This window comes from Podarcis raffonei, chromosome 4, assembly GCF_027172205.1.
Source record: "Podarcis raffonei isolate rPodRaf1 chromosome 4, rPodRaf1.pri, whole genome shotgun sequence".
NCBI classification, from domain to species: Eukaryota; Metazoa; Chordata; class Lepidosauria; order Squamata; family Lacertidae; genus Podarcis; species Podarcis raffonei.
The window spans coordinates 53,309,351-53,370,715 of NC_070605.1; the positions used below are offsets into that span (position 1 = coordinate 53,309,351).

The 61,365-nt window shown below is 40.2% G+C and overlaps 3 protein-coding genes across 5 annotated transcripts; 1 reads left to right on the top strand and 2 right to left on the bottom strand.

Moving 5' to 3' along the window:
- Positions 1-401: 401 nt before the first annotated feature.
- On the bottom strand, positions 402-7,503 carry MIS18A (MIS18 kinetochore protein A). Its single transcript, XM_053386602.1, has 5 exons — positions 7,228-7,503; positions 6,444-6,510; positions 4,380-4,502; positions 1,983-2,076; positions 402-1,341 (listed from the first exon to the last, which is right to left on the bottom strand). Exons 1-5 carry the CDS (start codon positions 7,418-7,420, stop codon positions 1,261-1,263), a joined length of 558 nt encoding a protein of 185 aa, XP_053242577.1. The 5' UTR covers positions 7,421-7,503; the 3' UTR covers positions 402-1,260.
- A 97-nt stretch (positions 7,504-7,600) lies between these two features.
- On the top strand, positions 7,601-17,067 carry MRAP (melanocortin 2 receptor accessory protein). 3 transcript variants are annotated; one of them, XR_008330208.1, is made up of 5 exons: positions 7,601-8,853; positions 9,273-9,366; positions 12,088-12,145; positions 12,706-12,840; positions 16,871-17,067. XR_008330208.1 is itself a non-coding variant. In XM_053386603.1 (4 exons), the coding sequence occupies exons 1-4, from the start codon at positions 8,748-8,750 to the stop codon at positions 12,752-12,754; spliced, it is 336 nt and encodes a 111-aa protein (XP_053242578.1). In that variant the 5' UTR covers positions 7,601-8,747; the 3' UTR covers positions 12,755-12,815. The 3 variants fall into 3 exon arrangements, 1 of the variants encoding a protein (XP_053242578.1); XR_008330209.1 differs by lacking the exon at positions 12,088-12,145; XM_053386603.1 differs by lacking the exons at positions 12,088-12,145; positions 16,871-17,067 and adding an exon at positions 9,442-9,541 and having other exon boundaries at positions 9,273-9,353; positions 12,706-12,815.
- On the bottom strand, positions 10,075-57,158 carry URB1 (URB1 ribosome biogenesis homolog). Its single transcript, XM_053386592.1, has 39 exons — positions 56,841-57,158; positions 55,334-55,473; positions 54,534-54,685; positions 52,837-52,969; positions 51,445-51,541; positions 50,724-50,809; positions 49,883-50,008; positions 49,040-49,170; positions 47,539-47,734; positions 45,541-45,678; positions 43,500-43,673; positions 42,211-42,355; positions 41,301-41,423; positions 40,873-40,985; positions 38,414-38,527; positions 35,942-36,058; positions 34,744-34,882; positions 33,464-33,637; positions 32,991-33,175; positions 32,009-32,227; positions 31,408-31,587; positions 29,767-30,622; positions 29,012-29,213; positions 27,554-27,737; positions 26,517-26,575; positions 26,061-26,254; positions 24,617-24,727; positions 23,744-23,807; positions 22,762-22,933; positions 21,855-21,957; positions 18,902-19,062; positions 18,037-18,148; positions 17,642-17,748; positions 16,663-16,806; positions 15,505-15,614; positions 14,110-14,298; positions 12,548-12,789; positions 10,833-11,423; positions 10,075-10,447 (listed from the first exon to the last, which is right to left on the bottom strand). Exons 1-39 carry the CDS (start codon positions 56,989-56,991, stop codon positions 10,230-10,232), a joined length of 6,852 nt encoding a protein of 2,283 aa, XP_053242567.1. The 5' UTR covers positions 56,992-57,158; the 3' UTR covers positions 10,075-10,229.
- Positions 57,159-61,365: the final 4,207 nt, after the last annotated feature.

Below are 61,365 nucleotides of genomic sequence, written 5' to 3' on the forward strand. Positions count from 1 at the left end.
AGCAAATTTCCATGACTTAATGATGCCAATTACCTTTAGTTTTATTCACATGCCAAGATAGAAATCCTACCAAATTAACTTGAAAAGACATGGCAATGTTTGCTTGAGCTTCCAGCTTCATTACAGCTAGAATTACTACTATATATAAGCATCTATTTTATAAAAGCCTTTTCTTGGTGAACAGTGCCTGTTTTCCATTTTTTTTAAAGAAAGAGAAAATAAGGATGAAACAGCATGATGTGCTGCAATTAGATGTGAACAGAATGTGCTGCAGCATAATGAAAACTCTGTGATGACTAATGGCACCTAGGTTATTTGGAATATGAAAGGCATTCAAGTTTGGCAAACGGCATGAAGCTTCAATTTGGAGGACGAGGTGATTAAGAACGAGCACAAAGACCTGCAATAAAACACTTTTACTGAACAGTTTTAAATTCCAGTTCAGCTGTAGAATTTTTTTAATGAAACGTTTACAGCACTATTTACACTTATTCAAGTGTCACAGTACTAGGAATCAAATCTCTCTAAATAACTTGTACATAATACTGTTATAAAACTGAAGCAGAGTTCTATCATATTTTATTATTTTATTTACAAAAAAGACAATACAGTCAAAGTACCACTTGCTCCTTTTTTACTTTTGAAATTCTCATCAGGCCACTGCTAGCATCTTCTGTGAAATTTAAACCTAATTCTTGGAAGGCTGGAGTATAAACATTAACAATTGAATCATTTAAACAAGCTAACAAGTTCCACAGATGTAGGTTCAGCCAACACGGCTCATTATATCAGTACCCACAACTAACAGAAGACTAAACAGCTGCCACTATAAATGAAAGTGTTATTCCATTGATCTATTAAGCAGCTAACACACTACTGCTGCCATTCTTCTTCAGAAAAAGCAGGTTAGCCACACTTGCTCCTAATCTGCCAAAAGCAATGTGAAAAATAATAAAAGAAATATAAATCAAAATATAAAACCAAAAAAGGTACAAGAGAATATTGATAACAATATTTGCATTTCAGTGATTTAGAAAAGATGAGAGTAAAAAAAGATTTTTTAAAAAAACCAAAAATATTCACGACCAGAATTTCCAAAGGATGTCTGGCTTTCCAGAAGTATTCTCCTTCCTCAGGTGTCTGCATTTACAAGCTCTAGGACACTGGGAAACCCTTGTTTTTAACCAGACAACTCCAGCAGTGATTCAACATACTTCAAACTCAAGTGTCAATATTATTAGTAATATCAATAATAATTATTCAGCCAATGTTGTGAAGAGATGCAAAACTTGATTCAACTACAGATAATCGCTGCTCCAATGCCTTCAAAATCGTTTCTGCCTGTTAAGTAAGGGGGGGGGGCGAGAAACATTTTAGTTTACATTAGATGTTAATTATAAGTTGTGTCCCAAATTCATGGGCCCACAAATGAATTACAAGCCAGTATACCTGACGCTCATCCTGCCTCCTCAATATGTCATGAGTAGGATCACAGAAGACAGGAATGGATGTCACCTTCCCCCATATGGTAGAGATCATAGAATCATAGAGCTGGAACGGACTGCAAGAATCATCTAGTCCAACCCTTTGCAATGCAGGAATCCTGCCCACAGCCATCCCTGGGTGGACTTGAACCACCAACCTTCTGGTTGACTGGCATGATCAGAGGATGACAGCATGCTCTGTCCGTTTGGGGTTAGGGTTACATTGCACATTGATCTCCAGCCAGAACTACATGGAGAACTCAGCAGCTGCATGCATATTTCAACACATCTGCATCCCCAGTTGCAAATTGCCATTATTTTCTCATATAGGAGTACAAAAAGAATCTCATGTCTCTTTTCTCCCCCGTTTCCCTTAACAAGATCTACTGACATGATTACTGTATTTCTTAAGAAGAGGGATTTTAAGAAGGAACCATCATCACACCATCTTTCACATCTGAAAAAAGTAAAACATAAAACATAAAATAACCATCTTACCCTTCCTAGTGACTCTTCTAAACTAGCTCGACTTTCAAGCGTTAGAGGCTCTTCATCAATTTCAGCTTTTTGTTCCGAGGACCCTAAGGTATAACTTGGACATTGTACAGTTATAAGTAACATCACAATCACCCAATAAAAGTGTGAGCATTTATTAGCTGAAGAATAATTTACCAGAGACAGCAGTCATGACTCTACATACTCAGTACAGTGGTACCTCTGGTTATGTACTTAATTCGTTCCAGAGGTCCATTCTTAACCTGAAACTGTTCTTAACCTGAAGCACCACTTTAGCTAATGGGGGCCTCCTGCTGCTGCTGCACAATTTCTGTTCTCATCCTGAAGCAAAGTTCTTAACCCGAGGTACTATTTCTGGGTTAGCGGAGTCTGTAACCTGAAGAGTATGTAACCTGAAGCGTATGTAACCCGACGTACCACTGTAATTGAAATGCACACATTATTTACAGGCTGGTTGGCCCCTTCCCACTATTTTGTTTTAAGTAATGAGAGCCTGCATTATAAGTAGAGCCTGCCAGGTTACCTGGGTGAAGGTCCACCTGAGAATGTAGGGCTATGTACGTAAGGCAGGTGATGAAATTCCAAATAGATGTATGACAAGTGATGACCTGCAGCAACATGTTCTGGTGCATCCCCAATCCCTAACAGGAATGTTCCTCTTCAGCCTCAAGGTCAAGCCAGCTCAGAACAGACGTCTTACAGAATGTATGAGGGGCAGGTTTCAGGAGGGGGATGAAGAATGAAATGACATCTTTCTCAACCCTATGCAACTCTATGGCCCTGTACAGGCCCTGAGATTGGCTTCAGAGCCTTTGCTCTCTGGTTCCTGATTACGGACCATGAGATTAGTAGGTACCTGGGACAGGGCATTTTTAGTGGTAGCCCTGTATCTTTGAACACCTCTCCTCACATGGCCCCTTCACAGGTGATTTTAAAGAGAATTTTAAGAACATTTATGTTCTCCTTGATATTTCCTTGATAATTTTATGATAGATTCATGTTTTAATCCTTACTTTACTGGTATAATTTGTAATACTGGTATTTGGTGTACAGTTAACTCACAACTTGTGTGCACATTTAACTTGCACGATTGCAGCTTTATGCGCTTGGCGGATGGCCAGCGGCAAACCCATAAATTAAACGCTGGCAAGGCAGAAAGCTTAAAAATTATTTCCAGGCTCTGGGAGGCTCTCACAAGATCTTGGATGTTCCTGTGAGATCTTGCAAGAGCCCACACAACAGCCTGCCAGAACCCAGAACCCAGTAACCTTGTGGGGGCAATGACCCATTTGGCGCGCCAGGTTCTGGAAAGGTAGGGAAGCTTGCGTGGGATATTCCAGGGTCGGTCTGACTAGGTGTCATTTTGCCTTTACATACAATCCGTGAAATGTAACCCCTACACATCTTGCAAGTCATCTATATTTATTTTATTGACTTTTCTTAGCTGTCTTAGGAAGATTTCACCCTAAAGATATTACCCTAAAGATATCAATGCATTAAATAATTAAATTAAAAAGGATAGCAATTAGAACTTTACAAGTGCAATGTCTAAAATTAAAACCAATTCAACAAAATGGTCAGTTCTTGAAAACACCAAAATAACTTAATGATGCATTGCAATACTTATTACTGTGCTCCCATGCTATGCTTGTATTAATTTGCATAATACTTGAATTTTGAGCAATGCAGATTATTTATTTACAAATTTATAATCTGCACTTTCATTAAAAAAATAGCAACGTGGAACACAACATACCAAAAATAGTAACAAAGAGATCAATAAATCCTGATGGATTTAAAAAGAAAATGCATGTTGTGAAGACAAGCCTAAATGAAAAAGTTTTCAAAATACATCTGAAGGAAGAGATGAGATCACAATCCTCTATCACAGTTAGATCACAATCCTCTATTTGTAGTTACCCAAGCACGCATTCAAGGATAATTTTTCAATGGTTGCTAAGGAAAGTATGGTAATTGGATATGTTTCAGAGAACACAATGCACACTATTATCTCTGTGTTAGAAAATGCTACTTGCAAGCAATTGTCAATGAAGTCTCATCTCTGGAAATGACGGGTATTTATTGCACAGAATGGTAAAGGATTGGGGGGGTGGTAGTGGGGAAAGAGAGGAAGAAATTGATGTTTTCCTCATTGTTACCTAGCTGAATGCAAACAAAAACGAAGGCCAGTTTTGATTCATTTTTTCCTTCCATGGAGGAACAGAAAAATATTTGCGCTACTGTTCCTCCCCTCCCCGCAAAAAACTTTACGCACATCAGAAATAACCTGGAGTATTGAGGAAGTTGTCCAGTTTTAAGAGTATTTAAATAATCAATTATCATCGGAAGAAAGGCAAACAGAACTATTGCTTTGCTTACCTTTCAAGAGCATCAACATTTAAGCAAAATAAATCTCGTTTATAATCCAGATGTCTCGGAGTGCATCTGTAAATGCTTCCAAGGGTCATGTTGCACCCAGTGCAAAACAAGGTTTCAAGCATGCTGTAAAGCAAAGCATCACTTAGAAAATATGTAACATCATTTTAACATGTTCATGTTGTAATTTGGAACACAGCAATGTACCACCTCCAGTACAAATTAAACAAATGGCATAAAACAATTAGTGGAAAGTTGTTTTTTACATATATTTTAAATAAAAAGGATTTATCCTGTCCTCCTTCTGAGGAGCTTCTAGCAGCATACCTGGCTTTCCTGCCCACTCCTAGTTATCATCACTAAACATCAGGAAGAACTTTTCCAACAGTGGAACGGTCTCCCTCAGGAGGTTGCAGACTCTCCTTCATTGGAAGTTTTAAAGCAGAAGTTGGATGGCTATCTGTCATGGATGCTTTAGTTGAGATTCCTACATTGCAGGGGGTTGGACTAGATGACCCTCAGGGTCCCTTTCCAACTCTACAATTCTATGATTCACAACACTCCTCTAGGTTGGTCTGTGTCTTAATGCCTTGCTCCAAAATCACCAACTGGTATTCACAGCCAAGTAGGGATTTTGTGGCAATGCAGTCAAGATATGAATTTATTCTGAAATAGTTATTGCAATCAGACAGAATTATTTTATATACTTTGTTGTATTAATCTGGTTTGAAAAACCTAATACCATTGCAACCTTTTTTCCGGTTCTCTCCTTTGCTCTTCAACTTAATTAGATCATAAAGCAAAGACAGCCTAGAGTGTGACTGTGAGTGGGTGACCTTCCTTTACAAGGAAGGCCAAGAGATTACCACAGGTGTCAGAAGCAGCTGTGCATGTGAAGGCCACTTCACGATAAAGAAGACACAACAACCAAGCAAGTCTGGGAAAAGGCAGTCAGGCAAAATGTAGCACTATGTGATGCTTTGTAATACAATGCCAGGCACCCTGGAGACAGCCAGCTTGGGGCCTATTTGAGAGATAACAGATAAGGCAGAAGCTGAACTGTCTTGGTTTGTACAGGGGGCCCTTGTTTATGGTCTCAAGAGGGATAAACAAGACCAGGCATCCATGTTAGACAGGACAGCCAAAGGTGTCAGAGGGATCAACCTGAAGCGGGTTGGGAACCCACTATTAGAACCTTCTTATGCTTCTTGGGTTTTACCCAGCAGAGTCCCCAGCCATGGTCTGATCACCCAGACCTTCGTGCTTTTGAGAATAGCTGATTCCACCACTATCACGTCCTTGCTGGGTACTCCAACCACTGCATTACATTTTAAGAATCAGTCCTTCCGAAGCACTGATTATGACTCAATGAAAAGGCCTGTTGACAACACATTCTTTATTTATGAATAAATGTTAAAGGCAAGTTGTGTATGTTTATCTGACTGAAAGCAATATTTAAAAAATGGTTTTCCCAGGACTTTTATTAAGGACTTGGTCAAAAAGGTGCAAATTCCCATGTACTGCATTCATGCAAGTGCACAAAAAACAAAACAAAACAACTATTCAGAGTGATGGTTAGCAGATGTAAACCAAACTCTTAAACCAGTTTTAGTCTTAGTCAATAAGCACAAACAATGTAGCTTGAATGTTCAAACAGATTCAAAACTGTGTGGAAATTACTCTTCTTGGAACACTTGTAAATATTTTAAGAAGTGACAACTCAGTAGCAAGCACTGAAGATCATTAACCTATGTATTTTTATTATGTATGCACACACTTCCCAAGGAATGTCTCCTAAAAAATCCTGAAAACACTAACATAATAAGATATACATCCCACACTTCCTCAAAGATTCAGTATGAGTAACAGGCTTAAAACAGATGGCTTAAAAAAAAAACTGCTCTAAAGTGGCTTCCTATTCCCCTTCCTAATAAAAAGGAGTCCAAACATATTGTCTATTAGTCCATATGGATACTTTTAGGGCAAACCTTTCTTTTGACTTTCTTCTTTAGCATAAAGCTTTATTGTGTGACACATCTGTTTCACTTTGGGATTTTCACCGCTTACCAGCCATATTCGCCTGCTCGGCTTGAAAGTTTTTGTTCCTTGTCCACTGAAACATTGAGCGTAACATCTGAAAATCAAAAGATGTATGATCAGTAGAAAAGTAGTCTCCCATAAGTACTCCCAGCCCAATTATGCTATTTATCGCCAACACAGAATGGGAAAACACTGAAGTGGGTTGGCAAAAACCTCTGTCCCAACTAAGGGGCACAATAATGCCCACATGCTTTGGTCAACCGGGTGGCAAGGAGTAAGTTTAATGCATATTCCAAAACACTTTGGAAATTAAAAAGTGGCATATACGTCACTAGCACTAGAACTGAGTCCCATGAATTATCTTTGGCTGCAAGTTTAAGCACATTTACCTGTGCGAAAACCCCACTGAAAATAACTGGACACACACACAAATATAGGATGGCAACGTTAGCACTGCAGAATCTTTCCCCCGTTCTCTCTTTTCAAGTGTTTTGCTGTTCCTTCTGCAACTTCACCATATTCACTTTCTTTTATTGCAATGCCTTTGCTTTAATGCCCTCTCAAGTCGCCCAGATAATTTCAAGTGATGGCGCAGCCTAAAACCGCCTCAAGAAGGGAGACTTGGGTCCTAAGACCTACGTAAAGCACACGAGAAGGGCGCGAACAAAGCCAAGAGAGGAGCCACTGAATGCTGGTTTATGCGGGGGGGGGGGGAATATTTGCACGCGCGAGGGAAAGCCGCGGTGCGGGCGGGCGCAGAGCGTTTCCCAGGTGATTAGCCGCGCGGGCGGGCGGGCGCCTCGTAGCTCACTCTTCAACAAGATGCAGTTGGTGTCCTCGTCGTTGAACTCCCAGCCGAGCGTGTCTCCTACGGGCCGCTTGCAGCCAGCGCACAGGAACACCATGGGCAGCTCCTCGGACCCCGCCTCCTCTCCGGGCCCCGGGCTGCCAGGGGACGCCTCCGTCAACGGGAGAGAGCTGTCTTCCCCCGGGTGCGCCGCCATTCTCTTTCAAAGCCGCCCGCGCCGCGCCCCCTCCCCTCCGCGCCAGCGCCGGAAATAACAGATGCAACGCGGTGCCGCTCTAGCGCGCAAACCGAGCCCTTCTCTTTTGCCTCTCCCAGGAGAAGGGGCGGAGTCGGCGGCGCTCGAGAGCGGGTGGGAGCATGCGCTGTGGCGCTGGGTGATTCAGCACCAGAGAAGGGCTTCGGTCGGGCAGGTTGCGGAGTTCACCATAGCAACGCGGGGGAAGCAGCCGCCTTGAGCGGTCTAAGGGTCTTTGCGAGGTTGCATGGTAGTGATTTCTGAGAGAAGTAGTTATGAAAGAATAAAAACTCCAAAATACAGATTCTGAAGATTATTTTTTTTTAAAAGGGGGGTTGCGTGATTCTTACAATCTTTTCGACAGACACGATTCTCAGTACCACCAACCAACCTCGAGAGATGCAGCTGCTAATGATAACAGCAAGAATATGCACACTGTGCAGGTTTTGCTCAAAAACCTGCTTGAGGTGGCAGTAGGAAGCACATCACACGTAGCAGTGGCATCATTGCGCCTGCAAAACAACTGACTCCAGTGTGGTGGAAAAGACTTCTTTGAGGAGTCTCCACGTGCCACCCATTTCCCACATCCGTGTTCGTTTCGTGGTCAGTTGTGGGAAAGGGGGGGTGCATTGGAGAGGATTGAAAGGTGTTGTTCATTTCCTGCAGTGATCACTCTGTTGAAACGGGGAGTAAGTGGGCAGTGCTGTAGGTGAAAAATGGGGTGTCAGTTGTTGCTAACGCCATTTGCTTTATTTTAGTGGGCCGGGTGTCATGTTTGTTTATCTTGGTAATGTGTTGGTTGTCCTCCCTGCATTTAGCTTTGTTTGTTTTATGACAGGGTTCTTATTTATTTGACTTTTTAATTAGTCCTTAATTTTTGTATATTGCCATTTTCCCTGCTGTGGGGTCGAAATATTAAATGAAGAACAGGTTATGAATAAAATGATGATGATGATGATAGCCTGTCACCTGCTGGCATGGTTTTCTTTACCAACTTGACTATGTGTCTTTTCTTATTACTTAGTTCTGTATTAGTGAAAACATAAAAGAGTTAATGACATCTTGTACTTCCCGCAAGGAATGTTCACATTTGTCATTCTGGCACCAGAGACCATCGCCATACACTGACCTTCATTTCTGCTGACTGGGTCTGGTATCTTGGCATTCCTCAAGGATGTCTGCTCAAATGAAAAACTGCACAACTACAGAATCTCTTTATAGGAACACTTAAGTACAACTCATCATAATTGTTGGTTGGGGTTAGAGCTGGCTAGGAGGTTGTACTGAGATGGCTAACAAGACAAATTCATCCAGTTTTACTTACGATTTTGAATATTACATGGATTATTTAGATCTACTTCCAGTTGATGCAAGAAAGCTGAAGGCAAACAGATGTAAGTATTGCACTATGTGACCAACTAAAGCAAAAACAACAAAAAAGAAAACATCCTTTGAAAAGTTTAATGTTTTTGTAAACACTTTCTGCATGTAAATTGCTTATTTAGATTGGGGTTTTTGACTACTGCATAGTAATTTGTTGACTACCAAATTCAGTACCAGTCTTGTGCAGGTTGACTACTAAGACAGTCCACTTAGTTCATTGAAACTCTTTTCCAAGTATGTATACATTAAAATTGGATGGAATGTATATTTTTGTTTTCAAATGACTTAACTGCTGGAATACATTAATATGTTTTGAACATTGTAGTAAATGACAGCTTCCCTCTTACTGTTACATTAAAACTGAGAATATAAGTCATGCACTTCAAATGCTATACTAATGAAAGCAATGTTTTGCTATTAATTTTTTTAGTATTTGGAGTTTCAGGAGGGTGTCCTCAATTAAACCACTACAGCCCCAATTCCTTGGGAAAGAAGCCTTCCTTGAGTGGACGTAATATTGCTTAGTAATCTATAATAAATCTATAATAAATGCCTTAAGGATTTATAAGGTGTTATAAATACTGTATTTCTTTCCACAGATTCAATTGTCATAGCCCTTTGGATTGGGCTTGCTTCTTTTGTGGCATTTCTTTTCCTTATTTTGTTCTATATATCTCGGACTGGTTCTACACCCGTGAAGTAAGTACAATGCTTTGTGTTCTGTAGATGAAAGGAAATGTAAGGTCCTGGTTTGGATTACTACTGTGTCACTTCATTGCTGCTTGTATTATTTCTGAATCAGGGAACTGGGGCTAACAAACCAGAATCATGATGACTTATTAGCTGACATTAAATCTTAGTTCCCCAGATCAGATGTAATACAAGCCAGAAATCACTGTCTGAATTGAGTGCATGTCTTGCCTGCTATAACCCATCTCACACTATTTCTCTGAGGGGGTCCAAATAGGAATTGCATGTTAGTGTTCCCAAAAACATCTTCCTACTGGCCCTGGTGTCTATGAAGCCCTAATTCTGCACGAGTCTTTTAAAGAAGTGAATGTAGAAAATCGATGTAGGGTGATGACTTGAATTTTTTTTCTTGTCACCTATTCAGTTTGTTTTTGAGTCAACCAACCATTCTAACTGTGAGTCAGGTGTTTTGGTTTTAGTGGGCAGGCATCTTAAAACATAATACATCAAAAGCCTTGAAAATCAGCTTTCAAAACTTCTGGAAAAAAAGCAGTAAATATTTATTCAAAATCCAGTTTAAAAGTACATCGTATCTTTCGTGATACATAATTACAAATAAGTTATGAGTTCCAAAATAGTTCTCTTTATGGCAGCCTCCCCCCCATCAAGATCTGAAAGCATGACACACACTTTACATTTAAGATTGAAAGACAGGGTGATGAATTAAGAATGGGTAAATGTCTTTGCAGAGAGAAGCTATGGCTTCTTCAGGTTCCCGTGCTTTTTGATCATCATTCTTTTGTTTACCATTTGCTGTTCCATGTATCAGTTTAACATGGGTTATAAATGTGTCTGGTTGCTTTGCTCCCAGCCAAAGATCTCCAATGTAAACAGAAGTGAGGAATATGCTTGCCCCTAGGAAATAAGAAAATAATTGTCACAATCAAGATCTTTTCTTAAAAGTTGATCTATATTCATCATTTACTCTGCTTATTTTAAATGGCAGCGTTTCCAATACATTTTTTAAAATGGAACATTTGATACTTCATTAAGCGAACATGGGTTATTGATGTTAAACAACACTTTATCCCTTAGAATATCCCTTACCATACTCAGGCTTATTTAATTTCTCAATCAATTTTAATGTCACCAGAATATCCTACTCTACATTACTAGTTAATCTCTTAGTATCTTCTGGAATTACCATATTATAGCAAAAGGCAAAATTTCAAGAAGTTTTATGGGGGGAAAGATTATATGCTTAGTTTCTCCTCAACTTCCTTGCTGAAAATAACATTACCTTTCTTCGTTCTTTCTTCCTCTGTTACTGCCGAGAGGCAGAACCTTTCCACAGTCTCATGAAAAGCATTTTTGGTCAGGTTCTGGGAATCTAGTAGGTGCAGCATGATTCCATTAAGCAAGGAGAGATCACTCAGTTCCATGGCCTTCTCTTCACAGGAATTGTAGACAGTACTGTAAAGCTTAAATATACCACTTTTGAGAGTTGAATCTTTAAGAATCTCATCTACCACAGTGCTGTTTTGCAAAGCACTCTTTTCAAACCACTTGAAAGTCAAAAGTACATTTTGCACGTTGAAGCTGCTGTCGAGAAGAGACTTCACTAGCCATCTGAATACTAAGTAAGCAATCTTACACGTAAGACCAGGATTGTCATCTCCATTGTGCTCTTTTGAATGCTTTGCTGGCATATCCAGGAATACAGGTTCCCAGTGGAAAAGCACAGATCTCAGGACAGATCTGCATTCCTCTAAATATTTCTCCCCCTGCTCAGATGCTGTTTCTGGCTCTGTTTCAATTTCATTCTTCTTCCGAACAAGTCGGGATGATGTTCGAAATGGTGCTTGTGCTTTGTTTTTGTCTTTAATGTTTTCTGTAGTAGAAGAAAACAAACAAAATACTTACAATAATTTAAAGAAAAATGAGAAAATTTGAACTTTCTGAAAAGTATTTGTTGGTCTTATTGTGAAAAATGTTTCTCAGTGGGTACTTGGATGTCTCCAAGTTGCAGCAAGCAGATGTCTTCACATTGGTACAGGAGAGGTTTCAAAAGGTGTAAACTGATTTTTTCACGACTCTGCACAACCATCATCTTGCACCTGTCTTAACCTCTCCTGCACTGCTGCGAAGACATATTCACACCTAAGGAAGAAGGGTAATAAATTAATCAATTCAGTATTTATTTAAAAGTGAGACAGAAGGACAGATAGAACCTCTTGCTGAATTATGCTTTTAAAGTTGGAAAGTAACAGGTTAAAAGTTCAACCAAATCCCAACAAAACAAATAGCTCAGTTGCAGGAAGCCCAGACCTGAACATTTATCTTGAGATTATCATCACTCCATAGATTTTGCATGAATGCTGCCAAAAATATTTTCTCTAAACAAACATTATTATAAGCCCTCTCTTTTAAATCTACATTAACAAAAACAATTTCCCACTATCTTAAAAATGAGAACTCTTTCTTTTATTTACCCATCTCAGTGGTGTTTTATGTGTGGGATCACACAAACTAAAATGGTTTCTGCTTCCACACAGGTCTCTGCTCCTTAATTATCCACCCCTACAAAGGCTCAGGAAAGGGAAAAGTGTTTGGGTAAGGCCTCGACTGTCCTAAGCAGATCCTGGCAAACTGACATGATGAAAGTCACTTATACTCAGAGCTTCATTTTATATAAAGAGCATATGGTGATGTTCTATGAAGTTTACCACTAGACAAAAAAAACCCAAGGGAGATATGAAATCCTTTTTCTTGGATCATGTCTGATGTTATTAATGAAGTACACATATATTTTAATGATTTCTACTCCCTTTTCAAACTTCCCGAGGAAGCCTGCCTCGGGCCAACAATAATATCTTTTTAGTGTGTGGTTAAGGGCTTCCTCTTCTTCCATGCATTTGATGAAATATGATGAGCTGGCTGTTGCGTTCAGTACTTTCAGAATTCAGCAGAAAATAGCTGACCTTATTTAAAACACATGATATATTTAGAACTTACTAAGCAATTCTTTTATTTGGTACTGTTGAGCAAATATCTGAAGAACATCTTGAAGTTCCACGTCTTTGCCAATTATGCTCCACTTGTGCAAGAGCAGCAGAACATCTTTGTTTGAAAGGACATGCTCATTCACAGTGAATCTTCCCATTTGTCTGAAGGCCTCAAAAACCACAACGCGGTATTCCAATACAGAACTCAACGTGCTGAAAAACCGAATCAATATGGCAGAATCCAAGTTGGTCCTATTTGGCAGGAGATGGAGAAAACAAAGGTTACAATGCTCAACCCAAATGGTAACTAAACTAAAAATTTGCTTTTGTTTGGAAACAAGTGACGGTTTATTTAATTTTTGTCTAACACAAAATAAGAGTCTGAGGGAGATAAGATTGCAGCAAAAAGACAGCAGTGAAACATGAAGGCTACTGATTTGAGTTATCGTTTGTTATCAGGTTGCATAATTTGCTCTGGCTTGCATGCAATATTAAACTGTAGTTTAAATAAACTATGGTTTAGTATACATGAGCGCTTCTTTTCTCTTCCACTGTTACTATGCCCTGCAGGGGAGGATACAAGACAGAGCCTGGCTTGTCATGATGTGCAAACCTGGGAGGAAACAAACCTCAAGGCTGGGTACACAGTTCACATCAAGCCAGACTCTGGCTTGTTTCCTCTCCCATACCGTACAGTCAAGAGTGAGGTAGGAGCAACATGCTTATGGGCATTAAACCATAGCTTATTTTAAATGATGCTTTAATGTCGCATATGAACCAAGCCATAGTAGGAATAACACTCCCAAACAACAATACATGTGCTAGTTGGGTTCAAATAGCCAATTCATTTTCATGGGTTTTGAATCTACTTCCTTCTTCCAAACATGCATACACTTTTCAGGCAGGGTTACTTAAGTGCTTGATGTACATAGTTTTTAGTGTATGTCTTTCCTGAAAATGCTGGTACACGGTAAACAAAAATAAAAAGCTAAATTTGTTTTACTGGTGAATGCAATGTAGTGAACTCAAGTAGCAAGAATTACACAGTATAAGGGTTAGGTGGAACGGAAAACGGGTCAGTGAAAAGAGAAAAAATCAGGTATAACATCTTGTTAGGGGTGAAAATGACTCTAAGGCTTAAGAACTGCCAAAATTCACTGAGAACTAAGGCTCTGAAGAATTGCAGTGGCCGAAAAATACGATATGCAATAGTTTTAAGAAGGCATAGACTACTGAATGCTAAGCAGACTTCAGCAGGGCTTCTCCATGGCCCCAGCTCACAGCCTTGATTACAATTTAGAAAGGTGAGAAAGATATTCTGTAAAATAAATAAAAGCACAATGTATTGAAGACAGGCTCCCACTGAGCAGAAATGATGAGTGGGCCACTTAGACATTAGCAAGTACCAACCAATGCATTTCAGATCTCTGAAGATACGCTAATTTTTAAAAAAATGATTGTTGCCATTTACAATGAAAAATAAAAGGTGAATTTTGAGATATTACAAAAACTCAAGGTTCAATGAAATTTAATTCCAGCTACATTATACATTAAACAGAAGGACATACATACCGAATGTGTTTAAGAAGCATTAATAAAATGTGAAGAAATTCACTGACAAGCTGGAGAGGAAGGAATCTCTGATTCTCTAGTAGCTCCGTATCAGGTGTTCCAAGTGACTTTTGTTTATCTCCTAAATTGGTTACCCAAAGAGTATGGACTAAAGAGATGACACTGCTTAGCATCTTGGATTCCAGAAACCTAGAATGAAGAAAGGAAGGAAGGGGAAAAAAAGTTAATAAAAAATGTTCCATGTTTATTTTATAGCAAACCAGATTACAATAGTGCACCAAAATAGCATTTAAAAAATAATATTTCTCAACCATTATCCACCAGTCCCATGAGCTGGGTACACAAAATGTTACCTTTAATATTGTCTTTCACCTGAGGGGAAAAAATTAAATGGAAGGGGGAAATCCAACACTGAATCCAGAGTGTACGTTCCTGTTGATGTATTTATTTGAAAGAGTCACTGTAGGATTTAAACCTTGAGTAGACTTTGAACATGCATTTAGGTAATTCACATTTCCCACATCAAACACTACAGAGTGTGTGTGTGTGTGTGTGTGCGCGCGTGTGTGTACTGAGAAATTGTGTGAAAACAGAAACTTTGTTCAACCGTTTTTCAGAGATGAATGCTGCAAGCCAAAAATGGGATCCCATTTCTTTTAATTCATACCAGTTTAATATGGGACCTAAGCTGAAGAGTGCTGAAGTTGTTAAAAGCAAACCACAGTAGCAGCAACCATGGGCAGAACAACCCAGTGTCATTTTCCCACTAACAGCATAACAATCCTCAGAACCTCTTCATTAGTCCCTGGACAATGTAAATTGAGTTTCAAGAACAGGAGATTCAGCTTTTAAATAAAACATTGCTAAAGCCAGTTTTCTGACTATTATTCAGTTACATTACATTTCAGAAACATATTTAGAGGCCAAGTTTTCTTCAACAAACAAGGACAACAGAGTATTAATAAAATGTTTTCTCCAAAGAAGCAATAGAACACTCTGTTAAATTCCAGTTAATGAACTCAAGTCTTTGCAGGCACATGGAGTACAGCATCAGACTACATGGCAACTATAGTTAATAATCCTTAACTAAGTTGATAATTATATGTACAGGCTAACACTTTAACAGAATCAAAGTTTTTGAAGTATCTCTAAGTAAAAGGATTTAAAGGGCTTAAGCTGTTTCACTGTGCAACTGTATTCACGTTTACTCAAAAGTCTGTTCACTGAAGCTGGCATCCTTGTAAATGTTCTTAGGATAGCTGCCTTAGTGGCATACCATGACCTCTACGAGCAAAAAATGCTTGTCCTAATTTCTTGCTCTCTTGCATATGCACATTTAAAAAGGTGAAAGAAAGAAATTATTTAGCAATCAATCATGAATACTCTTCTATGCACCTTTTATCTAGTACAGATATTATCCAAGTTAATAGGCTGTGATCTCTTATTAGCTGATAGGCAGCTTTGGTGATGTATGCAGCATTTTGAAGTATTTCCAGAATCTGATGCTGAAAGACAAAAAAATATTAATAATTATTTAGTTACATAAGATGTCCTTAATAACTTTCACAGCTGCAATTTTAAGCCTTTGAGAATGAAACAAGGGGAAAACAACTAGATCTAATTATCTGCAAACACAATAAAAGAGTTCTGTGGCACCTTTGAGACCAACAGTCTTTTGGAGTGAATATATCAAAGATGGCGTCACTCTGGAAATTATTTTCTCATGAGTGTGGGCAGAATCTACAGTATCCATCTGAACATTGTCTTCAATACCTCGCCTTAAAATGCATGCAAAATGGTACCATGACTCTTCCAGAATGCAGACAGACATTCTAGGGGTACTTGGTGACCTATATCTTGCTTCCATGTGTTAATATAAAGAGTACCCCAATATTTGTGGTTCTAGTGTTTTCAACAATTTTACAATACTCCCCCCCTCCCTTTTTAGCACACTCTTTGGTCTTAGGAGATAGCTTGTTATTTTCAAATTTTGTCTCAAGCTTTCTATTCATACATAATGACTAAGTTTTATAAAACCTTACTAGCAAATATTGGGGTGAGGTGGGGGAGAGAAACAGTAATGATATATAAATTAACATACAGGCAGTGACTGGTTGCTGCACAATCATGCATGCACACCAAACCCAGAAGTGACCTGAAAACATCACTAAAAGGTTGGAACAAGGGAGGAAATGCTTTATGCAGGTCGCACAGACAAGCGTGGGAGTCTGGAATGTAACCCCTGCACAAAACAAGGATTGCTTGTTTCTTCATGAATTATGAGTAATTCTGTGCACATTCACTCAGAAGTCAGTACTGTGTCCAAGTTTATTCTCAAGTAAGCAAGCATGGATCGCAGCCTTAGAATATTATTACTATAGACTATGTTGAGATCTAAAGATAGCCACAGATGTTACAGTTCTTGACACATTAAAGACTTAACTGGATGTTTTACTTTTAATATATGATTGAATGAGAGTAGTTCTTAGAGAAAAAGTCTTCAATGTTTTCTTTTTGCTTTTTGCTTTTGTATATGTTTCAGTTGTATTTTACCTGGGAGGATTCATCACACAGTGGACTATGGAAGAAAGACAGAATGACATGGAAAATTCTCTGATAATCATATAGTTCATAGCAGTGTTTGTCTTTGAGTCCTTCCCCAATAATTGCAAGAATCCATTCACGTTCCATTTTGTGCTGGAAAATAAAGAGGGAGCATAAATTACTATTGTAACTTTTCCACTCTATTTCCACTCTACAGGAATGTCTCAAACAGATCGGATAAAGATGAAGAAAGAAGGAAAAAACCACATGATGCTGCAGACAGAGACACAAAAACCTAAATTCCAGATATGCCAGTATTTTATGATGCTGCTAAATATAACACACATTTCTTACTTTAAACGGATTAAACAATTTTCATCATTTTTCTGCATTCAGAATGTGACTTCTTATACAGTCACATACTGAATGTAGGAAAAAAAGATGCTCCACTTGTCTGTCTGTATCTTATCGCAAACACACGGATAACCAGCTTCACCATTTTTTCTTGTGAATGTAACATCCCATGCCTGCCGTGGTTTGGTTTAGTTTTTATGTGTTTTGTTTGCTGTATTTTGTTATTTGGGTTATATGGATAAAATTTAATAAAAATACTTTTTTAAAAAAAGTAATGCAAATATGGAATTTGGGATGTATTTCAAAAATGTGGTGAATGGCAGAAGGAAAAAATTAAGAGGCCATGCATGAACAGAATTGCATAACAGGAAGAGGCGGCTGCCGCATGGACACCAATCTCAGTGTCTGAACAATGACTCTTTTACCATGCTCAGAGTTTAGAAATGAAGGATCCTGGGTGCTGCAACCAACTATAAAGACTATTTACATAGTGATTTGGTTGCAGCAGACAGGAAAAGAAAAGAAAGATTCTCAGAATTACTTGACAGGTACCAGATTTTTGTGTACAGAGAACAGAAAGCAAACAATTGTGCTATTCATGAATGACAGTTTACACTACACAGATTTCTATTACCTCTGAATCAAAACTGTAGAAAAGCTGAAAAAATCCAGGCACCTTCTTCAAATCCAAATACTGATGAGATAGAAGGAACTTGTTCAGCTTTGTGTACATGTGCTCCTCTGGGAAGAAAACAGAATGGTTATTGTAGCATGAAAAACGCCCTTATCATTTCCATTATTAAACTCAAGAAAATTTCTATGCTCATCTTAAAAATCTCTTATTTTCCAGCATGACAAGTCTGACAAACATTTCATGATCACAGGGATATCTAAAATGGAAGTAACAATTTTACTAAAAGCCATTGTTTTACATTCTGAAACAAAACCAACCACAATTTAACAGAAACAAAATGGTTATCTTATGAATTAAGAACGATTAGAGAGCAGGTGTAACTTATTCTAGAATACCTGGCTTTAGCATTTGGTGGGCTACTCTTGAAACATACAGTGCCAAAGGGAACGTAAATCTGAGATTCGGTTGTCTGATTCCATTCTGCACAACATCCATAAGGTAAGCCAACTGAAGCACAAGACAAAAAGAGAGAAATAATTAGGAAATTGGTTGTACGATCCTATCAGTAACTGCTCAATTGTACAGTCCTCATATGACAACACAGTATGATTTTCATCAGAAACTGCAGAAAGTATATGTTAATTTCGTTGTCCCCGAGAGGGGGCAATGACAATAAAGATATTATTATTATGATTATTATTATTATTAATCATAGTATAGAAATTATACTCAATTGAATTATAATACCTATCCTACTATAACTGAATTGAAGTGATGGAGAAATGATTACTAATACAAATGAATGAGAAATATTAAGTTCTATATTTCACTCGTGGGTTGAGTCCTATACATAATTTGGAAATCTGGGAGGTGGGCAAGGAAGTTACATAGTACCCTGAAAATCAGAAGCATATTGACATCTTTGGCAGTTAGCAATACAGTGGTACCTCAGGTTACATACGCTTCAGGTTACAGACTCAACTAACCCAGAAATAGTGCCTCAGGTTAAGAGCTTTACTTCAGGATGAGAACAGAAATTGTGCTCCGGCGGCGCAGTGACAGCAGGAGGCCCCATTAGCTAAAGTGGTGCTTCAGGTTTAGAACAGTTTCAAGTTAAGAACGGACCTCCGGAAGGAATTAAGTACTTAACCCGAGGTACCACTGTACAGTTATCCTAGGAGATGCTTTCAGAGCAAGTTTAGTCTTAGGCATGTTTTCAAACCACTGCATACTTTAGAAAAGCTAAAGTTAACTCCTTACCTGCTTCTGTTCTCTAAACCGAGCCCCTTCCAGGTGAGAGCGGAAAGAGCTCAGGACATAGTACGCTGCTGCTCGCATGTTACTGTCATAGCTGCTAAGGGCTGCTACTGCCAGACCCAAGGCATTGACGTCAACAAACTTATGATATGCTACAACACATTCTACATAGGAAAAAAGGAAGGGGAAGGAATGTTTTAAAATGTAAAAAGGCAACACTCAAAATCTTTTACAAGGTAATTTTTTAAAGGAAGACTAAATTATAGGTATGCACATTAAATCATAGCAATTTCTAGAAGAAGAGTGAATGAATGCCTGATTAGAAAATTTTCCTCTCCTATTCTTCTGCAACAAAGAATTCAAGATAGAATCTCTCTGAATTGCCTCTGCTTAAGCAAATAAAGACACAAACCCTCTTGCACCTGAGTTTCTAAGGAGCCTTCCATTCTGGCACCACCCAAACCACCTCTCTTTGTAGCCCTCCTTCCCCTACACCGAGGTGCACATACAGGGTCAATTAAAACAGATCTAATTACTCTTTACCATGCTTTTGTTTGTACCATGTGGTGTTTGATACAGCTTGGTAATAAGTATATCTATTTCTGTTTCATCAGTGCATGTATATTTGTGGAGCAGTGATTCTACTTCAAGCTAGTGACTGAGAGTTTGGAACTAGAAGGCAGAGCAATTACAGCTGAATCTTTTCCCCATGAGCCACCCCTCTTCCCTTACTAAAAGAGAGATTCTGTCAACAAGGAATCTTGTTCTGTATTTTTGGGGCTAGCCCTAAATTTATGGAGTGAAGATTAATCTGGAAATAGTATAGGTCATGGAAGGAAACATCAATGCTGGACCTGGCCTTGGCAAAATGAAACTTGACAGCAAGTTTAATTTATGTTGGACATACAGTTTTGTTTACAAAACCTTGGAAAAATCAAGGGGAAACGGCTGCTGAGATAATGATCAGTTCTAGAGGTGTCTTTTTTCCCTTTTGTATTTCATTTGGGGCTTTTACACCCAGTGAGAAGCAATTATGGAACATTTATTCACAGGAGACTGTTATAAACACATGTAGGAAGCAAAAAATATAACAAAGACCCTTTCGGCCACCTGCTGTAATGGCCCAGCATGTTTGGGGTTGTTCCATAGAGCATGTTCAGAACGAACGGCTGTCAAAAGATTCCATGGAGACAGCAGGTTCTTAAAAGATTATTTGAAGGATAAAAGGAAGGATTGTGTGATGCAGTAAGTGGGAGAAAGCCTCAGGGAACTCAGGCAGCAAGAGAGGCAAAGAGGAACCAAAGCAAGATCTGCAGCTTGGATGGTGTTAGTGAGAAAGACAAAAATGATACAGGAATCATAATGGGGAAAATATCTGGTTTTGACTGTAGTGGGGTGGACAGCCTTTAGCTGGATGCTCCCATGTCCTAAGCCGGGCATGGCCAAACATGGTCCTCCAGCTGTTTTGGGACTACAACTCCCATCATCCCTAGCTAACAGGACCAGTGGTCAGGGATGATGAGAATTGTAGTCCTCAAACAGCTGGAGGGCCAAGTTTGGCCATGCCTGTGACCTAAGCAAATGCTTTCACACATTCACAGAATGCCTTGCTGCCACTGACCAGAAAAGATTTTCTTTCTGTGGTAACGCAAAGTCTGCAAGCTAAGAGAAGCTATGGCAATGAAGGCACAAGGAAAAGGAAACAAGAGTCGGTGGACAGGTGAGGTAACTAATCATCCACAAAAACAGAGAATCAAAGCAAGCAGTGCTTTTCAAAACAATATTTTTTCTGGTGGTGGGGAGAGCTTTCCAGCCACTTGAATTCTCCCCGCTCCACCCAGATTTCACATAATCAATCCAGCAGCAACCAATATTCCTCATAGCACTGACAAATCTAATGATTCCAAACTCCTGCAAAACAACATAACAAAATACAGGACAGGAGATGCTATGGGGGAAAACACACACACACACACCCCTTCACTATTAAAAAGAAGCATTGAGTCTTTTTTTCAATTGTTGAGTGAAAAATTTTGGTTGGGAAAATGGAGACGGGTAAGTGGCAGGTACCAAGACGATGCATGCAAACCAAAAGCTGGCGGCCCTTCCAAGCCTGCTCACGATGCAGAATCACAAAACTGTGTGTGCTGCAGTGTCAGATCATGTTCTTCCTCCATCTCAAAACCCCTTCTTGTTTTCTTTAAAAAGTATAATTAAAGCCTTTGGGGTCAATTTGATATCTGATGTCTGCTCTGAATGGAAGAGTAAATAGTTTAATGAGCAATTACATTATCAACTAGCCACCTGTTTCAGAAGATGCCATGACTCCTGGGCAAACGCAAACCAGATGCCATAATGCAAATGAGCTCCGGATTTTGAAGCATTTTATAAACAGATAAGACAGACATATAAAGCGTACTATGTTAGCTCAGCAGATGTGCATAAAGAGCTTGCGTCCAATTACACAGGCCTCAGACTAAACCATGAACACAAATAAAAAGCAAAGGAAACAGCAAGAAATATTCCATATGTTGGCCAACATATTTGTTAGAACCAACCAAAATGTTGTGTGCTTTGGGTTCTGTCAAAACTTTTGATTGGGCTGGAGGTTGTATAAAGCAAGGACAGGGGGAGGAAGAAAACTAACAAAATAACCAACAAAACATGGTTCAGTGTAATAGCCTGCCTTGTCAATATAAAACCTGCCAGCTCTTTTAGTTGTGCTCTCTACCTTATTGTTTTGCTTAAGGCTGCAGAAAGATCTGGGTGACAGACTTTATATTCTCAAAAATGGAGATCAGCCACTGCCTTTTTTAAAAATCACATAAGCTTAGCTGCAACCTCAGACCTACATAGCAAATCTTTGATACAGTTTTCAAGCCGTAACTTTTGGGGGTCTGTATTTACAGTTTCACACTAAATGCTTCCCAAAATACAAGAAAACCATTTCCTATACCTGGTCGCAACAATTCACTGAAGAGATGAAGGAGAAAACAGGGGTCGTAGAGATCCTGAAGAGCCACTTCGCTTTTGCTTTTGCTTAGAAGCATCTGTTCTTCCTAAATACAGGACATAAAATAATGTGTGACTGAATTTTAATTGACATGTTCTTTAGCTGCTGTGAAAGCCTTCTCATAACAGTCATCATATAAGCACTGCAGGGCACCCTAAAGCCGGGTGATAGCTGTGTTACTGCTTTGGGTTGTTTTTTTACCTTTCCCTGACCTCAATGACTGCTGTGCAATAAGAAACTAAGAAGAGCCTGCTAGATGTGGCCAGTGGTCCACCTTGTTCTCACAGTCCAGATACCGAGGGAAGCCTGCAAGCGGGGCTTGAGCACAACAGAGCTCTCCCTTCCTGCAGTTTTCATCTACTGGTTTTCAGAAGCATGCTGTGGAGGTAAGACCATAGCCTGCTAAAGGGTTAGAAGCCACTGATCCTATGCATGTCAATGCAGAAGTAAGCCCCACTGATTTCAGTTTCAAGGTAAGTGTGTCTAGGATTTGCAGCCTGACTGCTTCTCTCTTTTGCAAGAAAAACCGTTACGTTTCCTCATAGCTGCTACAATTTTGGCCAAAAGGTTTGGTGGTTAATTCCTAGATCATAATTAGTACCCAACTCTGGAACCTCACTGAACTGAAAGGATTGCAGTTTCGCAGCTTTCAAGCAGACTATGCAGTAGTTACATTAAAAAAATGAAAACAAAAGAGGAATAAGGCCCTTTAATATAAATCAACCAGATGCTATGACTGCCACTGCAAATAGTAACAATGCCACTTTCAAGATAAATGACCTAAGACTAAAATGGTTCTACTGTAGGTATGTTTTTAAAAGGACAGAAATCTGCGGTCAGATTAAGGCACCTCTGTGGACAGGAGATGCCGATGCTGTGGGAAATGGAGAATGGTCCTCATCATCATTTCTCTGTCTAGCAGACACAGAATTTCTTCCATGCTTGGCTGCTGCCACAGGGACCTTCCCAGACTCTTGCATGTCTTATGGTGCTCCACAGCAGCTGGACCCCAAAGCAGGATTCTGGAATCATATTAAGATGCTATGTGTTTTCCAACTTTGTATATGAAGAGAAGATAGCAATTACACAAAGCAATTTGACTTGTAAATGGTCGAACAATGTTTTCCTTTTCTCTTCTCTTCTTTATTTATTACCAGAGAAACCAAAGGTAGGATGTGTTTCCTTGACAACCTTAGTTTTCCTTCCAAAGCACTTTGAAACAAAATTAAACTACGAAGCAACAGTCACTCGGCTGTGTTCCTTTTTAGCCATCTTGGCTCTTAGAGAAAGGCTGCAATACTGCCTCCTACACAATATCACAGTATCAGCAATAAACAACACAGTTGTTTTTGGTAACCGCCACAATATCGCTCAATGAAAGAAAATGATTTTTTTCTATTAAAAAAAATATTAGAACTCATTTCTAAGTGTTCCACCATCGAAGAAGGTGGGATAAACCTCAGGAGGTGGGTGGGTTCACAGAGGAAAGAATAGATACCCTTTTAAAAGAATGTGCAGTATGTTGTGAACAGAGAGGCAGACTCTTGGAATAACCCATAAATGATTCAGGGTGAGTTGAAAGAATCTGTCAATGTTCAGATTCTAAAATGGATCAGGTGAGTCAACTTTGGAATTGCAGCCTATCAGATTCCATTCCCATCCTTACCACTAGTTTTAAGGAATATCTGTTCCTCTGCACAGGTTTAAACTCCACTCAAAATGCCCTTTGTGTATGCAAATACCTGAGGCACGTAATCCACAGGAAGGCAAACCTGATACGCACTGTACACATTATCTACCCGATACACTGACCAACATGGCAGTCAACTAACCTGAAGTTTACAAGGCTTAGACCATTCTTTTCATACAATTTAAGCAGCTGCAATATCTTCTGGTCTAAAAATAAAAAAAGAAAAATTAAATAGATGATAGATAGTTAGATAGATAGATAGATAGATAGATGATAGATAGATAGATAGACAGACAGACAGACAGACAGACAGACAGACAGACAGACAGACAGAGTGCCAACCTTTGGGCACATGCAACTATTGATTTCTGCAACATTGAGTAAGAACTTTAATCTTAATCAAGATAGGTTTTTCACCTGACATCATTTTGAACACAATACTTTGCAATGAAGGCAGTGCACATGTTCTGCTGCAAGTTATCATCTAAAGGCACAGCAGATGACATATGAATGCCTGTGGATTAGTATTAAGAGCCACATACTGAAGTCTTGGTGGCATTCTGTTGTACAAAACACACAACACCCTACTCAGTTTCCCTCAGGCTACTGCTCTGTACTTCCTTTACCTAAGCCACAACCCTCAGACCAACCAGTCTCTGAACCTCCAAATACAATTCCCTTCCAGCTACCACTCCTGCTACTTCTTGATCACTATCCCTGTCTCTGAAGACACTGTTTCTTTCTCTCCTTTTATCTTTGTTTAGTCCCATTTCAAATAGTTCCCTTTGGACAATGGGAACAAAAAGAGGATAGGAAAATTACTTCACTTAAACTCCTTAGTAAGCATGCATGCACTTATTTATTTGGTCATTTTCCCGAACCACCCAGGAACAGCAGGATTTGTCTGAGCTACTACATATGACACACATGATAGTTTGGCTGCTGCATTTTAAGAAGTCTCATTTAAAAAAAAAAAAAAACGTCATGCATCTCTTTCACCTGCAAATACACTTACCTGTAATGCTCAGTGTTGCACCGTAGGCTCCAAGCAACACAGCAAAATGGTTGCTCTCACAAACTGCAGGGCAGAGTTTCACTAGAGTCAGCAGGATGTCCACTAATGCCTCTAAAGCAAAAAGTAAAAATATTTTTCTCCCTCTTCCAAATGACTTAGCCTCTTGTCAAGCAATTTGAAAATACTACGGTTGCTCCGGCGCTTCCTTGCAACAATGGTGCTGGTCATTCACACAGCTAGGATATTCTCTGGGGCAAGACCTGCTGAGATGAATGGAGCCACGCTCCATTCATTTTAGCCACGCAGGAGAACTTCCCAGTGGACAGTGACTGTTGCCAACAAAATGGAAAACACATTATGATATAACTGTGAAATGTTCATCGCTTTCACATAGGGCTTTTTGTTTTTGAAGAAAATCAAGACCCTTTTCAATTCAGAAAACATGTGTTCCAATATGAAGGGGGCCTTGAAAAGTATTATTTTATCACCAGGAACGGACAGTGTGGTGGGGCAGCGCTGCCTTTCTGACACCAATGTCCCTGCCCCTTACCAAGACAAAGGTAAGGGGGAAGAACAAAGTTTAAAGGGAGCACCAGATTGGCTCTAATGGTGCACCCATGGAGCCCTGATCTTACTTCTGGTTTGCCCCCTTGCTGTGTAGTCCAGGTAAGCGGCAGTTCTGCAGCACTGATCCACACAGTTCCAGCTACTCAAGCTTCCCACACATTCATTCAAGTTTTGTGTGAAAATTAATTGGGCCATCCTTCCTTTCTCCTCTAATCCCCATCCAGTGTAACATGGGAACTTCTGCCCTTGTGCTAACTAATGGGTCTCGGGGTTAATTAAACAACTTTTGCATAGGATTTTCCAGGGTTCCTTTTTGTAAGCTCTTAAATGATGCTGTGTGGCCCACATCCTTTCAATTTGCATTACTCCACCTATTCCTGCATCTAGGATAAATTCCACTTTGTCACTTCCTAAGAAAAAGGGACAAAGCTGAGATTCTGACGATTTCAACTAGCACTGTCAATACCCCAGTAAGACCAGGTAACCCAAAACAAGTGGGCTATTTTTTACTATGCTTAATTACAAAACGGACAAAGCTGTATACAATACTGCAATAACTGTTTCAGAAATATATAGCCAAATAGTAAAAAATAAAGTAAGAAATGCTAAGTTCAATGATAAATAAATGCAATCCAAATGCAAATAAATAGTAAGTAAAGGCACTGGAGCTAAAAAAATATACAGAAAAGGGACAACGCAATGATAATGGAGAAGAGTTAGTAATATGTTAAAAGGTAAATGCTAAAATAATTACGCTCTAGATAGAGCAGCTCTGAAAACATCTAGGTGGGCTGGCAAGTGGAAGGATGAAAAACAACACGTGAAAGACACTTGGGTTATATATAGATACACAAGGAAACAAATGAGAAGGTGATACCTCTTTCATGAATGTTTGTGTCATCACCTTCTTGCGACCTCAGCATAGCTGACAAAAATAAGGAGTGCTGCGTGATCATCATATAAAGCACCGACAGCTTCACTAATCTCTGAGCAGCAGGGATTCCTTTCTGGTACAGCAAATTGATAGCTGCATTCAGAGTTTTCAGAAAGCCCTGGTCTTTATAACGGTACCTACATGACAGAGATTTAAAGAGACGTTGAGACAAAAATCATGCACTCTGCCTGCAAAGTGAATGAAAGAATTACATCCCAGGTGTTGGTTTGGTCTGTGAAGCAGCTTGCCACACCTTTTTAAAAGTACTGTATATGATATTGGTAAACATCTATTCACAGAAGCAAAACTACTGCCTAGTGAGCCATAAGCAACCCTAAGCTCAGTGTTGTATGTCATTGTAGCAGCAAAAAATACTCTTATAAACCTAAACGTGCTTACTTGAGTCCCATCTTCACAAAACTGTGCCAGTCTTCTGGAGCCACCTCAGTTACTGAGTTCTAGGTAGGTAGGAAACAGCAAAACAACACTTAAACATATGACAGTGGGGATGTGGTGGTGCAGGGATAACGCTTCGTGGGAATGCAAATGGCAATATTAGAAGACACAAGGGGGGAAAGCAGCAAAAATCCCCAGAATTAAAAATAATACAGTATCTAGCACAGCACATTACAATGGCTACAACAGGCTGAAAAATCATTAAGCTGCCTGTGAAGGCCATCAGCAATTTTCAGGTGGTCCATGGGAGGTGGGGAACCACTGAACTAAAATCATAAACCAAAATACTAGCATGAGGAGCCAAGACCACAAAAAATGTCCAGCCAGCAGTCAGCATTAAAACATCAAAATACAACAGAGAGGAAATGCTCAGCCAAAAGCAGTCTTGATGCAGCATGTTTAGCAATGTGTTCCATAGGGTGAGTTCCCTGCAGAAGAGGCCCTGGTCACTGCCAAGCATTCTTCATGGGATCTGGAGGAAGGCCTCAGATGATGATTGAGGGAAGCTCATATGGAATAAACTATGCAGATCCTAAGCTGCTTATGCCTTTAAAAGTTAAACAGAACACCTTAAATTGAGCCCAGAAGGAAACCTGCCATCAATCAGATCACACAAAACGGGCATGATAAAGCCAAAGTGCCTAGCTGAATCTTGCCCCAGCTGACATTTGTGAACACTTTTCAATGGTGGCCCTATGCAGAGCATGTGGCAGTAATCTAGCCTGCAAGTCATTGGACTATGGGTGTCTGTGGCAAGGTTTGGTTTGTCAGGAGGGTCACAGCTGAAGCTGGAAAAAGGTAGAGAAAGTAGGTAGAGCAAGGAATAATTTTCTAAAGAAATTTGCACTTTCATGTACAACAGCCTGTGCATATGCACCCTCTAGTGGTCACATTACTCTGCTGCGGTTGTTGCTTGATACGCCTCCACCCTGCTTAGAATAATGTCCAACAACTTGGGGAGGGGATCCCCTAATTCTCACCAGTAGTTTCTCTAGCCTCAACAGCACGGCACTCTCAATTTCCGAGTGGGCTTCTTGTTCTCTGTTACTGCTGTACGTGAGGATCAACCACTTCATACAGGCAACTAGCAGGCGTTTCCTCCATGAATGCAACTTCTCTGCAGAGCTCTCCAGGGCTCTGGATATAGCGTCAGCAATCACCCAGCTAGAGAGGTTTGAAAAGAGTAATGAAATGGTAGCTTCTGTGTTCATGTCAACTACTGCCCTCCCCCCAACCTTAAGCTCGAATTTCTGGGAAATGGAGCGTTTATTAGTTGCTTTCTAGACCTGGAAGGTCTGCTGAATGAGGAGAGGTTGTAAGCAGTGCCCTGAGTTCTCAGAGAGCCATGAGGACAGTCCCCCTATTGAAAATACACAGCCACTGATTGGTCTAGAGTGACTTCTTAGGCATCACGGAGGGTTGCAGAAATCTTATGGATGTTTTGCTAGACTGTTAAACACAATGAGATGGAATACTTTGCAGATCAGGAGAGTAATTGTACAGTGAGTCATGGTTTCTCTCTTTGTAATAAAATGTCCATCGCTATCCTGATGCAAAAGAAGCTTAATTTCTTTGGCCCAGTTTACACAAAATGCCAAACTTAGTTTGATGGTACATGGATGAGCCTTTTGGTCCCTCCCCTCCCCTGCTCTGGTTTCCTCCTTCAGTTCAGATTCAGCAGCAGACAACAGTTTGTCATAACATCTGAATGAGGCGAACAATGGCTTGCACAAACCCATACTTTGCCTAAAAATCAGGATTGCAAAACAGGTCGAAACCACGGTTTGCAAACCTTGTTTGCAAGCAAATGACAATATCAGCACATTTCAGATCTAATGGTGAACTATGGATTAATGCTGAAGAAATGATCCAGAGAACTGGCAACTGGCTGATCATGGCAGGGGATGATGGCGGAGTGTATGGGCAGAGTTCATTCAAATAGCGTCAAACAGGTTTGGTGTCATACTTGAAGCAACTCTTTCTCTTCTGATAACAGACACAGATCAATGTTTAAAAAAAAAAATGCAACAGGCATTCTGATCTAGCCAAGCTGCAGTAGTGAAGCTTACTACATTTTTATTAAAGTTTATCACATTTTTATTTTATCTTGTGTAAGTTTCTAAAGTGTAGCAGACATCACATTCGCCCAACATTTTTATTTTATCTTATTATTAAATTTTACCATATTTCATTAATTCTGATTATTAACATTGAGCATACCCCCCCAATATTGATGTTCCGTCTGGTATTTACCTCCACTGATGTGACTCAGCAAAAGATGATATACTTTAGATGATTTCTATCTATTTGAAGTATTAAAATACTACTTCACATTGACAGCAGGTGCCTGAGAATGGAGGCCATGTGCTTGTGTTTATTGTAATCGACTGGTCATTATGGAGAACTGGAACTAATAAGCAGAAAATAAGTAGACTTACTGTTCATGCTTTCCCGCCATCTCAAGAGATAAAAGTAATTTCTCTGTTAAATTAGAGAATGGCTCTGTTTCTGGAGGCGGCAGTAACTTGGAAAGAACTTGACAGTGCTCAGTGAACGGCTGAGATGAACCACTATTCAGAAGAATGCCCAGCAGTTGTGGCCACAAAGTTTCTCTCAAGATGGACGTAACAGCTGAAGAGACTGTAGGAAAGGACAACGCAACAGTCACAAAGGTGGATACATCAGCATTTCACAGGCCCATACTCTAATACGTGTACCAGAGGCCACTGCACAGTCTCAAGTCCTTGGAATGACATACTAGAACTACTAGCCTAAAGAGAAATCACAAACTCTAATATCTTGGAAAGGGACAGCCAAACAATGTTTACACCAGGCTGCTCCAAAACTGCATCCTGGTTAAGAGTTTCTCACATAATTTTGCTTACAAAATTATAATATAGGACCATGGAAACAAACTAAGACCGGCAGGAGAACTTGTAAACAAAATTTAAAGGTAGAAAAAAACAAATTCCCTGGTAATAAAGTTGCAGGGAAACTAACATCTGAACCATTAACTGGCCCACTTAACAAACAAGGTTTGAAGTTTTTAGTCTGAAAACCCGCAAACACTGTACCACTGGCATTCACAACTTTATTTTTCAAAATCATACTCTTCATCCAATGGCACCAAAAAGTTGCAATCCCTTTTTTAAAAAAGCTGATCAAGAGTATTAGGTAAGTTGACCATGGTTACCTTCTGACAGGCGGCTCAAAGTGTGCTGCTCTCGACACTCCAAGTATGTATTGACAAGTGGCAGAAAGAGGTCCCCATCTTTTCTCAGAAGCTTGCCAGTGCCAGGCTTCATACACCAAAGCTCAAACTGCAGCAAGTGAGTCCGACTGTACCGAATCAGCACAGCCACAATGGAAAGGGACGTTTTTGTTGAATGCTTAAGGCAGGAAAGCTGCACATCCACTCCAGCTGCCTGGGCAAAGACAGGCTCCTTCTGTATCGCATGCAGGAAGACCTTTTCCAACTCTTCTGTGACTGCTGTGGACAAGAGAGTCCCCATCCCTTGAATGTGCTCTCCTGAGAGGAAGAGGTCTCCCTTCAGGGATCCCCTCTGGTAGCTGTCTGTGAGCAGCTGCACCAAAGTCTCCCCGTAAGTGCTCAAGCATGTTTCTTTTCCAGAAATGCTTTCAGCTGTCTTGGAGGCCAGCATCGCCTTAGGAAGCTGCAGCATAGCCAAAGTCACTTCCTTCAGTTGTTGGGTATCCATGTACAGTTGCAGTTCTTGCAGTGCCTCCACCTGCTGTGACCTTTTGGGATGTAACTTGCAGACATCTTTTCTCCCAGCATGCAGTTCTTCCAAGACAGTTTTAGTGACGGCTTCGAAATATCTAGAGAGCGTGTCTAGCTGGTTCCTGGCTTGCAACATTGGGCAGCCCACCTTCAGCAACTCAAGAATGCCACGGTTTAGGTGAGCAGCAAGCAGCTTCACTTTAACTGGGCTTAAACTATGGGGAGGGAGAGAACGTTGTTCTACAGCCAGGAACCAATTCTCCAGCGTAGGGTGTTTGAAGACCAAAGGAAGCACTTCTTCCAGTATCTGCAATGGAGATGTTTACAATTAAAGACATCACCCAACTGATTTAGGATCCCTGCTAAGCTGCCCAGAGACCCAGGACCTGTCAGAAGCAGGGGAAGCTCAGAATCCGTCATGTGATAGGCAATCAGGACTATGGCTGATTAATATTCTATGGCCTTTTAAATGTGTTTGTGGGAGGGAGGTTATTGTTGTGTTTTTGTTCTAACTATTTATTTGTGCTTTTATCCTGTATTTTTATCTTGGGAACCACGCTGGTATATACATATTATTTTTATTAATGCCCAATTGATGCAGGAGAACTGCATCAGCTCCAGTGATCCGTCTGACCCTTGTTCCTGCAAGGATGCAGGTGCAGCAGTGGCCCTGCCCTTTCATAACCCCCCACCCTAAGCTTGTCAGCTGGCTGTGAGTTTGGATTGCTCCCTAAGAGAGCTGCCCTTGTTATTTTACGGGTCAAGGAAGTCATGGTCTGGAATGAACTGAGCCAGCTCCCAGACAAATGGCCAGTGAATGGAAGTGAAGGGGCATGATTAAGAAACACTGCATGACGAGGATTTTATCTTTATTCAGTCTAAAAATACCTAACAGAAGAATCAAGTCATTTTCCCCCTTGCATGGCTTTCCACTTCACTGAGGAAACGTAATTTGAACAGAATTTTTTGTCTCACAACAATTGCCTGCACCTGTAAACGTTTATGCATAATTGCCAGAAGGTTCCCCCCCCCTCTCCAAGGGCCGATTAACTAGGATGACATTCATAAACAGTAACACAGAAAAGTTATTACCTTGTCGTTTCCAGTCTCTGCTGCCATCAGAGACTCCGCATCCACAAAGAGATCAGATTCGGTTTGTGTATTTTTCTCTTTCTGCTGACTACACAGTTCTATGGCATCCCCCCTGTGCAACAAGCTCTTCAGCAGATCCACAAACAGGGTGAGAAGTGAGAGACCCAAATTTTTGCCAAACTGTTAGAAAATTAAGATACATTTCAGAATAGGGAAAACTTGGGGAAAGGACCAAGCAGAGAAACTACATCATTGCACTGCCCTGCAGAGCATGTCAGCACATACACAAAAGTCTATGCTTTTTCTGTTTGTGACACTTAAAAATGTGTTTTTTTAAAAGCTAGATGCATGCAACGTATTTTGTGAATATTCTTAAAACTGACATTTCCATAGAGCGAAAGGTTCATTTCTGCAGTGCCCATCATGCAGGCCTAGGAGCCGAAATTTGATACACTTCTCAGGTGTACGTACCTGCGGTGGCCAAGCACTTATTTACTGCAACATAATCTGTAAAAGAGCTCTTGGTGTGGGAATAAAAGAGGAAGGGATTATAACCCATAATCTTAGAAAAGGGTGAAGGAGAGAAAACAACATCTCTTACACTGCTGAAATTCTCCACGGTTGTTTTTAGGCAAAGAAGGACGTGCTTTGAAGCTAACAGGAACCGCTGAGGCTGGAGTTGGGAAATAGCCTCCCTTAGCTTCTCTTCAAAACCCTCTTCCAACAGAATTGCAACACCTTTCTGATAGGCATTCTTCAGCAGGGAGGAAAAGGAGGAATCCGGCAAGAGGCAATCGTTTACGTGCTCACTTCTGCCTTGCTGGAAATGTTTAAAATGTATTTCATGTTTTCAGAAAGAGGGGTCGGGGGGAGGGGGGAGAAAGAAACATCATTACAGACATGTGTATAGAAACCTCTGCCTTTCTGTGGCTGGAATGTAGCCTATTATACAAAGTTAACAGTTGCACTGGAATATTGCCCTGCAAGGTACATAGCCGTCAGCCAACAGGTTTCCCCACCCTGCACTAAACCACAATTTATGTGACAAGAAGAAACTGCAGCAAGCCTTGAACTCACACATTTCCCTCCCACTCCATTGTGACAGGAAGGAAGGGGTTTTGGCTAATCATAGCTTGTTGTGCTATTCAAACTAACAGGCCATGTTAATGTTAACCAGGCATCCCCAACCTTCAGCCCTCCAGATGTTTTGGCCTACAATTCCCATGATCCTTAGCTGACAGGACCAGTGTTCAGGGATGATGGGAGTTGTAGTCCAAAACATCTGGAGGGCCGAAGGTTGGGGATGCCTGATGTTAACCATGGATTCTGAGACTGGTTAATCTACCTTAACCACAGTTTAGGATTCAAGCAACATGCTAAACTGTGGTTAGTGGAAATCAGCACAATCTTCTGAGCTCTTTCTTGCTACTGTACCAGAAGCACCTGGGTTGGGGTTGCCGTCATGAGGATTGCAGAGGCTCACTGTCAACACACCAAACAGTGGTTCAGTGTGACATCCAAATGCAGTCAGTGTGAGCTCAACATCAAATTAAGCAGCTGAAAATACTTGTTGCCTTGCTTACCACAGTTTCCTTAGCTTGCTCTGGTATCCAAAGACTGTAATAGTGGTTAAATTGACAGAGTTGAGGAGAGACAGTCTGGAGTTCTTTATCATAGAGCTGAAACAGCAAACAAAGGGCTAAGGGGTCTCTCTGAGAATGCAGGAGGTCAGTGAAAACGGTAATGAGATACTCCACTATGCTTTCTCCTAAAGACACAAAACAAAACACAGATTGAATTGTACGGCTTCTTAACTTGAAAAGTCAGTCCTCTAAACTATTGGTTAGCGCGCTGAAATACTTATGAGCATTTTAAAAAGCACATGTGGTCGTTAAAAAATGGGTAGGCAAGAAACTCAAATCAACAAGAACCCCTGTTGCTTAAAAACCTTTTCCATGACAGCAACAACTAATATTATTTTGTCAGAACTCAGAGGGAAGCTTTGCCGATATTATTAAGAATTAAAGCATGCAAAAGAAATATAGGAAGGAAATACCTCTTGCATTCCCATCAGCCTCGAGAAGCAACTTGTTCCTGGCTTCCAAAGCAGCAGGAACAACAGCACTAAATGGGAAAGTGCTGACAATCATGTCTTCATTTAAAGTAGATCCAATTTCTTCATTTAGGCCTTCATTGCCTTCCACAATGACATCGATCATATCCAGAACATCTAGTTTGAAAGGGGGAAAAGCTTAGTTTAGATGAAGGTTGTTTCTAGAACCCAAACAAATGGGTCAACAGTCAACAGAAGCCGAATAACAGGATCTCAAGTACATTACTCAAAACGAAACATTCAGCAAAAATAGCAAAACACAATCCTGCGTAGAACTTAACAGAAAACAGTAAATTCTGCTTGCATGATTTTCGAATATTTTGTGTGTGGCAGACCATTTAGGCTTTTTGGTTCATCCCAATATATCTGCTATATCAAATGCTGGGGTGGGGGACCTCGAAACTCAAAAGAAATGCCAAATTTCGGGTCTATTAACATTAAGTGTCTTCAGTGATAATTCAGTGATGATGGTCTATTCTTTCTAAATGATTTGAGCTAGCAACTGCTCAATGGCTTTATTCAGACACCATGTCAAAATTATGATGGCTTGGTGTAGTATGTGAACTGACAAACCATGTGTTGCAATCAGCCAGCCTATCAGTATCAGAAACCATTGTCTGTATTAACTCTGATTTGGTGGAGTACCTAGATTGACAAACTGTAGTAATAACTGACAAACCATCTGTAGTATGAACTTCTGTGTGTATGAACAACAACAGAAGGGTATAGAAACTGTGATATAGAAACCTGACTTTAGTCCTGTAATTTGGAAGCAAACCCAAATCCAATTAACTCTCTGGACTGGCCTAGGATCCTGAAGATAAGCAAAGATGCAAAATCCTATTTGCATTTAGAAAAAGCTGCAAGTCTATGTCAGCAACTGCAGTGTAGCTTGAGAAGGCAACCAAAGCTGCAATCCTACAAACACTAAACTCAAAGGGTCTTGCTTCCAAGTAGACATGCACAGGATTGCATTGTCATTGTCATTTAAATTTGTATACCGTCCTTCATACGAAGATCTCAGGGCATTTCATAGCATAAAAATACAGAATAAAACCATAAATACAGATTAAAACCACATAATAAAAACAAGAACAACACAAAACAGTATTGGCCCCTTCCGAGTTAAAAATTTCTGCCCGTTTCTAAAATGCTGGCTACATGTAATTTTCCAGCAAAATTGTGGAAGATTTACATAATGACCCCCCCCCAAGTGAACATACCGTCAATGTGAGAGATGGGTATGCTGGCATTATCAACATCTTGCTTAAACAAGTTGACCTGGAGAATGCTGGCTTCCTGGACAAGGTCTGCTGCTTTATCTGTGTATGGATAGGGGTTGGTCACCAGTTTTACCAAGATCTGCAATGGAAAGTGAGCTATCATTACAAACGTTTAATCATAAAGATAGTAAGGGAGCAATGATATTAAGCATAAAGCAGGTCTGGGGAATCTTTAGCCCTGCAGATGTTGTTGGATTCAAATTTTCATCAGCCCCAGTGAGCAATGTAACATTTCACGGCAGCCTACAGGATTTGGTGCAGAACCTTGCATACATTGAGACATACCCCTGAAAAAACATTTTGAGAAATATAGCAGTGAGTATGTACTTTAGATGCCAAAACACATTTCAACACATAATGGCACAGGTGTCAGCCAAAGATATAATGTGGTGTCCTGGAGCCTAAACATTTTATCTTCTTGTATAATTGAACAAAAGTCAACCATCACAGTGGCTGAAAAACAGATGCTTTATCATTGTGTACATAAAACCAGCAGAATTGCATGTATTTTGGTACCTGAGCACATTAAACCATAAACAAAATGTGAATGAAACCACGGAAGACATCTTTTTAAATTCTTCCTCCTTTTATAATAGTGTATTCTTAAATATTTAGGGTTGTCATTGAAGAAAGCAATTTTTTGGGGGGGGTATAATATGGATTCATTTTGATTCTATAATAAAATTGCATTCCTAGAACCAAGTATTACTTTTATTATGCAGTGTACTGCCTGTGAAGTGATCTTTCTAGTCCACACCATGTTTCTCCTGCATGCTACTAACAGCTTCCACACAAAAAAGGATAGCATCGTGGGTAGGATTAAATCACGGTTTACATAATTTTGCTGCATTTCCTTCCCATGTTCTTTGTTCACTCTGCTATAACAGCAGATGCTGATATAAAACTGATGGTGAAAAACAATCTTTTGTCAATGCCACCCACTGTAGTGGAAATCTCTAACAAAAGCCTTTTCCTATCACTCATCTCCTTTGTTCCCTTCCGTGTCTAGGAGATATGAGTTCTCAGAATCCATTCATGATTTTTCAAAACACTCTCCTCTTTAAAACAACAAAAGGTAATAAGTCCCAAATATGCTATTCTTGGCATTGTTAATCTGGTTAATTTGCACATTTATTACCCTTTCCAAAAACTGAATCACTGCTTCCTTTTTGCCTTCTGCTGTGTTATCCAAGTGTTCAAGCCACAGTTCAAGTTCCTTCCAGGTATACTCAAATACTCCACTGTCGTGCAGAACCTGTTAAAAAAAACAATTATCATGCAAAGCTTTCAGTTCTATTTTTGTATGTCAGCTCTCATTTTGGCTGTTTGATTTAAAGAAAGAACAGCAGCAGATGGCAGAGTCATTTTTACCTTGACCCCTATTTAAAAACATACCACAATTAATGGAAAAGCAGGTTATTTAAAAGTATATAAGCCTCATGTGTTGCTCCCTCCTCAACCACTTTCCTTTATCTATGCCGGCACAAAAGGCCAATCTCGCAAGAGCCTTCCACTCCAATTCCATAGCATACACCAATAGCGCTCACGTTAGTGTTTAAAGCCCATGTAACTAAAATACTGCCTCTATTCCTACTGATCTTCTTGGGTGTGATGATATGCAGAGGGAGCCCTTTCAGCAGTACTGCCCTGCCCTCAGAAGTGGAAACCTGGGAGTGGGCTTTCTTTAAGGCTGTCCATAAATTCTGGAATTCCCACCCCATAGAGAAGTGTTCAGCATCTTCTAAGGGCAGCTTCTGCTGTATGCTGGCAACACACCTCTTTACACCCTGGCCTTTGACAGCTATAGTACAGTGGTACCTCGGGTTACATACGCTTCAGGTTACAGACTCCGCTAACCTAGAAATAGTACCTCAGGTTAAGAACTTTGCTTCAGGATGAGAACAGAAATCGTGCTCCGGCGGTGTGGCAGCAGCAGGAGGCCCCATTAGCTAAAGTGGTGCTTCAGGTTAAGAACAGTTTCAGGTTAAGAATGGACCTCCGGAACGAATTAAGTACTTAACCCGAGGTACCACTGTATTTTGTTTCATGGGACCCACCTCTTGTGCTGTATTTATACTGTTCTGTTCCATTTGGAATGATTTCATGTGCTTTGAAATCATTTTATTTATATATATATATATATATATATATATATATATATATATATACACACTTTGTAATGATTCCTTTAGGTAAGGATCATTCAAACTTGCTCTCAGGACCCTGACCGACTCTGCCACAGGGTAGATGAAACCCTGTCTCTCCTTTCTTGTAACGCAGACAGCATGGGAATAGCCTGTCCACGGGTTGCGGAGGAGAGTTTTACTGTATGCACCAGCTACCAAATTCAAGCCTATGAAAAGAGGCAGGAACCTGTTTGGGGTGCGTCCTGTTTTTATAATTGTACATTTTATCACTGCAATCCATCCTGGGATCTTAGGGTGAAGTGCAGGGAGGAAATTTTGTAACTAACTAAAAGACTAGCACTGTGAATAATTGAATTATAAACATTTATATGGAAACAATTTTATTCACCTCAACCTACAAAGGGACCACACACTTCTCACACACATGAACCCCTAGCTTGAAGGGGAATCACATTCACAGTTTCCCCAGCTCATCCAGCAGCTAGGGCCATGTGTGTGTGGCCCTGTAAAAGCTGCAATCACACCAGTCAGCTGTTCAGAAGGTGAAGTGAGGGGCTGGATTTTACTGCTAAATCACCCAGTTTAGACTTCATTAAAAAAAACAAAAAAACACTACTGCATTAAAATGTAGGGTAGAAAGCAAAACTAGGGCAACCCCAAGGGGAGTTGTGTAACTTTTGGCAGTGCTTTTTCCTAACAAAAGTGCTCAAGTAACACACTGGAGGTTCCCTTGCAACCACCTGCATGAAGTCTGAACCTCCCCACACAGAAGATTTCATCAAGTATCAGTCCACTCATAACATCTGAAGGAAAACTTGATTTCCATAAGCAATATATTGTGTGTCCTCGAAGAGCAGTGTATAAGTATTCGCAACCTACAACCAAATTCATTGCCATAATACAGACTTGATAACAGAGACTTGAAGAAAGAATTAAAAAGTGAAGTAACTAAACCCATTTCCTGGGAATACAGCACTCAAGCCTCAGGAGGTATATTCTATGCAACAGAGGAGGCTCTAGCCAGCCCTGCAGCTCCATTCCACTCACACAACAGACTTATATGTGTGCAACCAATTTTCCTGTCCCCTCCAGCTCCCTGCACACCCTAAAAATCAACTCTGAAAGATTGGGGGGGGGGGTGACAGTTCCGGTGTGTGAGTGGAATGCCATTCACCAATGTTGGATACAATCCAGGGGGTGAATACAGTGTTCATGCTTATTACAAACCCTAAATCCAACTTTCTAAAGCAGGCTTCCTCAAACTCGGCCCTCCAGATGTTTTGAGACTACAATTCCCATCATCCCTGACCACTGGGGTCCTGCTAGCTAGGGATCATGGGAGTTGTAGGCCAAAAACATCTGGAGGCCCAAGATTGAGGAAGCCTGTTCTAAAGTGTCTTCACTGTGAACAACTTTTCTGTGGGCACAACAAAATTTTGAAAACTAGATTAAAAAAAGCTCACCTTAATAATCAATTTCTTTGTTGAGGTTTTGAGGTGCAAATGATTGCTTGTTACGAACATTTTCATCAGCAAATAAAATACTGATCTTTCACCAGAGACCTTCTCGGCTTCATCCTAGGAGGACACACTTTATTGATTACAATTCATAAAATTGTTTTGGGTCTCTCCACAGAGACTGATGCCTATAACCCTGTTACTGACAACCTGTGCCAAGTGCCAACTCTGCTTTCACAAGAGCTTGGGGGACAAGGTTGAACAATTCATTCGGAGTTCCCCGCTTCCCTTGAACACAAAAAGCAAAGTATATCATGTTGGTCCATAAGAAAAATTAAACATCCACAGTTAAGCAATACCTTTATAGGACCAACCATAGTGCCACAAAGTAGTAGCCAAGTTTTTAAGTTCTATCAGGCTGGACGTTAAGTCTAACGTTAAGAGACATGGGGGAGAGGAAGGAAAGAACATTCTCTTGATGTTCAAGCCACAAATACTGCATTTGTTTTTGTATACCCTGGAAGCTCCGATAAATAAAGAAATAAATTCATTAAAAAGAAGAGTTCAGTCGTATGTTGTGTTCATACGTAATGGTAAGCCAGATTTTATGGCTTACATGGTTCATCAGGGCAAGTGGTGTGCTGGTGGCACGCATAGCCCAGTTGCATCCACTTTGCTCCTTCCCTGATGTGAGAAAGCCTTGACTTCTCATTACATCCAAGCTGGATGTGCCCTGACATAACCTGAAGCTACAACTGCTGATTTGTGACTGGTAATGGAGCAAGAGACCACAATCCTTGGTTTGGATTGTAAAAGGATGCTAAGCCCTGCTGGTTTGTTCATCTAGCTTGCACCAGGGGAGCAGGAGCAAATTGGGAGAGATCAGGTGGTATGTACCAGCATGTTTCTCATTCCTAATAAACCAGAAAGTCTTACTTATCATTATGTGCAAACATGACCATTGTCTTAAAACGTAGATGGGGCTAGGTGCTATAATGCTTTCAAGCCACACCCAGGATTGCTAGACCAGTAACAGCTAAGCCTCAATTTCTGAAAATATAATCATAATTTTGAAAGCTACATAGCACCTAGGAGAACCTAATGCTATTACCTCTGCAGTCTTTACCTACATTATATGATTAAATGCAGACTTTGTGGCTTCAAAATCTTAGGAACACAAGAAGCTGTTTCGTGCTGAGTCAGACCATTGGTCCATCTTGCTGCAATGACTGACAGCAGCCCTCCAGTGTACCTGGAGATGTTAGGGTTAAAACTTGGCCTTCTGCATGAAAGGCAGATGTGGTACCACTGGGCTGCAGGCCTTCCCCAAGCCAGCTTTCTCTTTTTTTCTCCTCCACCCCTTTGTTCAACTCCAGCCTAATGAAGAATTCTGGGAAATCAAAAGCTCACTTGCTTTCCTGTGACATACTAGTTGTCCTAATAAAGGTGACTACCCAAACAGGACTTTTGTAATTTCACTTTGAATAGTCATTTGATCTTCTGTCTGTGCTCCCGTCTTCATTCAGAATCTCACACAACTAAGCGAACAGTCCTCTTTGTGAAATTCTGAGCCTCCCAAGCGAGCTTGTTTGGCATACCTGCTGAAGGGCAAAGCTTTATCAGTGTTTAGCCCATGCCCCAGACCCAATCCTTTTCCATTTATACAAACGCCACTCCACATGTGTTACAAAAGAGATAAAATAACTGCACTCCTAGTTAAAATGCAAAGGGCAGAAGTGGGCACAGACATGGGCACAGTCATTCCTAGTCTCTGCAAAGTCACTTCTTGTTCTAAACGCAAACCTTCAAAAGACTTTTCCGTAGTTAAATCAGGGAGAGGCTTTCTCCTTCAGAAAATACCTGTATACAAAGTAAAATCATGCCAGTAGAGAAAACTTTATGTAAGCATTTTGCTTTAAGAGCCAGGGCCAGCTCGCAGCAATTCTTCTTCTTGAACTACGGTTTATTCTTACAAGTGGACCTAAAGTTCAGATGGGGAATCTGTGGCCCTCCACAGCTTAGTCCTGCTGGCCACATGACCCGGAAGCTGTATGCCGGCTCCCTCAGCCAATAAAGCGAGATGAGCGCCGCAACCCCAGAGTTGGTCACAACTGGACCTAATGGTCAGGGGTCCCTTTACCTTTACCTATGAATATATATATTATAATAATAGTGATTCCTATCAGCCACCAGCATGGCAAATGGCCAGGGATGCTGGGACTTGTAGTCCAGCAATATCTGGAGGGCCAAAGGTTCTCCATCCCTGCCCTACAGCATGTTCAAAGCTTTATTGCTACCTCTGAGAACATCACTACTTGTATAACGTGAATATAATTGCTCACAACACACAGGTCTCTTGACGAAATGGATCTTATGACTGCCTTACAGACAAAGCAGATTAGGAAACCAATGAGTAAGACAGCTGGTCTTAATATAGGAGACAAAAATAACCCTCATGTTCCGACCTGCATTTTGAACCAGGAAAACTTGTTTGCAGGCAATTCTAGAGCCACCTTGATAATGTGATATTGTAGAACAGGAGGGATCTCCTGTCGCAGTCCTTTTTCAGTAATAATGCCTGTGGTTGGAAAATAACAATATTTTATTCCATGCATTATATTTCCAGAGCTTACATGAGTTCAATAAAAACATTAAATTACAGAGGAAAAAACTAACTAAAACAACAAAAAGGAACATAATAGATCAAGGAGTATAACATGTTTAAGCACTGCAATACACAACAAATATTTAAAACCCTGGGAAAATAAAGAGGTCTAACAGCAAAATGTTATGTTAGGGCTATAGCTCAGTGGCAGAGCTTTGCATGCATACATATCATACAAATGATTTTCAATGTGTGCCTTACTTCAAAATTTGAAGACACTTAAATTACCTTTTATTAATTTGCTAAAGTCGAAGTTGCTCTGTGCTACTAAATGGGGAACAGCTTGCTGATAAAGGCAGATCACGTGGAGTAAGACAGCTTTCAAAAGAGTGGTCTCTGCGTCATCTGAGCCTAGAGTAAAAATATATATATATTAACATATTTAAAAATAATATTACTAGCAAAGACATAATACAATTCTGTGAAATAGCAGTCAGGATCAAGGGTGATTTAAGAAGTAACCAACTATAATCATGGAGTTAGGTTTATGCATTTAACAGTCTAAGCCTGGCTCCCTTATTTTGGTGCTTGGAACTGGCCCTGCCCCTTGTGCTTGTGCATCAACCACCATAAACACTGTTGTGTTAGTATTGGCTAGCAAAACCCTACATAGTTAAGTACTACTGCACTGAGGGTAGGGGTGGGTGGATATGGCAGTCACAGTCAGAGCTACGAAGAAATTATCATTCTCATCCCTTCTGTGATAGGAAAGAACTGCAGAATGGAGGGGGAGTGGCCATGGTGAAAAGGAAAATGGTGCACATCCAGACAACTCCTCTTGCCCCCTTGCAAGCCTTTGTTTATGCAGCAAGAGCTTAAGTTGTGCACAGGATAGGAGTGTAACGTAGTTCTGGAAACCATTTCGGCAGAAATGATAACACTGAATTTTGCATCCAATCTGACACTTGCAGAGTCTGCACAGGCTGCACCGTGACTACCCCAGGATAACTCAAGACGTTTCTTGAAAACAGGAGCTCAGATTCTTAGAATAATATTAGATGCCTCTAAAAGCATCTCTCCGAGGTCGTTAACAGGGGTTGTCAAAGAACAGAACAGAGCCACTGTGACTCATCAGATATGAATCATTGTGCTCCCCTGTTCACACACACATTAGATAAGATGACTAAGGTTTTCCTACCATGCTCTCCATTTGTTTCTTTGCCTGCTGTTATTTCCTCTGAAACAGAAGCATCTTCACCACTCCCTTTCTGTCCATCTTGTCCCTTCTCTTGCTTTAGAAGCGACTGCCAGACTGCTACTATGGTAGTCATATCTGGCAAGAGCTAGATTTGTTAAAAAGAAGACCAACATTAGCCACTAAATATTGTTATACAATTGTCTTATCACTGCAACATGTCTATAGAGAATTATTTACAGAGCAGGAATGGAGGAGAAAAGGGGAAAGAACACCCTATGCAAATTCATACAAAAATTTACCAGTCACTGGTTTTTTGAGAAAGTCTGAATTACAAGATGAGAAGTATTTTAAAACTGAGAAATAGTTTTTGTTGTGCAACTGCTAATTAAACCCACTGATGACTGTTCACTTCAGTTGGTCAGGACTAGGCTTAAGTGAATTGGCCTACAGTTGTTAATACTAATTATCACACCAATTATATAACAGGTCCAAATACATGCATATCACTATGGTCAGTGTGAAAAAGCAAGACAATGGTATAGGTTAACCACAGTTTATGGTTTGGATGACATGCTGAACTGCACGTAATCTAAAAACTGAAGCAGAGGTTTCCAATATCCCCCTCCTGGCTGCATTAGAGAAGGAAAGAGGAGCATACAAGCCCAAGAGGAGGATCAACTTATTCTCAGTTTTGCATTATGTCCCAACATAGCCAATGAGATGCCTCAGCTGTGAAAATTGGAAAACTATTACCTTAGCTCAACTATTACCTTAGTACAAATTGACTGTCAGTCTACAACTGTTGCCCCTTATCTTCAATATCTACTGAAATGATAGGGGGCTGATATTCCTCAAACCTGGCACCCAGATATGTGTTCTTCCCAGTCAGGTTTCCACATTCAGAATTCCAGAGTTATTGAAACTCTATTTTACCATCTCTACTAACTGGCTGAACATATCTTGCTATTCTAAGCACCGTGACTTAAAAATTGCAACTAGTACCTCACAAAGAAATTATTTCAATACAAGCATATAAGAAGTTTAAAACATTAGTATCCCAGCATTCAGCAATTAAGCATTAATTAAGAAAGTCTTAAAGCATCAAGAAATAGTTAGCATATAAATTATAAGAGGGAGAAGACGTTAAGAATCCATTAGAAATATCTCTGGATATTTTTCACCTTAGCTGTCAGGATACAGAAAGTGGAGGAAGAAATCCTCCCTGAATGGACGTATTTTCTGCTGCACAGAACTGCAATTATGCATCACACAGTTTTATTACTTTTTACCTTGCCAAGTGCTTCTCTGTATTGCTGGACGAATTCTTGCATCATAGATGGTGTATAGATTTCGGACTTCTCCCATAACGTCTCATTTAGACAGTGCTCAATGTTTTTCAGTGCTCTTTTCAAAACAGTTGATATAAGCGAAAAGATTGTATGTTTTACTGTTTTATTGGCTATCTAAAAGAAAAGAGGAACAAACTGTTACTGTGCTTCTGCTTCATCTTTCCAGGAACTGCTGATGTGACCCACTGGTGGCATCACTTTCAATTGCCAGGATGGGGCCAGGAAGCATCAATGTTCCATGTAAGGAGAATGCCTCTCCATGCCTGAACTTTCGCAGGAACTAAGGCAAATAGCAGTGACAAGAGCTACCCCCACCCTTAGTGGAAACAAGACACATTTTTCTACCTTTGCCTTTAACCTGCACAGCTCCACATCAATTATCACATAGCTTCTGCATAGTCAGACTCACTACTTTGAAGGAAGAGAGGGATAAAGGGCCAGACAGAGCACAAGTAAGTCCCACTGGATTCAGTGAGACTTACCCTCAAGTAGGCGTGCACAGAATGAAAGCCAACTGCAGCCCTGTAAAGTGAAGAGCAAACCAAGCAGCAGCTCTTGCCCCAAGGAAGCAGGCAGACTGGAAAGGGTCAAAGCGTTATGTGGCCAGACAGAGTTTAATACATTCTGGGTACTTTGGACTGGAAAGGTTCTCCCTGCAAGATCTTGTTGTAGTAATAATAATAATAATAATAATAATTTATTTATACCCTGCCCATCTGGCTGGGTTTCCCCAGCCACTCTGGGCGGCTTCCAACAAAACACTAAAATACAATAACCTATTAAACATTAAAAGCTTCCCTAAACAGGACTGCCTTCAGATGTCTTCTAAAAGTTTGATAGTTATTTTTCTCTTTGACATCTGGTGGGAGGGCGTTCCACGGGGGGGGGGGGCGCCACTACCGAGAAGGCCCTCTGCCTGGTTCCCTGTAACTTGGCTTCTCACAGCAAGGGAACCACCAGAAGGCCCTCGGCGCTGGACCTCAGTGTCCGGGCAGAATAATAATAAAATTTTATTTATATCCCACCCTCCCCAGCCAAAGCCGGGCTCAGAGCAGCTAACAACATTTACTGAAGAGGGGATGTAAGGAGAGATTGGAAGGTTAACAAAAGGTGCAATAGCTCAACTTGGTGCCCTCCAGGTGTTTCAAACTATAGTTCCCATTATCCCTGATCACTGGCCATGCTGGCTGGGGGTTGATGGGAACTGTAATCAAAAACATCTGAAGGACCCCAGATGTTTTAAGCACTGGAGAATGATCAAATAATATTGTAAAGTGGGGTTGCCACACACTGCTACGAGACACTGAAAAATCATGATTTACTTCAACTATTTCACATATTTAGGCCATGGTATCAAATGAGCTATGCTAAGTTTACTGGCCTTGTACCAAGAACTGTTTCCCTTCGATGGATTCCATGTTGCTACAGTAATGTTTGAGAGGTGGAATCTACTTGGGTTGCCAATGACATTCAATTTTTTACTATTTGTGCCAACATTTTTGCCATCCAGACAAGGTGGCAGCATCAGGACAGACCTTTGAGACGAAATAAGGCTCACATGCTTCCCCTCCTCTTGTACAGCCATGAGGAGAAGAGGGTTGGAAGCTTCCACTTTAATTTTTCATTAACCACAATTTAGGGTTCAGTTGTAATACTAGAATTAACGATCATAATGAGCCAGATTCATAAACCACAGACTGAAGTTGCCCTTGTTTTAGTAAACTACAGTTAAGTTTACTAACATAGTCTGTCTGAATGCAGATGCAATGCAAAGGTGTGGTTTGTCAAAATCAAAGCAAAATCTTCCTCACAAGCCCAAGGCTTGCACAGGCTCACTCCTATAACATGAAAATTCAGCCACTGAGTTCTTGCAACTGTTCAAACATTCCATGGAAGATAAGCTTTAATAAGGAAAGTGCCAGCAAAATTGCTTAGTGGAACCAAAAACCTCCCCATCCAGATTATAAAGAGAAGTTCTTACATTTAATCCTTGGGTAAACATGACTTTGTTGCAGACAGCTGGAATGGTTGTTACCATCACCATTGAAAGCAATCTTGGAAAAGGAACAAACTCTGTTGTTTTAAAAGCAGTAGAAATCTCTGGTTGAGCCTCATAGATCTGAAATTTTTATAGAAAATAAACATTGTTAAGACAGTGCTAATGAGGCCATGGCCCCTAAAGCCAATTCAACTGGACGTGTACAAAGGTTATTATATTATAAAACAGTCTGAAATGCTTAATTCCTCATGAAGAGAAAGGTGTTTGGAGATAAACCCAACTGGTGTCCAGCGACTGTTTATTTGATAAAGCATAGCTTTCCACCAGCAGAAGAGGGATTTAGGAGAACTTCAGCAGTTTCCTGCTGTAGCCACCTCAAAAAAAAAATTCGTGGAGGGTAAGGATATCAATGGCTACTAGTCATGTTGTGCTGTGCATCACCTTCAGTAACAGAGGCAGCAAGTCGCTGAATATCAGTTGCTGAGAATCCTAAATAGAGAGTGATATTGCGCACGGTCGCTCTCTCCCGGCAAGCATTTAGTTTCCATAGCTTATCTGTTGTTGTCAATATTAATTCCTCCTGTTTAAGACACTTTATCAGGATGTTGCTGAGTAACAGAAAAGCTGTTCATAAGCGTTCTAATCAAATAAAAAATAATTTGCCATCTAATTTCTCCATCACTGATCTCATTCTCTTAGTTAATATATTCTATTACTTTCAAAAACATTTTTTCCCATTCACTAGGAATAAAGGATATGTATTAATCTCTCTCTAATGCATTTTAGTAAGAAGTTTTTTAAACCCCTCGCCACATTTTCTATAAATAACTAGGAAGACCTAGAGCTAAGTCAACTCACACCAGCTAAATGATCTTTAGCTTGAAGGATGGCCAATATCTTCTTGGCAACTTATAGCTCAGGGTCCCTGGTACAGAACTCAGTAAGCACAGAGGAAGATAATAATATATTGGCTCCTATTTAATCACCCGTTTTGAGTTGATAATGTACTCTTTCTAAAGAGCAGATAACAGCAATTATGCCCAGAAAAAAGGTAGGAGAACAAACTTAGCCCACATATTACCATCTTGCCTCCTGTTTATTGTCAGAGCTGTATACATGCCATAAGTGTTGCAGAAGCATAGAATGTGGTACCAAGTCCAAAATTCAGTATCCTGGGAATCTAGGCTTATAACCACTCTGCCTTATAACTGTATTGAAGGTGTAAAGGCAATGCCTGGCAAAGTTCTAGATGTCAGTAGGTGTGAACTGGTATTCCCATTTCTATCCCAGGGGGTAGAAATGGAGCTTCCTTATATCTTCTTTCATCTTCCACAACTGGCAGAACAAACACTTTAAAACCATTAGGAAATATATGCAGAATGGACCCCAATATTAATTTGCATATTTGAATCAAATATGATTGGTACAGATTTGAGTGCACAAAGTACCATTGAATGTTGATTCTGCACAGATGGCACAAAATGGCGGCCAGTTATGATCAGATGTGGTTAATTCCTGTACAAAAACATTTCCAAACTCAGGACTTGTTCATATGTTACAACGGCACAATATCAACCTAGTAAAATCTTATGCTTTCTGTATCATGCTCTTATTAAGTAATATCATTTCAACTGTGTGACTACAGTATGTCCCTAACATTCTTTTCAAGGACAGATCTGGAGGGCAGATAATAGAGAGGTATTATGTTCAGATAAATATAGTAAAGATAGACATTATTTACTCACATGGTGAGGTGTGGGAGAAGAGCAACCCAACCCAAAGGTCTAACTCTGTTGGGATTTCTCCACAGCAAGAAATGCATGAACAGGCCCTTAACCAAAATGAGTCTCTTTGCTACTCCCCCATCAAATATAACTACAGGGAGGGAAATAAAGATGTTTACTGTGATCCTAACACAGCAAAAAAGTTGGTAAATGTTATTTTCATGCACAAAGGGTATACTTTTCATAAAATTCTTACCTTCCTCAGCAATTTCATATTGTCTAGCCAAGCTGATTTTAGCCTGGGAACAAAAGAATACTGGGACTCCTTAAAGTATCTGTTCAGTAAATCTGGGCACACTTTGAATATGTTCACCGCAAGATCAGCAACCATCTCATCTTCTGCAGCAGTCTTTAGATTCACAAGAAAGCGCAGAAGAACCAAATTCCCTCCTCTAGTAAAGAAAGATTTTGAAAAACAATCACTATGGAAGCATATGCCACCATACAGTTGAAACCAATTCTAACAGTGGCCAGGATCCAAACAACTGCTCTAGGCATGTGCAAGGGGTCTTGAGCATGCCCAGTGGAATTTGACTCTCCCCTGCCCCCCCTTGACCCCCATCTGATTCACAAACTGCTCTTGTAACATTCCTCATTTTCAAAAGAGGTGTGCCATAGAGCAGAAAAAACTGCTATTAGACAAACAAAACGAAACAGCACCCCTACAAAGCTCCCTTGGGTGTATGGAATTAGTAAAGTGGCTCTTTGGGTGCAGGCAAGATGGTAAATAAGGCTCTAAATTTTGCTCAGTTTACTTTTGACAGAGAGAACCCAAAACAATTCTGTAAGCTACTGAAATCACAGAATTGTAATCTAATTTAGACACTTTAGATAGCACATAATTGGCACATTATTGTTTCAATTTCATTTGCAAGAAACAGTACCAGCTGAGAATTTGAGCAGGAGGTGGGATGGGAGGAATGACAGCCTAGATACTGCAAAAACTAGCTAAGCATAGTAAATCAGTCAAGAAATTCTTTTTATTTACCTTTTTACCTCACTAGCAGGGCTACATATAAGGCTTTCTCTTCAACAAAAGGGGTCATAGGACTGTTCATAAATGAAGAAGCTTATGACAGAGAGGCCAGTCTTCCAGATAGTGCCTCTTCTTCTACTGCCTGCACATGTAGACCAATCTTTTCATAAGCAAAGGCCAATGCTTCACAGAACTTTCAGCTAAGCAGCCTATATCATATGATGGCAACAACTCCCTAAGGGAAACCATACTATATTTTTTAAAGCTCTGTTTAGGCTTCTCACAAAAAATACTTGAAGTATTTTGTTCAGCCTTGTCTTCTGGGAGCTGTAGAGTGTTGGGGCTCCACCCTGTGGCCTTTCTTTAAAAAGGAGCTGGCATAACAATTGTCAATGTTTCTGCCTCAACCAGAATCGCGGTTTGGGACTGGCTGTGGTCCTACACCCCAAGTGCACTTCCACCCCTGATGCACTTCCACTCCTAGGAAACATTCTGGGGTTTGGGGTAGCTTCCTGGCTGCCCTTCCAATTCTATCTTTCTTCATTCCCTCAGGTTCCTGACAAGTCTCAGTTCCACGGTGGGGAATACCTGCAGTCCACGTACGAAACCAAAGCAATTTTTGTACATTTGGTTGGTCTTGTTGAAAATGAGAATCTTTGATTTAAACAGAGAATAGCTGACGGGACTATTTTCAACCACCGGAGCAACTGGGATACTTTACCTGCCAGATGTGCCAAGGCTTGGATCATAAAAGTTAATGCCATGTTTCAGAGAACAACAGAGATCCAGTAAAAAATTATGGACGAGTTTCCTCACTAAGATCTTTCCTGCCTCTTCAGGATCCTGGGTAGCCTGCGTAGAGCACAAAGATCAACATTTACTAGAATCTGTTTATTTGACTATAACTCAGTGGCAGAGCACATGCTTTCCATGCTTCAGAAGGTCCCAAATGCAGTACCTGGCATATCCAGGATCAGAGGGCAAGTGATGGGGAGGGCTCTGCCTGAGAAGCTGGACGGCTGCCATCAGTCAAAGGAGATGAGCAATGGGGAATCAGATCAATATTCCCTCTGGCTGGGAAGTCAAATTTGATGGGCAGAATGGGGTGGCATTTATGAGAAGGACATGAAAAATGGAGTCTCAAGACCTAGCAGCAACCAGCAGATTCTCGGAGGAGAAAAAAGTGAATGGTGAGACACTGTAAAAAGCTGAAGACACTGTTAAATGTCCGTAAGCTGGTTTAGGAAGGATCAGAGAAGACTTTTCTTCTTCACTTCCTTTGCTGTTTTCAGCTGTGCATACTAACCTTCCCCAACCTGGTGCCCTGCAAATGTTTTGAACTCCCAACTCCCATCCCATTTTGAATTTCTGCCAGCCACCCTCAGACCTGGTGCAGGTTGAGTAACAACAACAACAATAATAATCCTTATCCTAGGCAAAATATTATTTTACTACACGGGGCCAGATATAGCTTTCCTCTTTTTATTGGGTTAGTATAAAGGCAAAACCCTTTCTGCTGAGGTTAAACAGTGAAATAGAAAAAGATGAGAAGAAACTGCTGTACCACGACATCTTCTGTGCTGACATCAGTAATTCCATTCCAGCGGTAGAGTGAGGCAATGTGGTTCAATACTTCGACAGTAAAAAAACGCACTTTCTGGGTCTTGCTAAGATTTCTATTGTGAACTACCTAGAAAAAAATACAATACATACACAAATTTCAACTACAAGGCTGAAAAAAATAATCTTTTATCTTGATAAATTTATAATTCTGTATTTTCAGGCTAGAGCTTAGCTTTGAAATTCCTTTGTTCAAGAATGGTCAGGTTTAAGGTCATTAAGAAAGAGAGATTGAAATGTTCTCCCATGCATTTCTAAATATTGCCCTTTCTGTTGTCAGATTATGTACATTTGTTTTATTTTTAGAGTAACCTGTTTGTCCTAGGAAGACTGCAGAGTGGCATTTCTGGTAGATGATTGTTTATACCACACTGGAAGATGAACAAGTGAATGAACCCTTGATTTTGTTAAGTCTTTAAGATGCCACAATACTGTTGTTTTTGCTTCAGCAAACTGAAACAGCTGCCCTTGCCCCCAGAAATTGAAGTTTCAAAAGGAAGCCGTAAGAATCTAGTTATTTTTACAGGATGTACAAAAGATTTTAAACTTCCTAACAGTTGCTTTGAAATACTATTTTCTTGTTTGTTTAAAAGCTCAGCAAATTACAGGCTCCAACTCTTAGGGAATATTTTATGATCAAACAAAAGCTCATAACAGAAATGCTGACAAGATCTAAACTGTAGCCAAACATTAAGGGATTGGTAATTGGAGAGTCTTTGGAAAACCACAACAGAGTTATTTTCAGCAAATAAGATGCAAAGAGTAAAGTCACGTCAAGGTCATACCTTAGTTGCCAATGTGGAAAGTAGAAGGCTAACTGTAGAAATTCTATCTTCCTTCAAACCGGTTCGAAAAATATCTGGGATGAAATCTACAAACCATTTTAAAATGTTAAAAACATAATTGGAAGATGGGAAGCGTTTTTAAAATGAAATCAGTTTTATCAAGTGTTGCCACTGGTGTTACCGAATGCTTTGGTCTGCAAGGTGAGCCAAAAGTGAGTGGACTCAGAATAAACAATGAACTTGTACCATGGAAGAGGGTAGCTGAATTCTGAACTCTACAGTACAGTAAGGATGGCCAACTATGGGGGAGTAGGGGAAATCTGGCCCATAACATTGTCCCCAATCCAAAGACTCAAGTTTCTCCAAACAGAGCTAAGAAGCACTTTAACTTTCCTTTGCTGGGATAGAATAGTAAGGGAATCTTGCCCTCATTAAACTCAGCCACTTACTCAAAAACATGAGCAAAGGGTTCTTTAAATCTCCGTCTTCCTCTACTGATACTATGTGAAGAGCACAGAGGTTTTGCTAAGTTCTCCCATTATGTATCTTGACAGCTAAGTGCCTTGTGCAATACAACTCACAGGCGAATGAAAGTGAATTGCTCCTTTCTAAAGCTTGTATCCAGTGAATTTAGGTACTCGTAACATCCAAACACGGACCTCTCACTTCACAAATAAAAGGGAGATATTAATGCCTTTAAGAAACAGTATTTATAATATACCTTTTAACTCCAGAACGTGGACAAGGATTGTGTTGTCACCAGCAATTAAAAAAGAAACAGCATACTGGATATATGCCATACGAACATCAGGCTTGCCCTAAATAAATGTTAAGAGACATTCAGCAACTTATAAACCCAAATGCCAACTCACTACAACAATTGTAATATGAGGGACTTGATACATATTTAAAAGAGTGACTGCAATTTTAAACAGTTCACAGTCTTCTAACTAGCAGAACCATTTCTATGTTTATCATATTTCATAAGGTGCACTCCATCAGAAATGTAGGCCCAGTGTGGTGTCACTGCTTCCACAGTGGTTTGGAAAAGAGCCTATATATATATATATATAACCACAACTGCTGTTGTGGTTTCCTCACATGTTTACATAAAACAAAAGCAGTCAAAATCCCAAGGGCCATAGATTATTTATGCATTAAACATGGGAGGAAGATGAACAATGTGTATCTGGAACAATGTAAGATTAACAGAAGAGGCGGTTCACCAGTCATATGAATGAATGAACCTTCCTATACAGTTGTACCTTGGAAGTCGAACAGAATCCGTTCCGGAAGTCTGTTTGACTTCCAAAGCATTCAACTTCCAAGGTGCAGCTTCCGATTGGCTGCAGGAGCATCCTGCAGCCAACTGGAAGCCATGCCGGACGTTCGGCTTCTGAAAATCATTCGAAAACCGGAACAATCACTTCCGGTTTTTTATTGTTCAGGAGCCAAAGCGTTCTAGTTTACAGGCATTCAGCTTCCAAGGTTCCGCTGTACATGGGAAGCTAACACATCATCTTGGTGTCCCTGTTTTTATCAGCAGCTTTCTGGAGCGGAACAGCAGACAAACATGTTGCACTTCCATGCACACCTGCATTTTGCAGTAGCAAAATCCTAGGAAAACTGTACAATGTGCTTCTACTAAACTTTGGAAGGAATCCACAGCTTGAATCACACATTATTGCGTGTGTTTGTGTGCATATGAGCTTGCTTGCTGTGAAATTCTCACAGGATGACTTTGCTACTTCTTTTTTATGCAAGAAGGCATTTGTGTAAGGGGGAGGGGGGACATAACAGTTATATCCATGTCATACAAAACATAGGTGCCATTTCATACGAAAGCTCCCCCCCCACAGAAAAATGATGTAGTAAAATCACGTATATATACATTTTTTAAAAAGCCTAAGTAAATCAAGAATCAAAAAATGTTTCCCCTGTGGATCAGTGACAGTTTGAAGCAATAAAACAATCCACATCAATGATGCTCTGCACATGATATAGAAAGAGACTTAGGTATCCCCACCCCCAATTCTAGCTTTACTTTTCACACCACAAAAAACAAATACGGTTAAGCCATCACTTACACTCACTGCATATGTCCTCCTCTTACCTTATAATCTCTCCTCTTCACTAAACTAGGAAGGAATTTATTATTGAAATCAAAGTGGCTGTAGACATCCCTTGCAGCATCCGGCCCCTGTGACACCATTGCAGATAGCAAGATGAGGCACTGGCGAGACAGTCTGTATAAGCAACACAGGAGAAGGAACAGTACATAGGCAAACCAGTCAATGGAAAATTAAGAACTGACACCTTTGAAATTAAAATAGGCAAGTTTGAATTATGTCAACTAAGAGGGGCAGATACCTAGCACGTCAGCACTAGACGGCAGATTTGTGGAGGGGAGAGAAGAATTCCCATTGTGAAAGCCAACATCCTTGTGGCAATGGGAAACTTTGCTGGGTACAATGCTCTCTATTTTTTGTTTCATCGCTTTTAAGATGAATGATTGAAAATTATATAGGCCACTTCTTTATGAATAACTCTACCAGGCTAAGCCCTGTTAAATTATGGTCCCAAGGCTGCCCTATCATTAGAAATGCTAAGGCACATCCCAGACTGAAGTGTTTGCCTGAAAACACTTACCAATAAGCATCTAACCCAAATTTCCTTCCCTTTTGTTTTTTGATTGAAATTCATTGCTGTAGCTTTTTCTTTACTTTTCTGAAGTTTGTAACTGAAAACCATAAAACCTAAAAACTAGCAATTTTGGCTGAGGCAGTCCACCTCAGCAGAAGATTTGAGGGAAAAGATTTCAGTAACTAAAGAGTGCTAGTGTGGTTTTATAATAATAAAACATAATAATATAAATGTTGCACCATTTGAATGTTCTACTTCAGGAAACAAAAATGTCTTGGGCCATCTTTGCCTGGTCTTTCAGTATTTGTAACAGCTCACTTATTAGAAATATGGTTCCAGATTCCTTGCCAAGGTGCAGGAGAGAATGTCAAGATATGGGAACATATCTCCATTTATGGTGGGAATATCCACAAGTTTAACTGTTTTTGAATACTGTGGTTTGTAAGAATGCACTCAATGTAAAAGGCAAAATAATGCCATCCCCACAATTAGCCCTTGTAAACCTCTTTACAGAGGAAGAATCTGTTCCATATAGCAGGGAACTGGTCACTTACCAGACTAACTATTGCAAGATTCTGGAGAGAGAATTCTGGTATACAAAAGTGTAGGATATTACATTATTAGAAAAACTGACTCACAGAGTACATAAAAGTAGTAAGTTTATTTTAATTTGGTATTATTTTGTCACTTACGTTAATATCCATGGGTATGGCCAGGCCCGACCTACAGCTTTTAAACACATGCAGTTGATGTGAGTAACTGTTATTTTTCTACTTTTCTTCCTGTTGATGAGTCTCTTTTTATAGTGGACCCCTGCACTCTGTAATGGATGCTGAACATTATATTTTGAATTTTTAAAAAATGTGCCACCACATTTTTGTAATTATGCTTTGAATTTATGCTGGTGGAGTAGAAGTGTCAAATAAATAAATACTGTATATGAACATGGAAGCAAAAAGAAAGGAGAGGAAGGTCATGGCAAATTAAAGTATTCTCCTAGATCATGGCAAATTAAAGTATTCTCCTAAATCAAGTATAAAGAGTACTTTGTGTACCGTTCCAAGATCTATTCTCAGGATTAAAGTGGCATGATCCTGATCAATGGAAATATTGTTTAATTCAAGTTTTAGACAGTTATATTTGTCCTTTGGTTTGCAATGAACTTACCTGTGACTCTCAGAATACAGAGCAGCATAGATTAATCTCATGTAGCTATTGATTAGCTTCTTTACTATGTTCATCCCTACCACACTGAAGTGGGACAAATCACTTGCTGTTCGCAGCAAAATGCTTTCTAGAGCTTGAAAGATTAGCAGCATCTGCAACATTTAAATACTTTATTATACTTTGTTTATTGGGGTGGGTGGGTGGAGAAAGCAGCAGATATTAGTAGAACTTGAGAAGTCATCATCCTAAATAAAGTATAACATCTAACAACAAAGGAAGCTTCCAAATGTAAAAATATAGCAAGTGCTTAGATCCACTGCTCCCTCCTATAATGGTAATCTCTAAATCAGAATACAAAAAAGAAAGCAAAGAAATATTGTAAATGAATTGTGGACCCTATCTTTGCTAAACAAGGTCTTCAAGGAGACAATTTCTGTAACAGTAAGTCAAAATTTCCAAGCCAATGCTCCAGTCCTATAGTGTAACAAAATGCTTGCCGTCAACGCACAATTTCAAAGGAAGGTGGAACAACAGTGCGCATCACAAACGTGCAGTGCTACAAATCCTACAATATGAAAATATGAAGGAAATATTTCACAGACTTATTGTGAAGACAAATAAGATTATCATTTTAAGTGTTTCGATGTGTGAAATACTTGACAAACAACAAACGTTAATTTAACTTTGTGAAGGTTCCAGTGGAAAGTTTATTCCTTATTGCTTTATGTTACCAATCAGTACTTGTTCACTGTATACACAACTCATCATAGAATGCTAAATGCAACAAACGAAATACTGACCTCACTTTCAGGCCGCCTTTCGCCATCCAGAAGTTTTAAAATTTCTGTGCACTCAACAGAAACTTTTATGTATCCCTCTACAACATCATACTGTTCTGCTGATGGTAATGATTTCGCTCTTGATATGAATGTTTCCAAACCTGGAACAAATCAAGGACTTATTCAACACTTGCCCGAAATCCTTGAGAGATGCTGCCATTCAGTATAGCCAATACTGAGCTAGATCAACCAGCTAAAGAAGGCAGTTTCCTATGTACCTAGAAACCACCAACAACAAATTGCTGGCATTAATACCTTGCCAATGCAACCTCTGGGAACAGAACACAGGTGCAGACCGACAAACAAATGGTGCAACAGTAACTAAGTGGAAAACAAATTTGTAATATTGCACCATAACGAAGTTGGAGCAGTGAACTAGGAGTCTATTGCCTGGGTAAATCTGAAGATTTAAATATTATAAATAAAATCACTGAATCATAGACTTGTAGCGTTGGAAAGGACCATGACATCATCTAGTCCAACCCCATGACACTGAGATTAAGAGTCTCTTTTTTTATGTTGACAAGCTTCCCTACCTGGGGACATCTTGCAAACTTTCTACCCCCTCCAACTGCGCACTTCTAGTGTAATATATAAACAATCAGTCCCACTTTGTGCTCTGCATTAATCAATATGCAGATATTTAGCAGTGTTTGTCTGCTAAAATAACATAAAATGTGCAGTTGCTGCCCAAGGATTGGAGTTAATTTACACAACAATGTTCAAATGATTTTAGCTGTATTTAAGCTAAAATGGGATTGTTACGGGCTGTACTTTTTACACTGCGTTGCCATTTAACTCAAACGTTTACATTTACCCTTTCAGACCCTACTGTATATACATACTAACAGTGGATTACATTTCATGCATGTGATGAAGCAGGCACTACTAGATCACCCCATAATAAATGTGCTGAGTCTTTAAGGTGCCACAAAACTCTGTTGCCTTTAATGAATCTACAATCCCTTGTGCTATAAGAACTTGCAACAAGGGAACCACTTGAACTAACTGCGTAAATGGGATAAAAACTTGTGTTTGAAATAACTACAATAATCCCCTACAACTATGCAGATTGCTGCTCTTTTCTTTCAAAAAGGGCTATTCTGATGGACAAGAGTTGCGGGGGGTAGAGGCGATCTCTGCGACGTGCATCTTCCTCGACGGAGCGGTTAAAGTTAATTACTGAGCATCCAATTTTGGTGGAAAACTGAGCAATGCAACTCATTGGGGTGGCGAAGCAGTACTCGGCTATATAAATCAGCAGCAAAGGGGGGGGGGGGAATCCGGGGGGCGGTGGTGGTGGAGGAAGGGTAAGCTACGCTATTGCCCAAGGATAGCTGCTTGGCCCTTGCCCAGACACGGATTCGCAGTGCTTTAACCCCCAGGGGTCGGGGAGAAGCGTTTGGGGAAAGAAGTGGCGGAGAACAAGCAACCGATGTGGCGAACACGTGGGGAAAGCAGCCCTCACCCTTCATGGCGGCGCTGGGGTCGCGCAACGTGGACTTGAACTGGGTCCCGGTGAGCTCCGCTGCCTCGTTACCGCGGGCCCGCTTAGGCGGCGGCGGCTTCTCCTTCTCCTGCCGCTTGGCCGAAGCCGGGCTTTTGCGTTTGGCGCCCATGACCAGGAGCAACCGCGACCACAGATGGAAGCCCGGCTTTGCCTCGCTGCTCTCCGCGGCAGCCGGAAGCGGCCCGGCCGCTGTTCTTTCCCCGGGAAACGGGCAAGCGAGATTAAGGTTCCGCTTTAGGCCGCTTAGGGAACTTCAGAGGAAGCCGCTGAAAGGTGTCCTTCGCAGTCCAGCGACCAAGAGACCGAAGCCGACAGCGGCCCCTTCTGCTTCTTCAGATGCAGCCGCCATCCCTCTTTGTCCTTTTACTTGTGTCGCCCCCGCCCGATGTCTTCGGACTCCAGCGGCTGCCAGGGGTGGTGGGTGCAATGGATCTGCCTAGGGAGAAGCGCAACAGGTTCCCCTGTCCTGCCACAGAGGCTTTTCCGCTGGTTGCTGCCATATGAAGTGAGCGGTGCACGAGGGCGCGCACGCTCTAGGGGGCCCACCGAACCTAGAAATCTTAAATTAGGATGCGCAAAAAAAAATCCATTCTGCACACTAAGTTAGAATAGCATTGGTTTGTGTTTGTTTTTTCTCTGACAAGTGTTTCTACTTCCGAAGCTTATCCGCTGTTACGAGCGAAAGAGATTCATAGCGAGGATTTCTTGGAGGCTAGTGGTGTCAGCGTGAATGGCTTATGCCATCGGACTTTCTGCTACTTTTGAAGAATTTTCTTGCTACTTTTGTCAACTCTGGTCTTCAGTGATACGCTTTCCTGCACCGGTGCCTGTTTTTTCTCTGTCTGGCAACCGTAGTTGTTTATATTTTAAGAACACAGTGGTAACTTAAAGGCTCACCTACTACTGCTGTGTGCTTTTCGTTTATCATGGTTTCTCTAATGTTTGCCTAAACTCTCCAAAGTGAAGCTTTATATGTTTCTAGAAGCATTAGACTGCCGCATATAAATGCTGCTGTTAGCGGAGTGAGGTGGCAAATGGGTTTTCTTTACCCTTATGTGTGCTCTCTCCTGCCCACATTTATTTTCCTTGTTGTCTGGGCACATGGTTCTGCATTTAGTATTACATCACTAGTAGTATTTTGTTATTTTTATCTTGCTGCATTATGTCTGATAAAATAAAAAACTTCCATGCTAGCGGAAATGTGAAAAAGAAAGTGGAGGTTGCTAAACTACAACTCACATCATCCCTGGCCATTGGCTATGCCTACTGGGGCTAATGGGAGTTGAAGTTCACCATCATCTGGACAGCCAAAGGCTCCCCAACCCTGGCATAGTGAAATGAATTTGCTAGCAGAAGATGTGATGGCCACCAGTTAGGACATCTTTAAAAGAAGGCTGACAGATTTGTGGAAGATAAGGCTATCAATGACTGCTAGGCATGAAGGTTATATACTTCTTTCAGAATTGGAGGCAGTATGCCTCTGAATACCAGTTGCTGAGAAATAGCAGCAGGAGAGTGCTATTGCCCTTATACCCTGGTTGTGGACTTCTCATAAGCATCTGGTTGGCTGCTGTGAGGAACAAGATTCTGGCTAGATAGGTCTTTGTTTTGATCCAGCTGAGCTCTTACGTTTGGCCCCTTCCAGCCCCACTATTCTCCAGGAGTATACATAGTCAAAAGTGTTTTTTACCCACCATTTACACAAAAACATACCCTTACATTCCATGTTAATTGTTTCAGAATAACTAAAGTTGCATAAACACAGCTGCCATGGAGTAAGTCCCATTGAACTCAGATATGTGTTTCTGTTTAGACATGCTTAGGATTGCACTGCACAGCCCTAAAGCAGCACTCTTCCACTTCGGCACAAATTCTAAACTGTTTATTGGCTTAAAGTGTTCCCTTGAGATTTATTACAGTTGAAAAGGTTAAATTATCATGCAAGCATGATACTCAAAACACCTTTTGAACTTTTTACTGCTAAGAGAGCAGAATGTAAAATTAATCCTTGTAAATGAGAGTCACATATTTCAAGTTTCTCCCCTTTTTCATCCATTGTTGGTTATAGTTACTTACTCATATTTACTTCCTTGTGAAACATGTCTATGAACCTAGCAGTGTTTATACTTTTCCAAGTAGTATTTAAGAGGTGTGGTCTGCTAGTCTGTTTTTTGTATCCAGGGTCTAGGAGATTAGTGTATTAAATTTGATTCTGAATCAAGTCGATATACAATGTAAATCTTACTCCAGCTAGAATGTATATTCAGTTGTAGTATCATTTACAATGCAGTGGGCATACACTTTACATGTTATTCAAACTAATCAATTCCTCACCCCATCGCTAGTTATGAGGGACTTCTTCACAAGCAATGCCATCTTGTAAACTTTTTTATTTTGTATTTTTGTTTACTAATATTGGAATTAGGTTTATTTCCTTGCTGATTGTGCATTCCTATGCTATATGAATCCAGCATGCCTATCCCACACCACCACCACAACAGCAGGGCAATCCTGCATAAAGTCTACTTATAGGAGAGCAATAGATTGTGTTACTGGTCTTGGATAAAAATTACACAAGCATCATGCTAAGGATAATGTGCACACAAATGTTACACACACACGTTCTAATAGTGTTTTATTAATGTGTTTTAAAAGGGAGAAAGAGAGAAAAGATTTGACACTGCATTCCCAAAACATCACTGTATGTTAACACAGTACAATCCAGTTAACAATAAGCACTTTTATTTCTATTGATTTTTGCTTACAGTTCTGCCATAGAATTCAGTAGGACTTAAAACCTTGGTTGGATCATATTCATATAATGCAGCGAAAAAGTGAATAAAATAATAACCTCCAGGAGAAATAGTGAAAATCTTCCATCAACATAGTCTTCATAAAATAAATGAGGATTATTTGTACAGCAGGGAATACAATTAAAATGTCGTAGGAAGCTACATCAGACATAAAATAAAACCTGCCAGCAGGCTAATGTATATCATATTGCTACTTCAATAAAATGAAGAAAGCATCTGGAAACCATAGGGGAAATGTTAGGCTCTAGTAACAGCAGTTGCAAACAGTTAATTTAGGACCCTGAATTATACTGAGTTAAATAAAACCATCCTAGAGTTGAGCCAGGCCGCAGTCCTTTACAGTAGACATGCCTAGGATTGTGCTATTAATTAACTTTTAGAACTCGAATGAACAATCCCCTATCCCTCATTATTAATTCAAAGCTTTAACTAAAGGGAAATCTGTTTTTCTTCATTGAAAGATGCAAGGGCATGAAGAACAGAATCACTGCAATTTTTGAAATTTTAATTTTATAATGTATATGAAAAATAGAATTTGTGGGACTTTTGTTAATAGTTCTGAAATATATATATATTTATGAAAAGTTGTCTTGGAATGCTTTGTTTATTCCCATTTCCATAGAAACGGAGACTGAGTCTGCAAACATGGGGTGCCTTGTTTTAAATAACCACCATATAGTGATTATTTTAAACTACTTGCTTTGTTTCAACTAGCCATGACATTCATTTCCATAGAAACAGGGCCAGAAATGGCAGCTGAGTCGTTAAAACTTTTGGGGGGAAGATTTACTTGGTGTCAGGGAATGAAGTACTTTAAAATGGTCTCACTGGTGAGAAACTTCTGTAATTGGATTCAGACAAACAGAAATTTATCAGGCAAAGGAAGAGACTGAGATGTTTAAGAGAGTTGAAGGCATATCAGCAATCTTTAAAAAGTAGTGATAGACCATAGACCTCTATAACTTAAAGTGCTATTACAGCCGGGTTGAGCCTGGCTGCAAATTTATCAATAATCTACTATAATCTACATTCTCAGGTTTCTCTTGTTTTTCTGACTGTTGCCTTAGAAAGAAAAAACCAGACAGTATCAATTTCATTTGTGTTAATACTGAGCTTTGCAAAGGCTGGATAGTCGTCTGTCATGGATGTTTTAGTTTAGATTCCTTCATTGCCGAGGGTTGGACTGGATGACCCCTGAAGTCCCTTCCAATTCTATGAAAACGTGACATGAGTTTTAAGTTGGAAGAGAGAAAGGGATTGAGAAAGAGCCAGTGTAGTATAGAAGGTAGACTAGAAGCTGGGAGACCCAGGTTCGAATCTCTACCTAGACCTCGCTACTTCACTTAGTCATTGTCTCTAAGCCTACCTGGCAGGGTTGTTGTGAGCATAAAATTGGAAGTATTGTGTATGCCACCTTGAGCTCCTTGATGAAAGGTGGAATATAAATGCAATAAAGAATAAAACATAGACATAATATGAAACTGGTAATCTGATTATTTTTTTTATTAACATTTATAGACTGCCCTAAGAGTTCTTGGTAGCAAAGATGCCTATGTGTGTAGCCTTTCTGGTGTAGATGTTCATACTCAATGCATGGACATCAGAGGTTGCTGTTGACATCTGTCTGTCTCAGGAGAGAATGGAGGAGTGTGCTTTGGGGGTGAAGTCAA

Bases quoted from the DNA above. Each gene is read 5' to 3' on its own strand.
- MIS18A (XM_053386602.1), bottom strand. From the start codon at position 7,420: ATGGCGGCGCACCCGGGGGAAGACAGCTCTCTCCCGTTGACGGAGGCG. The intron at 6,511-7,227 runs GTGAGCTACGAG...TTTGATTTTCAG, and splicing joins CAACTGCATCTTGTTGAAGA to ATGTTACGCTCAATGTTTCA. The intron at 2,077-4,379 runs GTAAGCAAAGCA...ACAATGTCCAAG, and splicing joins AATGTTGATGCTCTTGAAAG to TTATACCTTAGGGTCCTCGG.
- MRAP (XM_053386603.1), top strand. From the start codon at position 8,748: ATGGCTAACAAGACAAATTCATCCAGTTTTACTTACGATTTTGAATAT. The intron at 8,854-9,272 runs GTAAGTATTGCA...TAATTTTTTTAG, and splicing joins AAAGCTGAAGGCAAACAGAT to TATTTGGAGTTTCAGGAGGG. The intron at 9,354-9,441 runs GTAATATTGCTT...TTCTTTCCACAG, and splicing joins GAAGCCTTCCTTGAGTGGAC to ATTCAATTGTCATAGCCCTT.
- URB1 (XM_053386592.1), bottom strand. From the start codon at position 56,991: ATGGGCGCCAAACGCAAAAGCCCGGCTTCGGCCAAGCGGCAGGAGAAG. The intron at 30,623-31,407 runs GTAATAACTTTT...TCTCCATTGCAG, and splicing joins CAGAGACTGGAAACGACAAG to ATACTGGAAGAAGTGCTTCC. The intron at 29,214-29,766 runs GTAACCATGGTC...CCTTTCCTACAG, and splicing joins TTTGAGCCGCCTGTCAGAAG to TCTCTTCAGCTGTTACGTCC.